At 51.1% G+C, this 69,745-nt stretch overlaps 4 protein-coding genes and 1 pseudogene across 5 annotated transcripts; 3 read left to right on the top strand and 2 right to left on the bottom strand.

Annotated features, from left to right (window-relative positions):
- Positions 1–10,242: 10,242 nt before the first annotated feature.
- On the top strand, positions 10,243–45,692 carry MYRF (myelin regulatory factor; the record flags this gene model as incomplete). The annotated part of the gene is made up of 27 exons (XM_079537698.1): positions 10,243–10,288; positions 22,526–22,613; positions 23,000–23,335; positions 25,919–25,980; positions 28,351–28,639; positions 28,863–29,035; positions 29,361–29,484; positions 34,860–35,055; positions 35,400–35,476; positions 35,739–35,849; positions 36,136–36,226; positions 37,465–37,665; positions 37,864–37,972; positions 38,260–38,369; positions 38,950–39,110; positions 39,663–39,735; positions 40,028–40,116; positions 40,420–40,488; positions 42,668–42,753; positions 42,881–43,042; positions 44,015–44,120; positions 44,220–44,308; positions 44,396–44,483; positions 44,789–44,863; positions 45,010–45,112; positions 45,413–45,487; positions 45,606–45,692. 27 exons carry the CDS (start codon positions 10,243–10,245, stop codon positions 45,690–45,692), a joined length of 3,276 nt encoding a protein of 1,091 aa, XP_079393824.1.
- Positions 45,693–50,171: 4,479 nt separating this feature from the next.
- On the bottom strand, positions 50,172–51,506 carry TMEM258 (transmembrane protein 258; the record flags this gene model as incomplete). Its single annotated transcript, XM_079537048.1, has 3 exons — positions 50,172–50,319; positions 51,148–51,310; positions 51,385–51,506. 2 exons carry the CDS (start codon positions 51,504–51,506, stop codon positions 51,184–51,186), a joined length of 249 nt encoding a protein of 82 aa, XP_079393174.1. The 3' UTR covers positions 50,172–50,319; positions 51,148–51,183.
- Positions 51,507–52,400: 894 nt separating this feature from the next.
- FEN1 (flap structure-specific endonuclease 1) lies at positions 52,401–53,546 on the top strand (the record flags this gene model as incomplete). Its single annotated transcript, XM_079537714.1, has 1 exon — positions 52,401–53,546. One exon carries the CDS (start codon positions 52,401–52,403, stop codon positions 53,544–53,546), a length of 1,146 nt encoding a protein of 381 aa, XP_079393840.1.
- Positions 53,547–55,705: 2,159 nt separating this feature from the next.
- Positions 55,706–56,759, top strand: LOC306947671 (olfactory receptor 5J3-like; annotated as a pseudogene). Its single transcript has one exon. The product of its transcript is annotated as an olfactory receptor 5J3-like (transcript).
- Positions 56,760–62,580: 5,821 nt separating this feature from the next.
- On the bottom strand, positions 62,581–63,517 carry LOC306948188 (olfactory receptor 5AR1-like; the record flags this gene model as incomplete). The annotated part of the gene is given in 3 exon segments (XM_079537716.1): positions 62,581–63,401; positions 63,404–63,475; positions 63,478–63,517. Coding segments are annotated over 3 exon segments (933 nt in total).
- Between the last annotated feature and the right edge of the window lie 6,228 nt (positions 63,518–69,745).

The raw sequence follows: 69,745 nt of genomic DNA, 5'->3' as shown, positions 1-69,745 counted from the left end.
CTTAGGCTCTGGCTGTGCTCACCAGCAGCCCTGGTCATGGCTCAGGACTGTGCTGCCCTGGATGCAGCACAGGGAGCACAGCGGTGTCAAATACTGTCACATCAGAGCAGGAGCACTTTATAGCTGCTGTGTGTTGATGTCAGTAACTTCAGGTGCACAGAAATGAACTGGACTTTGTCCAAGTGCTGCTCTCCTGCTCCATTTCGTGTAGGATTCTGTATCCCCCTGCTCTTTAAAAGTTACAGGGCCCTTAGAAATGCAGGGCTTTTGTTCAAACGGGCAGTAAAATGTTGTCCCTGTGCGTTAGATTCCAGAGGGGACCTTTTCTATACAGTCTTGATTTGGTGGGAAGAACCCCCTCTGAATTAGCTGTAATCTGTAAAAGATAAAAAAACACTTTGTTCCGAGCAACAAGTTGTTTGTTTTGGTAGTCCTTCAGAACACAGAAGTGTTCCCCTTGCTGGGAGGTGATGGCTCAGGAGCTCATACAGACAGCTGTGTAAGTGCCATCAGGTCATCCACCATTGCAGACCACAGGGGAAGGCTGACTTGTGCAGGTAGTCAAGAAGCACTGCAAGGGTGATGTCCACAAATGGGCACGTGGGTAGCTGTGAGGAGAAAGGGAGCTGAAGCACAGGGAGCCTGAGGCTAGCAGGCTAGCTCGCCTCCTGATGCAGACTGCTGCCATGCACATACAGTGGGGGAAGGACTTTGCTTCTGCCTTTAGTTGTTGGCAGAAAGTGGGTAGTAAAAACACTTAGCACTTCGGCAGAGCTTTATATCTGCAAAGCACTTTACAAACATGAAGAAAAGAATCACCTCTGTCCCTGGCAGCGAGCTATTAGGAGATGTCTCTTTGAGACTGGGTGGAACTACTGGTGCCCTATCTGAGGGATGGTGAGGAGATGATGCAAGCTGAGAAAGGTGGATAACTTCCCTCTTAAGAACAAGTTGTTTCACTAGTGACCCGATGCTGAACGGCTCACAGTATTGCACTAGAAAGTCACTTCTGACCTGGATACCTCCCATATGTCCTGGAAAACGATCACGGTGTGACTGTTTCGTTCTCTGTGCCATTGGAACTGTGTCCTTAGGGAATGGGATGACCTTGCCCTGACCAGCTGTAGCAGGAGACAGCCTGGCATGCTGCATTTTTTTTTTTTTTTGCTCTGTGCTCTGTGATTATTGGGCTTCTCTGAAAAGCCTGGAAATGCCTCATATTTGTGACCTGGCCTTGCCATAGACCAAGTCAAGGAGCAAAAGAGCCCTTCTGGTTAACGTTCTGACTGTATTGCATTATGGGTGGTTCCTGTTTTTCCATTGCTCTGTTGACAAACAGATCTGTTCCCAGTCCTCACGAAAAGTCCTCACTGAGTAAATCCACATTCTTTGCATTATTCCTGCTTTCAGTGTCTGAGTGTCTTCATTCTTATCTCTGCCGTGCTGCAGGAGCCTCTGGACAGGCTGGTCTCCTGTTCTGTCCTGGCAAAGTTGCAGACACATCCTAAATCTGTAGCTACATCACTCATTCGTACTGCATACTATTCTTGCTTTCTCTGCCCTCGCTCTGCTGTGACACACAGCTGTCTTTGGAAACTTGAAGCTGCTTCTGATTTCTTAATCTCTCAGCTTCTGGGTCCTGCCCTTAAGCTTTGTGCCTCTTGGAGTTTGTGCCTTCCACTGATGTTTCAGTGGGGTGTCCCACTGCGTGTGGAGGCAGTGCTGGGAGAGCGGTTCGTGGTGCAATAGCACATCCTCAAATCTTCTGTCAGATTTGCTGGTACAGGTGTGAAGCTAAGACCACTGATGTCCAGCCCTGGAACATCCCCTGCCCCTGTCCTGAAGGTGTTCACAGGATGCAAGGTATTTGTCATCTGTTTTTACAGCCACAGGCTGCCCTCCAACCCGTGGAAGTGAGTTGAAGGAGGCCTCTTTGATAATATTACAGCGAGTTTTGATAATCGAGCCCTTTGCACGTAGTGCTGGCTGAATTAGGAGGCTCTTCTGCATGAATAGCAATTGCTCTTATTGTTTTAATCACAGCAGTACCAACAAAGCAGGGTCCTGCTGTGCGAGTATGCAGAAGTGTTAAACAGAAAGGCAGCTCTTCCCCAGAGCCTCACGTTATGCCCTGTCCTCCACAGAGCTTCACGTGCGTTTTCTGTAGAGCTGATGTTCCCTCATCTCTGTGCTCCCTATTCCTGTTGCCAGGAGCTACCTCATTTCTTGGTTACCATCTCAGGATGATGGGGTGTCTTTGTGTGCATCCTTGGTAGCATTACCTAAAAAGCTGTCCCTGCAGATCTTGAGGTGACCCAAAACACAGGTGAATGGGATTCCTGATGCTGTGCATCGTCCCTGGATTCCTGTCTTGCTGCACTTCTGTGGCAGATAAAGCTATCAAGAAAGGTCATAAGTACTTTTGACACCAGGAGGCTCGGCAGATGCATCTTGGCATCTGTGGCTTTTGCTTTTTGATCAATATTTCCAGTGTTCATTCATAATTTCTGCAACCTTAAGAACTGTTCAAACCACACAGGAGTTTTCTGAGATGTTTTGCTTGCTACAGAGGACTGAGGGGGCAAAGCTGGTAGTGAGCATAGACATATAAATCCAGGGATCCCTGCTTATTTGCTTTTAGGATGTTGTTAGCTGAAGATCCCAAGCAGGAGCAGGACTGAACTGCTGCTGTCAGTGGACAAGGGCACCTGGAGGGGAAGAGCACCGAGGGTATGTGTTCCTTGGGGACTGTGTGCTCCTTGGAGATTCTCCTGCTATGGCAATCTCTCTTGGCACATGGTCTCCAGCAGAGGAAACAGAACACAGCTGTTCTGTCTGAAGCCCACGGAACTGGGTGAACATGGTACTGCTTGGGTTATTTGACTTTACCAGGTGTCTTTTTGATTTGTCGCTGCTCTAGGTTCAGTGATCCCAGCCTCAACGTGCTCTAAAGCTTCTTGTTTTTGATTAATACTGCTTCCCTCTTTTAGTCCCTGCTGCAGCCTGTTTTCAGGCTGGCTGATGAGATCTGTGCTGTTGATTTGTAAAATACTTCTTTTTCATATATTCTTCATGCACTTACCTCCTATTAATTGCTGCCAAATTGTGCGTGCCAGCATGTTTAGAGCTTTCCTTTCACAGCTGTTTCCCTACGGGGAGGACTGGGATAAGGCAGCTCAGTCTTTACCAGCCCCAAATCCACATTTTTTTGTCCCTTGTCATTGTATTGGCACCCTGCTGCTTGCCCCTTTCCTAGTATCCAAACAGGATGCACGTTACCCTGTCTATGCAAGCAGTGCCTGGGTTCCTCTATGTGTTTTACAATTGAATAAATGTGTGTCTAGGTACAGAGAAACTTGCTGGGGTGTCTTTATCTGAGTTTATCTAGTGAGCTACAAGCTCCTGCTTGCTTCTGCTGGGCGTCATGTGCACACATGAGTGCTGCATACATTCACCAGTGCTGGCCATATCAAAATCTCCCAAGGACATCTAAGATCACTTCTAGCCCCAACAAACCCATCAGCTTTGCCATTTGCTTAATTATAGAACGATATAATTGGGTTGGAAGGGATCTTAAAGAAATCTAGTTCAGCCCTCTTGGTGAGGGAGCTTAAAAGCTCTTCCAGCTTTCTTCCCGTCTGTAGCATTGCACTTCTTTCTGCTTAGACAGTTGAAGTCTGAGATCCCCTCCATGCAATCACTTGTTTCTGATCCCTTCTTTTTCAGTTCACCCCACTAAATGTGGATTTTTGCCGAGCTGTTTTTTAACTATTCTGCTGCCAACAGAGCTCCTCTGCGCTTTAGGAAGCCCACAGATGAATTGTGTGATCCTCTTTCTAGTTGACAAAGCTTAGGGTGGGTAAATTTTTGTTGGCTGAATTCTTCCTTGGTAGCTCTAGAGAAGTAATACGTTAAAGAAGTACAAAGAGGTGGAAGGAAAATGAGTAGAATAGCTGACACTTTGAACCTAAAAGCTCACGTTTAGAAGAGAGATTTGCTTCTTGGCAGGTGAGGTGTCAGTTTCAGAGCTGGATTTAGGCAAGAAGTGCATCTCTTGTGCCAAAGCTCCCCCTCATGGTGCTGCCGCATTGAGGAGGCTGTGCTCCATGTCGAAGGGGAAGTGTGTGAGGTGCCAGTGCTCAAGTGATACCCTTTCCCCCTTGCTAGATCAGGAGTGAGCAGTGTTCCCTCCCAGGGGCAGTCTGTGCCCCTGGGAGGCCTGCAGTTCCAGCTCAGAGTAGGGCCTTTGCTGCCCAGCCAAGTGAGTCTTACACCTGGGAGAGGGGCAGAGCCCAGAACCAAACCTGTTTCACTTGTAAGATGTTGTTAGGATGGAGAACTGTTTTACAGAGAAGGTAGCCTGCAGTCTGCTCTGCAGAGCAGCAGTGCTGCTGACTTGCTTGTGTGGCTGCCAAACTTTGACTCTTTTCTTCACCATCTCCCTACTGTATCTGTGCCTAGCACTTCCCTAGCCTTCACTCTTCGTGTAGCATGGGTGGATGCTGCCAGCCTCAGCTTTGCCTGCTGCAGGCACTGCACGTTGGATGTGTGAAACAGTTGAGGAGCGGTTCCTTGTAATTCATAGCACTTTGCACTCCTGAAAAGCACCAGGAAACTTAACTGCTGTCTACAAGCACTTAGCTATCTTCATGGTTGATTTTGCTTGTTTTCTTGTGCCTTCTGTTTTCCCTTGGCTTGATGTCCTGCTTGGGTCACGCATCTGCCGGCTTCCTCTTCTGCTCTGCATGGTTTCTTCTCTGGCTGTATGAGTGGAGATGTGGCATGGCCAAGGACTGTGCTACAGGTACCCCTCTCTCTGGACTTGTCACGCTTCCCATTGTCCCCTGCACCCTCACATTGTCTCCAAGTGCCAACAGCAAAGCCTGACAAGCGACGTTTTCTTTTCCCCACACTGCCCTTAATCTGTGGCCCCTCAGTTCTGGATCCTCCTCTTGGGCAAAACAGGTGTTTTCTGTGCAGTACGAGGGGAAGGTTTCTCAGCATTTCTTTCCTTTGGTTTATGTGACCTCAAGTGTGTTTGGAAGTTCCTCTAAGCTCTATCCATGGGTAAATCTCCTCTGCTCAAGATCTGACCCGTTTTTGCAAGGACTGATGCTGAAAGGGACATAACACATTCTGAGCTGCCCCATGCAGTTCAGATTTTACTGACGTTCCCAGGCTGGTTCTGGAACAGCCATCTCCCAGAGGTAAGTGTCTCTCTTTGGAGATCTGGGCATTTTTGCAGCTCTCATTGCTCTTTATGAGTCCTGACCTCATCACCTCATTCTGTGCTTTGTTTTTCATTTATGGAAGCTCCCCACCCACCCAGCACATCCGTACGATGAAAGGACCTTTATCTGGCTCCTTATTCCTGCAAAACCATTAAACACAGCAGCACAGAAACAAGCATCTTTCTTTTTTTGAAATGGGGATCCTACTGCCTTGCTTCCCATCCCTTTGCGCAGTTCTGATGGCTCAGAGTCGGAGGTACCCGGTGCACGTGGCAATACCGAAGCAAGGTGTATTTGCTAGCTCACTGCCACACACATTTCTGGGGTTTTCTCTCCTTTATCAGCATCCCCATAGTGCTCACTGGCCGCTGTCTGCTGGCCCAGGGGCAGCTGCTGAACCTGCAGCTTCCTAGCTTTTCCTCCGCAGGCACTGCAGCGCTGGAGGTGATGTCCAGATAACGGTCTCAAGCTCGTTCCTGTCTCAGCGATAAACCTCGCTCGTGTCAGCACGGCGCCTGCACTCGTGGCGCGGTACGAGAGGGGCTCTTTACCCTCAAGCCCCCTCTGTTAGCTCAGCTGTTGCTGCGCTGTCGTGCTGCGATGGCCACTTCTTATGCCTCTGCTCCATCGCAGCTGAACCAGAGGAGCCGTGGGAAGCTATTTCCCTTCTCCCCGTGTTGTTCAGTGCCAGCTGTGTTGCTGCAGTCCAGCTGCAGTCCAGCTGCGTGGCCTGTTTGTTGGTGGGGGCTCCACGCAGCGCGGCAGATGGTGACTTCTTTGCCTCCCCCTACCCTCTGTGTCAGCAGACGCCGATGCCTCTATGGAAAAAGTCACCTGTGTCACACCCTGTGACAGCTCATACTAGGGTGGCTATGAGTTTGCTCTTTGATCCCGGTTGCCTCTTTAGAGGTAATGCCTTTCATGCTTATGTGTAGAACAGCCCTTCTAGGGAGCTTTCTGCAGGACTCGGGGCACTTATGTTTGCAGTCAGGGGGGAAAACAGCACAGGATCCTGTTTTCCCATGCTCAGCTGAGAGATCACTGCCTGTCCCAGCAATGCTGCCCTCTGGATCCCTGCTCCGAGCTGCCCCAGCATGAAGACTACAAGGAAACTAAAGCACTCTTCATGTGCCATTCTCACTTGACTTTTTGTACGTATGTATGAAAGTTCTAAACTAATATTGCTGTAAAGAAAGATACAGATTAATATAGCATATTATATAAAGATATATGTATATAATTTTTTTCCCTATATTGTATGGCACTGTATAAAATGAATGTCGAAGCATGACTGGTGTATGTGACTGTTCCCAAGCCTGACCTGGGGAATGACAGCTGTGATTTGCCTGAAGTTTTGTCCCAAAGGGTTGTGCATGAGTTTGGAAGCCTGCACTGTGCTCTCTCATTGCAGTGGGTCGTGGTGTGAGGTGCTGCATCACTGTGGCTGCCTGGGGAACAATCCCAGTGCTGGTCTCCTTGCCAGCTCTGTCCCTTCTGGATCTCAGCCTTCAGTGCAATGGGAGAAACATCCCTACAGAGCAAAGGACACTGCTTTGTGTAGGTTTGTCAGGCAGGATATGAATGCCTGGTGCTGTTTATGGATGAATAATGCCGTAACCATGAATATTCTGGATGGAGGAAAGCAATAGAGGAGGAAGGAGAAATGAGGGAAGCTGGGGGAGCAGGGTCAGGACAGGAGCAGGAGCCTTCTGAGCAGCACTAGGAACGCAGGCTGGAAAAGGAATGCCTGGAAGAAAATAATGCTGTTAATCACTGCACGGAATAGTTTCTGGGGTTGTTCCTGCAGAGACTGAGTGCTGTCAGGGAGTTAAGAGCTGAGGGGTGGCTGAACTACTGAGTTCCTATAAAAATGCCCGTAAAAAGTGCTGGTATGTTTAAATGCCTGCCTGACGCTTTGGTTTGGCTTTGTTTTGTTTTCCTACCCATAACTATCAGCTAGTCTCATAAAAAGATATTACTTCTATAAACACTTCCTCTCTCAGAGAGAGAAAACCATTAAACTCTGGATCCTACCCTTGTGTAAACACAAAATAATCCATGCTGCGGAGGGACTGTTCCAATACAGTTGCTAAGGAGGAAGCTTATGAATGCAATCCCAGCAGGCACTGTGGATGTCGCTTTGAGACCTGTTTCACTGTTGAAAGCCCTGGCAGGGATGGAGCTGCTATTCCCAAGACCACCCTCTGGCTATTTGGTACGACGGTGGCTATAGGAGGGATTTAGCAAGGATAGTTTTTCAGCTCCTTGGCCACAAAGTGCCACAGCAGAGGGTGCTGTGCTTGTGCTGGCAGTGCTGCAGGCACCCTCAGGGCTGGAGTAGTGCTGCCTGCCTGCTCCTAGGGCTCGCTGCGCAGCTGGCCATACAAACAGCCACGCTGCTGGAAGATCTCGAGCTCCGTAGAGTGAAGCTTGAGATGCAAGTGCAGCAGGAGCTCCTTTTCTGCCTGCTCAGCAGGCTTCTTGTGCTTCTGCTCGTGGCCATCCTGAACCCAGCACTGCTGGCTCCGGTGCTGCTGCCTGCAGCCATGAAAGCTCCCCCAGAATGCGTGTCCCTCGTTGGCGACCTTCCTTTATCCTTTTAATCAATGGTGGTGTTCTCTCCATCTTGGGAACAAACCTCTCGTAGTTAATGGATAACCAGGGAGAGATTTATCAGCATCGTTCTCTTGCCAAGAGGAGATAACCGAGCGAGCCCGCAGTGCTCTGCTTCCGCCTGCAGCAGCTGCCTTGGGTGTGGATGGGGCATCCAACAAGGGCGAGCCCGCATCCTCCGCCGCCTCCCTGCCTGCTGTCTGATTCTGGAGGAGGCAGGCAGCCTCAGCACGGGGCTCTCAGAGTAGAGAGGCTCGTGAGGATGCACCTTGCTTGATCCACCTGCACTGCCTTTGTGGTGTGCTGGTCCCACACCTGGGAGAGCAAGGCGCCCGTGGGATGCGTTCCTGTATGGCTGGCCGTTGCTGCTGAAATAAGCCAAGTAGGTCTCCTGCAGCTGTGTGTTCATGTGGGACATCTTGCCCCCAAAGCATTGGTACTGTGGTTGTCTTTCCACCTGGTTTTGCGGCTCTCCTGGGAATCGAGGCTCTTCACCAAGCATTTCTTCCATCCTTCGAGCCCCTTGGAGCCCCACTTTGTCTAGAAACTGGCAGGAGTTGCATAATGCGTGAGTGAGAGGCAGCCCAAGCAAGCAGAGTTTTGTTCAGGTGGCTGTACTGCTTTCATTCTGAAATGCTTTCGTTTGGCACAGCTGGCAGGAGGATCCCAGAAAAGCCATGCTTGCTGAGGGGGGAGAAATTGCAGCAGCGTTTGAGGCAAAGAGAAGTTGTAACGCAAAGCAGAAAGCTGTTGGGCAGCCTGGGGACCCACAAAGAGGAGAGAATGCAGCATCTGCAGGAAGATGAGGCTGTTCCCAGCAGGCAGGCAGGGAGCAATCTAGGATGTACCTTACACATCTGTGATAACCCTATCAGCAGTGTTGAAGCTGGCGTGGCCAATGACCCCAGAGTGAATGACTCTCCTTTGTACCGTGCTGATGAATATCCCAGCAGCATCCTCTCTGCTCCTGCTCACTTGTCACCACGAAGGGTCTGAGGTTTCGGAGACCAAAAACTCCCAACTGTGTTTGAGAACATGGGGTGAGGGGTGGGGGGCACTGAGTTGTATTTTGGGTTTCAGCTGAACTTTGGAATTTAGTGCTGGAGGGAGCTAAAGCCGCACCTTCCATGAGTAATATCCTTCCACCCCCTCCTTGGCTCGTGCTGCCAACCAGCCCTGTGGCATAGAGAGAGTAGAGTGTGCAGAGAGGGTGAGCTGAGGGAAGGGAGAAAGGGGTTCTGCGTATCCCAGCAAAGGAGTGAGGGCTGCCCAGAGAAGCCAGGGCTGCCTCATCCGTGCGTGAGATGGCCAGGCTGGATGGGGCAGCCCGATCTGAGCCCTAAGGCAGGGGTTGAGGCTGGAGGAGCTTTGGGTCCCTTCCGACCCAATCAGTCCGTGGTCTTTAAAGACCTTTGGGGTCCCTTCCAACCCAACCGTTCTGTGATCTTTGACGTCCCTTTCATTAGCTCCAGGAATGAGACTGGGATGAGAGCAGTCATTCCCACACTCTTGAGTCCAGTGGGGTTGTTTGTTGGGGTCAGGAGCCTCAATTCTGGGCTCTATCACCTGTTGCAAGCCTTGGGCTCTACACTGGATGCAAATTTCCACAGAGCAAACATTTTGCTTCCTTCCCACGCAGCCCGTACCCAAAGCTGGTGGGGGGGGTGTGAGGAACAAGGGCTGCGGGGCAGCAGAGAATAACAATTGTCTTAAGGGAAAGAGGCAGAGAGGAGAAAAAAAGGGCTGTTGAGCTCTTTCTTTCCATCCCTGAAATAATAGACCCATTACTGTCCCCAAACCTCAGCCCCCCTCCCCTCCCCGGAGAAGAATTGGTCACTGCACAGCTGTGCGAGCGAGAAAAATATATTTATATATATCAGAGAATCTGCCCTTCTGAATTGGTGCGCGGGGTCGGACAAAACCTCATTGTGCGCTTTATCTGCCCCGCACAGAATGGCCCCACAGTCTCGGGCTGGCAGGGGCTCGCCTTTTGGTGAACTGCGGTCGGATCGCTGTGACTTCCTTTAGATACCGTCCCGTTATGAGGGGGCGGGGGGGGGGGAAGGCCAGAAAACACCGCCGACCCGCAAAACACCGCCGACCCGACCCTCGTCCTCCGCCCGCCGGGCCGCGGCGAGCATCGGCCGGGAACGCCGCGGAGCCGCGGGCCGCCGTACGGAGCGGGGCCGCCCCGCCGCGCTGCTCTCCGCGGCCGGCAGGGGGCGCCGTGCGGGGCGGGGCGGGGCGGGGGCGGAGCGGGGCAGCCGTCGCCGGAGGCCGGTGGGCAGCGGGCGGCCGCGCTCGGCGCCGGCTGCGGCTCTGGGCCCCGCGCGGAGCGGCCGCGGGGGCTGTCCGTCCCCCTGCGGGCTCGGCTGTTAGCCCGGTGCATGGCACAGCTATGGAGGTGGTGGACGAGACGGAGGCTCTGCAGCGCTTCTTCGAAGGTACGGCGGGCGGCGGGGAGACCTCCTCTCTTTCCTTTCCCTTTTCTCTTCCTTCCTTCCTTCTTTCCTTTCCCTTTCCTCTTTCCTTCTTCTTTCCCATTCCCTCCTTCCTTCTTTTCCTCTCCATTTCTTCCTTCCTTTCCTTTTCTCCTTCCTTTCTTTCTCCTTCATTCTTTCATTTTTCTTTCTTTCTCTTTTTGTCTTTTCCCTTTTTTCTTTATTACTTTCTATCTCTTTCTCTGTCTCCCTTTCGACCTAAAAATGTCTTGTCCACGTAACAACAGAGCGAAGAAAACCATGGCTGAAGGATGTTTCTCCATCTCTGCTCTTTGCTTCCTTTGAAGAACATTGAGCAGAGTTTTTTGCAGAGCCTAAAGCTGCTGTTTGTTTCCCTTGGTCATCTGCATCCCTTTGGTGCTGTTGTTCAGGAGCATCTGTTATAACACAGTGTTGGAGAGGAGGCGTTGGAACGCAAAAGTGGAGCCCATCCTTTGCTCTGTGGAGGTGACAGGCCTGTAGTGCCTGATTTTGCAGAATGGAGATGGATCTTCCCTGGAATCTGCGTGAACTGGAGGGCTAAATGGTTTCTGGGGGTTTAATGCTGATCTGTTGGAGTTCATTAATTTATGGGGATGAAGTAGAAACACTTCGTTGTTCCCATGTAACAACTTATTTAAAGGTATCTGCAGTTTCCCTTCCCACATGTGGGGGAAAAAAAGTGATCTTTTTTATAGTGGAATCCTTTTCCTTCTCTCGAATGGAGATTTCTCCCCGCACTGAAAGCCCTGAAATAAGGAGGGAATTCCCTTCCGTTTGCTTGGTGCGGCTTTGCACAGGATCCGAGCTGGCATTCAGTATTTCAGCATCGTCCCCTGGAATGTGGTTCCTGCACTCTGAGATCTGAGACTTGGAGAAGGACGGCAGTGTGAGAAGCACAGGGCTTCGCTCTGCGGCTGAGGAAGGAGTGGGGAAAAGCAGAGAGCAGTGGGGCACAGCGTGGCCGGGACGGAGGGGTGTGAGGTTGGGAGGAGAGCGCGCAGGATGCTGGGGCTTCTGGCAGCAGAGCTAAAGGAGCTCGCTTTGGTCTTTCCATAGCATTGGGAGTGTTTGTCTGGAGCATTTGTATTTTGTATCAAAGGAAAAGGAGGGAGTTGAAAGCGCCTGACCCTTGGCTGGCACCCTGCTAGAAACCTTACCTTCCTCCCTGCCTACCGCTCGCGTAAGGGAAAGAGTTACGACAGAGCTCAGCTATTTGGGATCCCTCTCTCTCCCGGCTAATTTATGAGATAAGAGGCTGCTAAAGAATGTATAGTGGGAAGGATGCGCAGAGCCGGGCTGGAGGGGCAGGGATGGGGGTGGTTTGGCCATGGGGATTGGGCAAGGAGTGCCCAAGAGAGTGGTAAGCGCTGAAAGCTTGGAGGATTTGGGGTTGGGAAAGGTGGTGGATAATAAGGTTAAAGGCAATTTTCATTGAGGGTGTGTGAGACCCTTGTGTCTGTGCAGGGGCTGTGCTTGCTGCTGGAGTCACGGGAGCCCCTGAGCTGGGAGGGAGCACCCTGTTTATCAGCAAGGCGGCGAGCACATCGGTGTCAGTGAAGGGTTTTGGCCAGCGGTGTGCTCACAGGCACAGTGCCTTAGCGGCTACTTTTTTTGGTGAGTTTTATTGGGTATTATGGAGCACTTTCCATATGTCAATAGGAAATGCCACCCTAAGGGAGGTGATGTGGGTCACTGCTGTTTTCCTGCTTAGGAGGAAATTCTTAACTATGAGGGTGGTAAGGCTTTGGCACAGGATGCCCTGAGAAGCTGTGGGTTCCCCATCCCTGGAGGTGCCCAAGGCCAGCCTGAGCTGCTGGGGGGCAGCCAGCCATGGTTCTATGATTCTGTGATCTTTAAGATCCCTTCCAACCCGACCATTCTATGGCTCTGCGATCTTTAAGATCCCTTCCAACCCGACCATTCTATGATTGTACAATTTTTCTTGAAACACTTGGTCTTGAGGTAGCAGTGCAATTACAGAGGATCAGAGTGTCTGGTTTCCTTTGAGGCATACAGAAAAATATTTTTTGGGGTGCAGATGGATTTCACATTGACTGTTCTACCTGCCCAGCCTGTGCATGCCCTGAGTGCATTCGTGGCAGTAAGCTTTGCCATGCATTGCTGTGGTGCTGCATGTGGGGCCACGGCTCAGGGCAGAGGTGGCCTTGCGGTGTCACCATCTCTGTGGGGTGGGCTTGAGCAGCGGGGAAGGAAAGAGGCTTTGTGTGGGGCTCCTTGCTGAGCAGAGTGAGCCCGTGACAGAGTCGTCCTGGGGAACCTGGTACAGCACAAACACATGACCATCCCTCCTCGTAATCCCCTCGCAGACCCAAATCCCAGAGTGTAGCAGCTGTGTACTCCCTGGCCCTCCCACTCTACCCCAGAGGAATAGAAAAACTGGCAATCAGCAGCCCTGCAAGCTGGACAAGCAGCAAAATGACAGAGGGTGAGAGCAGGGACGCAGCGGGGATTTGATGTCTGCTCTCACCATGCTCAGGATGCACTGGATCCGAGCAGGTAACAGTACAGGTCCCTCTCCATCTCCCCACAGCTCAGCTTCCCCTCCTCACTGCCCTCTCTGTCTCTTTTTTTTCTGATCCCACTGCCAGCTCCGGGTAGCATTTCTTGGTGGAGGGAGTTGCTCCATCCAGGAGTTGCAGGAGGATGTCCAAGAGCCTTCAGCCACAGCACTCATCCTTGCCCTCGTAACCACACTGGTTTTTCTCTGCGTCCTGCCTTCTTTCCTCAGCTTCCCCCAAACCTGCTTTCTTCTGGCTGGGAAAAGACGGGATGTGGGGACAGAGAAGCTACTCATAGGAGGGTGGATCTCTAAGACATCTAATAAGGGGTGGCTTGTGATTCAGAGCCACGTGCGCCCATGGAAGCTGTGTCGGGGATGGCGAGAGGTACTTTGTCCATGCTCAGATTGATGTTGGTGTGTGGGGAGCTGATGCCCATGCAGGGACCAGCCATGAGGCAGGGAAAGGTGCCATGGAGCCTTGGAGAGATGTGATCAGGCTGCTGGTGATTCAGAGATCCTGCTGGCTGCTGCCTGCAACAGGTATCAGAAAGAGATGCTGGCCCAGAGGGTGCCCCGCTGGGGTGGGATGGAGGATCCTGCTGGGCTGAAGAGGTGCTGCTGTTGGTGTGATGTGAGGGCAGGCGGCTGTGGTGCTGACCCCTGGACGTGGTGCAGTGATCCCAAAGGTGGCCAAGGCCAGGAACCTCGTGGAGGCATTTCTGTGTCTGGTACACACACAAAAGTGCGAGAAGGCAGCAGTGAGTGGCTTGGGTCTTCTGGAGAGAAGATGTGAAGGTGGAAGTTGTCACGTGGCCTCGGGGACTTGTTGATGTGAGTAGGGTGTGTGGCTGTGGATCCTGGCCAGGAGGTTGAGCTGTATGCTCCCTGAGACACAAAGCAGGACTTGGTGCTGGGCTCGTGCTTGGGAATCGCTTGCCAACGCGTGGGCCTTCTGGGGAGGTCCAAAGGGCTGAGGAGCCCAGAGGAGAAAGCTTTTGTCCCCAGCCTGCACCACCAACTTCTCCAAAAGCCACCACCTGCCCGTCCATGGTTTTGGGTAGCAGGGCCAAGTGCGGCTTTGGCTTCTTCATAGGGATCAAGACTTCTCGCAAGGTAAGGAAGCAAAGCAGGGTTCGTCCAAGGGAAATGCTCCCTTGGAAGAACAAAGCTCTCCAGCGTATGTGAAGTGGTGAAAGTCTCCACTGATCAAAGTGTGCACGGTGGGTGCTGCAGGGAGCTGGGCACTGCCCTGGGGCGCGCACGGGTGCATGAGGCAGGTCCCTGCACTGCATCCCTGCCTGGTACTGCAGCGGCACGGCTTGTTGGGAAGCCCCTTGTCTCCCTGCAGCCGTGCTGCTGGTTGGGGCTTGGACTTTGTGCTCTCTGATAAGAACCCCAGTAAGCTAAAGGTGCCTGAGGAATGATTAACCAGTGTGTGCGTCGCCAGAGGACGGGGGAGCAGCTGGAGGCACAAACAGGAATGGGCTGGTGGCTTTTGGGATGGAGCTGGCCGGATGCCTCTTCCAGGCTCCAGCTCATAGGGTAGCATCCTTCGGTAGAGAGAACCTTCTGGAGTTTTCTAGGCTGACCTTAGAGCTGTGGGCAGGGGGAGATGAGGCTGTCAGGTACAGCAGAGGTGCAGAGCCCAGAGGAGGGAATAGGGGTGCTCTTAGCAGCCGGGTGGCTGTGGCACCACACTTGGCTACCTGTTGGCTCCCACATCAGGCTTCATGGGTACACTCTCTTCATTCTTATCTTTCTGAACTTTGTCTGTTTTGATGCCAGTAGGTTGTGTTTCATAGAATCATGGGATGGCCTGGGTTGAAAAGGACCACAAAGATCATCCAGTTCCAACCCCCCTGCTATGTGCAGGGTCGCCAGTCACCAGACCAGGCTGCCCAGAGCCACATCCAGCCTGACTTTGAATGCCTGCAGGGATGGGGCATCCACAGCCTCCTTGGGCAACCTGTGCCAGTGTGTCACCACCCTCTGTGTGAAAAACTTCCTCCTAATATCTAACCTAAACCTCCCCTGTCTCAGTTTAAAACCATTCCCGCTTGTCCTATCACTATCCACCCTTATAAACAGCTATTTCTGTTGCCTCTCTGGAATTAACCTGTGTTCGCCTTTCCTTTCTTCCCACTCTTTCTCCTTCCTCATCCCCATTGCTCTATCAAGTCATCTATCAAGTCGTCTTCCACTGCTCTCATTGCTCATATGCCATGGTCTAGCTGTTGGTGTCTCCAGTTTTTGGGAGAGGGTAATGAAAGTGAGAATGTGTGCCAGACGATGCTTATTAATAAACAGCTCTCACTGATGACTTTCAGTCCGTTGTGCTGATTACAGCTATCTGCTGGAAGTCCAAACAAACAGGAAACCAAACAGTTTATCAGTCAGCTCGATCTTGGCTTATCTCTTCTGTTGTGACAAGTAACAGTTATGGACATTGATACAATAAAGCCCTAAAAAGCACAGCTTTGACTTTATTGGAAATGAAACACCTGCTTAAAGCAAAGCAGGGGCTTCAAAAGGGCACTGTAAGAGCCACCAAGCCATTGCACAGTTGGCTGCTTGCTGATAATCTGATGGATGCTCAGCACTGCAGAAGGACAGAAGCAGCCCTCTCCATGCTGAGGTCCCGTTCGGATCAAACCCCGAGGTCAGTGAGGAGCTCTGGGTGGGCACAGCGAGGGTCTGTCCATCTGCCTTCCCTCCTGTTTCAGTTCAGCCTTTGGAAAGGCTGCTGGCACGGAGAGTTGGACAGGAGTGAGTTTTCATGTGCATCACAGTGGAAAACATAGAGGAGAAAGGTGATGAATGGTGTTTCAGAACTTCTTTCATTGTCAGTGTTGGGGGGCTGAAGGGACACGAGGCACAGCAACGTGGGGACCTGCGGAACGGGGAACTCCAGGGCAGGAGCTTTCCTTAGCTCATCCAAGGCACAAATAAGTAGCTGATGGTACCACTGGGCTGTCCAGAACCTGCAGTGTTTCATCCAAGCCAAGTCTGCCTGTGGAAGAGCTGGGAATGGTACCAGTGAACCAGAAAGGTTAGCAAACAGTACCACCACCACTGGTGCAGAGCAGTGTCTCATCGCGAAGGCTCTACTTTTCGCTAACAGAAATCCAGCCTATAATATGCAGACTGGAATGCTTTCAGTTAGCTCTTGTAGGGGAGTAGTAGCGAAGTTTTATAGGGCTTTTTTTACTTGAAGCACATGAGCTTTAAGAGGCAGGCTTCTGGAGATGGGCTCTGCCTGAAGCCAACTCTAGGCTCGGAGCTCTGGGAGAGGGGCCTGTATGGATCCCCAGCGGAGATGGCTGTGGGTTTTCCATAAGTGTGGAAGCCCTGGGATGGAGCGGTGGCACATTGGACAGCAGTGCTCCCTTTGCAGCTGGTGGAGGCAGGGAGATGGAGCTCCCCATCCCTGGGCAGTTTGTGGTTGTTGGAGTTGCAGAATTGTCTGCTTTGGGTGAATTCAGCCAACAGTGCTTCCTTGGGAGGACTGGGGAACTACGGCAAGAAACGGGAAGAAGTTTCTAATAAGGTCATTCAGTGTTAAAGGAAATGCACTGGGAGGTCCCAGGAGGCAGATAACGTCAGGTTGATGGCAGTCAGCGCTGGAGGAGTTGTGGCTAGAAGCTGAGCGAACGGCCCAGCTGTGAAATCCTCACACTATTTAGGCCTTGACATGAATGGGGATTTGAAAAAAAAAAAAAAAGGGAGCATTCAGGTTGGGCTTTGAGGAGAGCAGCGAGGCTGAGCGTTGCCTCCCAAATGGAGAGCAGGGCGAGCTGGGAGCAAGTGGCCTTGTGCTGGCCTGTTCAGAAGGATCTCAGAGGGGTTTTGTCATTGATCTAATGGCTCACACAGTTCCTGTTGCTTCCTTGCTTCCTGCTCTTCCCTCATAACGACTGTTTTTCACAGCACTGGCAAGAGGCTGTGTTGTTTGCTGCATTTCCTGGCAGGAGCTGGAGCTGCAAGTGAGCATGCTTGTGGTTGGGTTGGAGGGGTCCTTAAAGATCGTAGAACCACAGAATGGTTGGGTTGGAAGGGATCTCAGAGCCCCCTCAGCCCCAGTCCCTGCCGTGGGCTGGTTGTTCGCCACTAGCTGAGGTTGCCCAGGACACCATCCAGCTTGGCCTTGGCCATCTGCAGAGATGGGGCATCCACAGCTTCTCTGGTTAGCCTGCACCAGGGCCTCACCGGTCTCTGGGTAAAGAATTTCCTCCTAAATCTCTCTTCTTTTTGTTTAAAACTGTTCCTCCTTTGCTGCGTTGACGTGAGACCCAGAGCACAGCCAGCCTGCAGGGGGCACGGGATCCAAGCAGCACGCTCGGTATCTGTTGTGTATTGTCTGGGAGCTGTTTGCTAAATCCCTGGTGCAGGAGCTATGTTCCAGTGCAGGAGGCAGCTCACGGCTGGTCAGAATGAGCAAACAGTGCGTTTTATTATGCATCTCCATACCCTTCACTGCTAAAGAGAACTCAAAGCAGGACGCATCAGCTCATGAGCCAATCCTGAACCAACGCCAAGCATCGATATCCCGGCACTCCCACTTGCAAGAGATTGATATTGGGTGCTCAGAAATAGTGATGGCCCTCCCCAGGCCCTGGAAAATGTCCCATCTAGATAAATAGCTCAGCCTTCGTGCGCTTGGCCTCTTCTGGAGGCTGTCCAGGCTGGACAGGAGGGACCTTGTTGCCTCCCAACAAGAAGGGAGGAACAAGATGCCTGATCTGGACGTAGTGTTCCAGGCGTTGCTTGGCTGCCTCTAGGTTTGTGTTCTGTTGCTGTCTGATCATTAAACCTCATGCCTAAGGATTGCTTTGCACAAGGCTGGCACGCATCTCCAAGCCCCACGTGTGCACAGTGGTCCTACAGCCTCCATGGGAGCCAAAAGGCCCCAGCACTGGTGGCTCTGCAGCAGGGGCAGTGTCGCTGTGGTCACCCTGGGGTGCTCAGTGAAGGCTGGAAGCCTCTCCCTGCTGCCTTATTCCCAGACACGGGGCTTACAGAGGGACCTTCTCCACTCCTGCCGTCCTCACCGCCACCCTCGGTCCAGGCAGGGAGATACAGGCATTATCTGGTGGCTCTGCCGTTCCCCAAACAAACAGGGCAATGTGCCCCCCTGGGCGGGCACCTTGGACCCCACCAAATGGCGACACTTGTGTGGGTGCTGCTGTTTCTGCCATCTTAGTGCATGAATGGACAAGCAGGGCATTGACGGCAGCGCGGACGCGCACAAACGCTCCACTGTGTCCCCTCTCACACCTTCCCCCCCTCCTCCTCGGCCCCGATGCCCAAAAGACAATGGCTCTATCCAAGCCGATGTTCACAGCTGGCAAGGACGGAGGAGAGGCCGAGACCAGGGTGGGCAGCCCCAGGGCTCTGGGGGAGCAGTGGCTTGGGAAGGAAGGGACGAGGGCAGACAGGAGCTGGGGACACGTGGGTTGGGCTGGGAGAGGGAGAGAGGAGAAGGTGGACAGGCCAGAAGGAGAAAAGGGGGCTCGGTAGGAGGGTGGAGGTGTGGGGATTCTGCTGACTTTTGGCGTTGGGCTGGAGGATGGCAATGGTTCGGTGGCAGTGTGTCATGCATGGCACTGGCACGGTGTTTTGCTGTTGGTCGAGCCCGGTTGTTGCTCCAGGGACCTTCTGGCCACTGGGAACCCTGCAGCTCATCCTCCAGTACCAGGATCTGGTGTCTTGGTTAAACCCCACCTCTTCTGTACGGGAAGAGCTGCTCTGTGGCTTCTACAGGGTAGGTGATGTCCTTGAAAATGAGATGGCCGTAACTCTGCGTTGATTGCAGCAGTCCTGCCTTCATGGTGGTGAGGGGCATGTGGGGCATGTGCTGTGTGTGTGAGCAGAAAGGTGTCTTAATGCACCTGAAACCACCTGGTGAGAGCATGCAGGAGGGAGTAACCCCATGTATGTTAGCTATATAGAGTTACAGAGCTGCTGGGTTGGCACCGTTGGTTTCTCCCTTTGGCAACCCATGCAGACCCCAGCAGGCTGTCCTGGGAGGCTGAAGAGGATCAAGAGAGGGGCTAACCCCACAGCCCCAGGAGGGGCTCCTCTGTGCCTCAGGGCTTTGCTCTGGGGTGGTCCCAGAAGTGCTCCAGGGGAGATGGGGGAGAGGTCTGTCTTGGCGTCCCACTCAGGTTACAAGAGCCACTTCTGCCAGGAGGGACTGGTTATTGTTACAGTCAGGTAATAAAGAGCATTAATTGAGGAGGAATGCCGGGCTGGGATGTGAGGGGAGGCGAGGGCTGCGGGGTTGCATTCCCCCCTGCCAGAGGAGATGTGTTCCTCCTTTGCACCCACAGAGTTGGGACTGTGGAGCAAAGGGCAGATTGTCCCACTGTGCCTTAAGCATCCTGCTGTCCCCAGGGCTCTGAGCAGTGATAGGACTGCTGTGTTCTCTCACCCTCACTGCATCCCATCCTGAGGCATAGGAGGCTGCTGTTCCCAGCTGGGAAGAAGTGATCCCAAACCTGCAGCTCCTGAGCTTAGATGGTGTTTGGTTAGCATGCTGTGGCCCAGATTCCTTGTGCTCGCAGCCCAGCCAGCAGCCAATCCTCTGGGGCAGAAGAATAAACACAGGAGGAAGCTGAAAGGGATGTGGAGCCCGTGGGGCCCTGGGAATGTGCCAGTGTGGCAATGGGCTGCCAGTTGTGCAACCTGTGGGTGCCATCTCACTGCATGGCTCCTGGAGACTTCTACCACATCCTCCCTGCTTGGTGGTGGCTTTGTCAGCAGCGTGCTGAGGAGGAACAGTCAGGCTTCCAGCACCATCACAGGTTTCTTGCCCAGAGCACTCGGACTGGGGAGCAGGTAGGGCCAAGATGGCAGAGGGATGCCACCATCCATGCTACCATGAGGCAGGTACTCGCTGTGGCTCTTTATTCATCTCAGTCCTGCTTTTGGAGCAGAATGCTTCATTTCCCATTCAAACCAGCACCCCCTAAAATGGGTCTCTGAAACCAAGCACAAAAATTCAGTCTCTGGTTCGTAGGTATGGGGATGCACCATGCATCCGTGCGTGGCTTGGCACAACCTTGTCTCTTCTTCCCCCCCACTGGTGTTCCCCAGCCTGGGGAGATGGTTGACCTCATCATCTCCAGGTTCCCACATCTGGTTCTTGTTAGTGGATCCCAGAATGAAGTTCCTCCTCTCTCTCCCTTCCTTCCACCCCCAGGAGACCCAGGCAGGATTATAGGTGATTAGAAGACAGGCAACAGAGCAAGAATTGGGGGGGAGGGACTGTTATAAATAGAAATACCATAAACTTATCAGCCTATCACTCGAGGTAAATTCTGGGTTTAATCTCTTAGACCTGTAAATATGATGACTTGCAGGGGCCAGATGCCTTTAACTCTTTCAGTGCCCATCTCTGATGGGAAATGGGCTGCGATGGAGCACCTGGAAAGGGGACAGGGATTGATATCACCAGGAGAGCTGTGCCAGCAGCCCCGTGCCGTCGGAGCAAGGCAGCAAGTAGCTCTGCTTGGATGGCGGTCGTGTTTGGAGGTTTGGGGAAGGCAGAGAAAACAAGTCCAAACATTGGGATTCCTGACATTCTCGCACATATGGGGCCTCTGCCCTGCTCGTGAGGAGGGTGCTGTGGGTTTAGCATCTGCTTCTTGTGGCAGAGTTTTCCTTCAGGGCCTCCTTGGTGCTGTTGTGAGGAGGGGGCTAAGGGTAAGGCAGGGCAAAGGGTGCTGGCAGGTTTGGGAGCTCCTTTGCGGCAGCACTAGCTGAAGGAGGGGTGAAATGGAAGGTTGTTTGACCCAAGGAGCCCCTCCAGGGAGGTCAGCGTGCTGCCTGGGGCTGAGGGGACGTCAGAGAGGGGAGGCAGGTGACGAAAGCTCTAGTGCCATGTGGGTGTTGAGCTACTTCCTGCTCCCTCCTAATCCCACCTCGGAAGAGGAGGGACTGTTATTAGTGTCGTTAGGAGCTCGTGACTCAGTGGAGAAGCATTAACTTTTAATTAATCACCTAAGCTGGCTTTCAATAAGAGCCCGGCATGCAGGGGAGCCATGGTGGGACGTTCCCTGTCCCTGCGTCCTCAAGCTGGGGACAGCCCTACATTTTCAGTGGGCAGCCCTTCCCATTGCACGTGCGCAGCTGGACCCAGCCTTGCCATTACTGAGGCAGCACAGCTGACGCAGCTCCTGCATCACATTTCTTATCACACCCCGTGCCTAAGTCTCTGCTGAGCACTTCCAAAGGTGACTTTTAAGAGAAGGCAGCAGAAAAAAAAGGAGAGCCCAGCAGTGCTGCTGTCTCTGGAGGGCTTCCTGTCCTTTCTGGGTAGGTCCTGGGCTCCCCTTGCACTGTGGAGAAGCTGCTGGGGTTTGGAGATGGAAGGGAAACCTGTTGGGGTCAGGTATCTTGAGGCTTTTTCCTGGACACTCTCAATAGCTTGGGGAAAGGCAACAAAATTGGTCAAGAGCCTTTTTGGTTTCTTGGAATCGTAGAATCATTAAGATTGGGAAAAGTTCAAAGTCCAACTCCGACCTACCTCACCATGCCCATTAACAAGCCTACCTCACCGTGCCCACTGACCACGTCCCTCAGTGCCACGTTCATGGAACACCTCTGGAGACGGTGACTCCACCACCCCCTGGGCATCCTGTGCCAACGCACTACCACTCTTTTGAAAACATAGTTCCCCAGCCCAGAACTTGGGATGAAGACATGTCTTCCAATAGCTTTTGTGGCCAGTGGTTGCCAGATGTTTTGTAGCTCGGTTTTGTTGGCAGATGGTGAGGTGATGGAGAGAGTGCAGAAGAGGTGCCTTGGTAGTGAGGGGCTGGGAGCAGGGTGAAGGATCATTGCGGGGGACACGGCACCCACGCTGAGCTCTCCCAGCCAACCATAGCTTGCAGCAGGACAACGGCATGGTTGCAGCCACAGAATTTACAGGGGACAGGATCACCTCCTCCTGCCCGCAGTGCCCCAAGGGCTGGATGTCCTCCTGCGAGCAGATCCCCGGGATCATTCCCCCTCATTACCAAGGGAGAGATTCCCCTGCCCATGCACAAACCCTGTCCGCTTGGCAGAATTCCTGGCTGGATTTATTTCTGCCAATTTGCCCGTCTTTACTATGAAAGGGATTTGCGGAGGAGAGTGCTGCAATTGGCCGGTGTGGGCCAGAACCCAGGTGGGGTTTTTCGCAGTTCGTCGGTTGACCTTCCCCCAGCACACAGCCTGTGGGGGGCGAGGGCTGGCCCTCAAGCTTTGGGCCTCTTGGGAAGGGCCCTCTTCCTTATCGGGGCCAAGTCTCCTCTTCCACTTTCTTGGCAGTGTCTTTGGCACCGAGGGCTGGCAGCAGCCCCTGAGAGCTGCGGACTCCCACTTGAGAGAGACAGATAAAGAAAGCACTTTCTGTCAACAAAACCCAGCCCAGCTTCCCCAGGGCAGGAGAGGGGAGGAGGAGGCCTCAGGAGAAGGCAGAGGGAAACCCGCTGCTCGCCTGGCCTCCACGCTGTCTGATTTTGCTCTGGGATGCAGATGGCTATGGACCAACGGTCCTCAAACTGCGGGACCTGCTGATCTTCTCGTCTTGGTTTTGGCTCTGCGAAGGTCTTCAGTGGCGTTTCTGCTCTGCAGCACCTTTGCCTTTCATGTCCTTCTCACAGCTCTTGCTTCCGTCTCCTCTGTCCTCGCAGGCCATGACATTAATGGAGCTCTGGAGCCATCTAACATCGACACCAGCATCCTGGAGGAGTACATCAGCAAGGAGGACTCACCAGATATGTAAGTGGTTCCCTTGCTCCTCAGCAGGAGCTGTACTTGCTGTTGTTTTCTGTGGAGAAGCTCTGCAATGCGAGGAATCTTCAAGTCACTGTGCCCTGTATGTTCCACTGTCCCTGCTAGAGTCCTCCCCTATAGGAGGTTGGTTTCCTGGGCACTTCTGGCCTTTACATCCCTACAGGTGGATTTTTCACCCTTTGGGATTGCATCATTCCCACTGATCCAAGTGACCAACCTATGCACTCCTGCTGGTGCCACCACAATGCTGGCTGTTTCACTCCTCCTCTGGGTGTCCCAGAGCACCGTCCGTGTTGCTGAAGGGCTGGGTAGCGGGTGGAAAGTGCCACCTACCTGTCTCGCAGCTGAGGTTATCACCTTCTCTCTCTCAGCTGTTTCCCTGACATCTCTGCTTCATCTGGCTGTGCACACCCCCAGCCCTCCAGCTCAGCCACCATCAGCGCGCCTCTTCCCAGTTCCGTCGGCAGTGCTGGGCATGTGAACAACCCTGCTTCCAGTGGTTCCCTCCACCTTCCTCCCCCGGGCAGCCAGATCCCGATCCATCACGGTCCTCTCCTGGCCAACCCTTGCGGACCCAGCTATGGTGCTCACCTCAACTGCAATAACAACAATGGCATGGCGGTGCCCAAGGGCTACCTCGGTGGCCACTGCCTAAACAGCATGGTCCCTCCAATCAAATCGGAGCCCAAGGCCTCCTACGCACCTGGGTAAGTGGGGTTGGGGTGGCAGGACAAGGGCACAAGGTGAGGCCAGCAATCCTCCAGGCTGGTGGGGCCTGGAGGGTAGAGGTGGCTTGTCCCGTAGTGCCTTAACCGCCGGCCGTGTCAGCCAGTGTTAAGCCCTGGCTTCACAGGGAGATGCTTTGTCACGAGTTTTCTGAAAAGTTGTTCAGTTTTGGTCTTGCCTGTGTGTGCTGAATTGGAGAGGATCAGTGACATCCCATGCATATACAGGGAGACAGATGACAGATGCACATCTCCACGTGTGTGGCAGGACGGAGTATCGTCCTTCTCAAGAAGGAAGAGATGCAGAATAAGTCTGAATAAGACCAAACTTAGTTTCCAGGACGTTCCCTTGGGAATCCCAGGGGAAGATGTTAGCTAAGTTGGGCAAAAAAACGCATTTCTCTTGGCCTGATGTTTTAGATACTGAAGAGAAGAAAGATACGGTGTCTGAGCCAAAGTTATTCCCCATCATAACTGGCTCTGGATGCAGCCCCAGTGAAGGGGAAGATGATAATCGAGTCTTAGCATTGCTGAAGGACTCAACTGGACAACTGGGAGGAGAAATGATGAGGGAAACGGCGCTGGTGGGCTGGGAGGGCACAGCAACGTGGCAGCCTTGACAGGGAGCACCACACAGAGAACGCAGCCAAGCTGTGGGCCTTCTCCAGGAGATGATGGATGTAGGGGATGTGGAGACCAGGAGGACCCCAGAACTGCTGCTCATCTCTACGAAGCCCTCTCTGGCTTTTCTTCCTCTGCTTTCTGCCCTCTAGTGTCGCCAGCAAGTACGGCGTGGTGCTTCCCGTGCTCAGTCCAACAGCTTGCAGGAGGAATAATTGGATCTGTAATGTAGCTCCACTGGGATGACTTCGGCTTGGATGAACTGGAAAAGATCTTCCAGAGTGTGACAACCTAAATAAAATCTGCCCTTATTTTATTCCCAGACTAGGAAGTTGCAGTGGAGACATGAGTCCTAGGGGAAGCCATGCCAAAAGCGGGGTGGGATGCTCTTCTGTGGCATCCCTTTCTTCTGTGTGCCTCTGGCATTCTCCAGGATGTGAGAAGTCATGGGTAGGATCATAGCTCTGCTCCATTCATAGTCCAGGTCTGATTACCTGTCTGCTGGCTTCATCATCTTGACTTGCAGGAGAACAACAAATCCATCAAGGAGGCATCAGGAACTGCTGTAGCTGAGGGGAGAGCTCATGTCATCATTTGGGGCTGTCATGGCGGTGGTCAAAGCATTTGCCTGGGAATATGTGCTGCTTTGTCTGTGGTGGATCCTTGGCCTGGGATGTGGCTTCGTGGCTGGACTCCACTGGGTGGTCACTGCATACAGTGGAAGCAGGGTTCGTAGCAAGTGCTGGCTGCTGGAGGTGGAGGCCTTGTTTGGGTGAAATGAACGAGGTTAGCTTTGCTCACAGCATTTCTTCAGCATCCCAGAAGGACTCATTCCATGGCAGAAGCAGTCTCAGTGTCGAACGCCCACAAACCCTATCCATGGGCTGGACGTGCCTGCATGACCTCCCTGCATAGCACCCATCTTTCTGCTTCAGTTGTCCCTGAATTGTCTCTGGTCGATTTGCTATAGCAGGAGCAGGCTTTGCAGAGTGCTGTGCTGCTGGAACATGGTGGGGATTGCTAAGGCAGTGGATACAAGCAGGCAGACAAGATACCTCCCTGGATACCCCACTGCTGGTGATTTGCACAGGGGTAGAGCACACTGCAAGTGCTTTCTCTAGAGCCACAATCTTCCTGCCCACCCTTGCTGCAGCTTTGGCTTGTGGTGACCCCTCCTCAGTCTAGCTGGCAGCAGAGCCTCGATCCTTTCCATGCATATGATCTCCTGCAAAATATTACTAGAGAAGAACCAGAATCTGACATGAGCAAATCGTTCTCTTGTGTACCAGGACAGTGGAAGATTTACCCTGGCCTGAAGATATGTCTGGTGAGGAGGGGCTGGGAGAAAGAGAAGGAAGTGTTGGTTCCAGTGGATTTCCAAGGAGGGGCTTTGGGAATGGCTGAAGAGCCCAGTAAGGAAGGAAGCAAAGGTGGCACTCTCTCTGTGGTTGCTATCCCGTAGCCTGGTTGTGCAGCTGAGTGCCCAATTCAGTTGCATTTTGCAGTTAGGACCGAATCTTGCCCCTGGTGCCATTGGAGCAGAGGTAGAGTGATACAGCTGGCAGCTGTGGTGGTGCTCAGGTGTGTACAGGTCGCACGGCAGAGTGCAGCCCATGGGCTTCCCAGGTTGTGCTTTCAGCTTCCCTAGAATGCCCCATTTCTCCATGGTGAAGCACAAGGTCTTGGGGGAACGAATGTCTTTCTGTTCGACTCAAAGCTGCTGAGCCGGTGGGGAAGCCTCATAGGCAGGTCAGCAAAATACCTCTCCGTGCTGCCAAAGTGTGGGCTGCAGGGAATGGTGAGAGCAATGCAGTCGCCATATGGTCACTGGAGGTACTCAGGTTGATGGGCATCTTGTGGGACCACGCATTGCTCCAACTAGACCAGTTGATCCCATTGCTGGAAACTGCTTTACAATGACCTTCCCTTCTGTTTTCTCTGCAGCACTTTACCCGACTCTCCCCCTGACTCTGGATCAGAAGCCTACTCACCTCAGCAGGTGACTGGTAAGTGCTTTAAGGAGAGAGAGGGAGGGGGGAATAATATATGTAATAAGGAAAACCCCAAGCCCAACATCCTCCCCCTCTTTGTTCCATGAAAGTGGTTGGCTCTGCAGTCTTTATCAGACGGGAGAAAACAGGCGGCTGCAATACGTGGGGAGATTATCAGTTAGTAAATATCCCTGGACTGTCGCCTATTGTTCTCCTGCTGGTCTTTGCAAGGGGGGAGAGCGAGCAAGAGAGGGAACGGGAGGGAAGGAGAGATGTGAACCCACTCACACGGGGAGCGATCGGCAGCATGGCTCGTCCCTGGGAGGGTGGGATGTGGCAACCGGAGCCTCCCTGTGCTGCCCTGTGCCCAGAGTGAGCCAAAGGCAAGGAGAACGTCCCTGAAATGGAACCCGGTTCGGGGAGACCAAGATGAGCCTTCCATTCAGCAGTAAGTTCCTTCCATGCCCCCCCCCCCCCCCGCCTTCTGACCTGGGGCTCCCCCTGCCAAGGGTGAGAGAGCCTGTCCCATCCACGGCCACTGCCAGCCCCCCGGCTCCCTGCTGGGGAGCCACCTCGTGTTGTGCTGACCTTCGCTGTGCTTTGCTGGAGAAACTCCTTGGTGAGGAGGGAAGGTTGTCCTGGGCTCCCTTCCCCCTCGCCAGCAGCACCCTCTTTCCCAAGCTCCAACCATTCCTCACCAGGAACAGCACTTACTCTTTTTTTTTTTTGATGGAAGAGGTCAAGAGTTCTGTTTATCTTGCTAAAAAAAAAATCCCTGGAATTCCTCCTGCCCCTTCCTTAAATATAACAAAGAGGCCGAGTTGCTCACCGAGGGGAGAGCTGCTCCAATGCGCTTCCAGCACTCTGCTTAGGGAGGAGAGGAGGCAGCAGGGAGCTCTTCAGGGCCCTACATGCAGCACATGCACTGGGGATGTTGAGAAAACCCATTCCTCTCAGTGCTCTGCAGGGCAAGGCACGAGGGCTGCTCTGCAAGCCCTGAAGCAGCCCTGAGTCTGTCTGTGCTTGTTGTCCAAGGGTGCTTGGGAAGCTTGCCTTCAGATCCTCATTTGATCACTACATTTATTCATTTAGACTGTAGAACGGTGTGATTTTGCCAGAGAAACGTGTCCCAGGTGGAAAGTTTCTCCTCTTCCCACTGTTTGTTTTGGGATGCAGAGAGGATGGAGAAGCTGGTGTAGAAGATCAGCGCAGTTTGCCAGACTCCAATCTTTGCTTTCCACTCACATAGCATATGGCACATGCCCATTCGTTTCTACAACACATAAAAATAAGCTGCTGAAATGGTGCCAACATTGACTCATCCTTAAGGTCCCTTCCAACCAAAGCCATTCTATGATTCTGTGATTTTCTGCTCCATCTGAGAGGAACTTGCTCGAGTCTTGCCTTGCATCAACTTTTGTACCAATGTCTTTGGTTTCTATAGTAAATATATGAGTCCAGATTCCAGGAGTGTTTTGGTTGGAGCTGAAGCCCTCTGATATGCACTGGCATTGCCACACATTGAGCTGGTATTGAGCTGGAGCCTAGGCAGCTGCAGAGAATTTGCATGCCTCTCCACCAGCATTTAGTTTGATGGCAGTGTAGTCAAATCAATCCCAAGCATGGCATTTCTTTAGTATCCCATTCCACAGAGAGGAGGAGGAAGGTGGGATCATTTGAATGCTTGTTTTTGTTTATTTAAATGTGGAGGTCACAGTCACCTTCTGGCTCTGTTTCCAGGCACAGGCTTTGGACAGGCCCCTCTGTCGGACCTGTCATCCCACCGCTCTTTCTTGATCCATGTAGTTCCTCGGTGATGCAGGCATGTTCATCAAATCACCAGGGTTGGAAGAAATTGGAAGAGACCTCTTAAGGCCATCAAGTCCAACTCTCAACCCATCCCCACTGTGCCCACTGACCCTCAGTGCCACATCTCCATGGTTCTTGAATGCCTCCGGGGACAGTGACTCTCCCACCCCTTGGGCAGACTGTGCCAGTGCAACGCCGCTCTTTGCAAAGACATTTTTCCTAATATCCAGCCTGACCCTCCCCTGGCACAGCTTGAGGCCGTCACCTCTCATCCTAACTTTCTGCCTGATGCTTCTTCCCTTTGAAGGGAATTGCAGAGCTGATACCAGACAGAATTCCTTAAAGCCAGGTTTTCACTACGGAACGTTAGGGTACCTGCGCTTTAGGAAATTCCAGGAGTGGTTGTAATCTTCCCTGTTTTCCCTCAGCCTGAGAACCTGTGTGCCCTTTGAGTTAGTGAAGCTCAGTTCTGATGGCAGAGGAGCGCTCACAGGGAATTCCTCATGGCTGGGCTTGGAGCTGAAGCTTAGACCTCACGGTGGTCTCACAGGCGTTCCTCTTTCTCTGCTCTTCAAGATCCTCACCTCCTTCGGACCATGACCCCAGAGAACATGTGCCATGTAATTCCCCCATCTCGCCTGGAGCATCCTCCGCCGCCACCACCTCCTCCTCCTCCTCCCCCCCACCTGCAAGCTGTGCCCCCTCCTTCCCACCCGCACTACCCTGGCCTGCAGCGGGACCTGTACATGAAGGCTGAGCCCCTGATGCCGCCCTATGGCATGGGGCAGGGCATAGCACCAGCTGACCTCCACCACGCTCAGCAGTCACAGATGCTGCACCAGCTTCTCCAGCAGCACGGAGCAGAGTAAGGCTGCTGGACATTGGGATTTGGTGTGATTTGGGTTTGGGGGGATTCTGGGGAGGTGTTGAGGTGGGAGTCACCCAGGGGGGACACTCAAAGCTGGATGGCGGGGACAGAGGGGAAACTGAGATGTGGCTCAGTGCACGCCTGGCACAGAACTCACCGTGGGTAGGTGAGGCAGAAGGTGGTGATGTTGCAGGGTTGTCACCTCCCCGTTATCCCACAGCCTCCCGGTGCACCCTGCCAAGAAAAGGAAGCATTCCGAGTCACCCCCAAACACCCTTAGTGCACAGATGCTCAACGGGCTGATAAAGCAGGAGCCAGGCATGGGGTCTGTGCCACTCAACCCCGAAAGAGTTCCCACGCCTCCTTGGCACCAGCCAGGACCTCTCTCTCCAGGTATGTGGTTTTCAGCCTCTCATCCCTTTAATCCCTCCGCAGCATGCAAACCTGGCAGTGCTGGGGGTGAATGTGTGAGTTCCCAGGAGCAGGTCAGACTCCAGACCTTGTGCCACTGCCATGCCCCGGCAGTCAGGAGATGACTTGCTTCCTTATGCTTGCACCCAACTGAATGCTGCACCATAGAATTATCGAATCATAGTATGAAGGGACCTCAAAGATTGTCTAGTTCCAATCTCCTGCCATGGACGGGGTTGCCACCCACTAGGTTGGACGTGGCAGGGCCTCTTTGGGGTGTCTGAAACATGTCTTTCTCCCTCTGCAGGCCTGATTCAGGATAATGACAGCTTGAATGGCTCCTACCTAGACCCCAACTACCAGTCTATAAAGTGGCAGCCACATCAGCAAAACAAGTGGGCAACTCTCTATGATGCCAACTATAAAGAACTGTGAGTAATTCATCCAGAATCACATCCAACCTTTCATTCAATGGACTTTCCATTCAAGTGCTGAGGTTCGGGAGATCCAAAGTGTTGGATCTGCCTTGCCTTTTAACACCTGCTGAACTCTTCTTGCCTGCTCTGTGGTGGAGACGCTCTCCCTGCTGCACCTTTGCCATTGGGAAGGTCTTTGGGAAGGTTTCTCTGCATTTCTGAGTGAACGGTGGGGGATTAAGGAATGGGTCTGGTTCTGCAGGATTCAACAGTTCAGCAGCATTGGAGGCAGCCACTCAGACCTTGGGCTGCCACTGGGGGATTCTTGTGGCAAATACACCTTATGCCTGAGCACCGTGTGGATGTGCAGCACGCTTTCCCCCTGGCCAGGCTCCAGGGGGTTTTAAAGCTCCATGGTTTTAAAAGCTCCAGGGTTTTAAAAGGTGCATTAGGATTTCCAGGACAATGCATAGCAGGAATGACTGGGGATAATCCAGAGCCACTTCAGCACGCGTTGAGAGCAGTGCAGAGAGGAGCCTGAGGAGGAGGAGTGGTTGATGGGTGGAGGAGAAGAGAGAAAGAAAGACGGAAAGGTTGGAGGGTAGCTGGAAAACTAGGAGGGGTGGAGAGACCAGGAGTGCAGGCAGAGAGGAAAGCTGGGGTAGAGGGTGGAGGCAGAGTGTGAACAAGCCTTGTAGGAAACAGTGCTCAGGAGGAACCCACTCTGGATCCTCCCTACATTCCTCAGAGGTGACTGAGAGCAGGCAGGCAGCAGGCAGGCTTCCAGGAACTAAGCAGACTGCCCTGTTTCCCTTCCTTCTCTTTCTGGACAGCCAGAGGCTGGTAGGGTCCTCCTGGGGGACATGAAGGATGGAGTGCTCTGCTTGCGATGCCAAATAACCCAGGGCTGTCATCATAGCTTGCCCAGATGGTGCTCAAGGTAGGACAAGGACGTGTGGCTTGAGAGCTCTGCAGAGACGTGACTGATGGTTACTTCTTTGGTGACACCCTGCCATTTGCAAAGGCCATATTTGTGGCTGTTTTCCTAGCCACAGCAGGAGAGGCTTAAGTTTGGAAGGTGTTTGCTTCTGTTTTACCAAACTGTTTCCATAGTCCTCTGCAGACCTCTGCTTCAACTTTGTTTCCTCTGCAGTGTGAATCTTTTCTTTAGTGTGTCGTGGCCTGGCAGCTTCCCAATGTGCTTCCTTTGCCAAACTGTTTTCTCATCTTTAGTGCTTGGTTTTCAGCCAGGGCCTGGACATCACTGGGCAGCTACAGCACTGAGCTTTTCCCACCTGATAAAGCCACCTTCCTGGTCCCAAGAGTGGCCTCTCATCTGCTATCAGTGCCAGCAGGAGTTTCCCTTTGTGACGGAAGCACAAACACACCTTTTGTAGTCAGCAGGGTCCAATAAGCTCTGTACGTGACCTCAGTTTTCTCTTTGACACAATGAGCCCTCCTTTGCCTTCCATCTCTCTGTTTACCCATACTGGTAAACATGTTTCAGGTGTTTCTCACCTGAAACACGTCACAGCTCCTGTGAAGAGGTTTGTTGCACGCCCTGATATTGCACAGGCACACTAACACTGCACTGCAGTCATTGGAGTGCTGCAGAGTGCAGCTTTCAACTCCTGTAAACCCAACCCTGTCCTACCACCTTCCTCAGCTCTGTGCTCGGGGTCACTTGTTAATTCCTGCTTTTAGGATTTAGGATGGAAGCCACAGCAAACCTACTTGTGCTGCATTTAGGTCGTGGCCCAGTTGCGTAATGGCTAAATTCCTTTGAAATGGCTTTGCTCAATTTTAGGAACCCCCGTGTGGTTTGCTGTGGTGCTGGATTCGACCCAAAAGAAGAGATGAAGGATTGATAAGCTGCATTTTCTGCAGCACGTAAGCTCAGGGATCTCTTCCGTCTTTGTGGCAGCTCAGCAGTCAGGTAGCTCCAGGAGAGGTTGTGCAAGCTGAGACCACGTCTCTTTCTAAGTAGGAGATCATTTAAATGGGTGTCTTGGTGCAGCACTGCAGCAGAATAGAGCTGGGAGGAACTGCACAAGCTCAACTTTCTCAACTTTCTCTTCTTCTACAAGGGCTTTTTTTCCCTCTTTTTTTTTTTTTTTTTTTGGACAACCAACTAATGTTTCAGCAGGCAGGATTCTCTTTCTTTCTTTTTGGTGCACTCAACAAATGAGTGTCTCTTTGAGACCTGTGAGTACTTCCACGTTAGTTTCCTCTGGGATCGTTAAGCAAGAGCCAGCCCTTCCCAGCCTGTTTTTAGTTGTCATGCACTTTATATGTGCTGTTATGGTTTCCTGCCCCTAGGGGAAGCATATTTTCTCTCCTGTGATCCACGTGCCCACAACCTATTCACAGCCCCAGGAATCTGAATCATCTGAATCACCTGATTTTTTCCTGCCCTTGCTCTCCAGACAAGGCCAGAAAGGCATGTTAAGGAGAGAGGCTGAACCACCAGCCCATAGGAAACCGTTGAGTTTCTTATCCCAGTGTGGTTTCAAGAGCTCGCCAGCGTTTCAGCAGTGACTGCTGCACCCAACAAGCAGCTGTGTGCCCTGTACAGGAGGCTGAGTTCTCAAAGGCTGTAGGCCCACCTGGGTATATGGTGAAAAACCTGCATCCAGAAACACAGCCTGTGTTTCTCCATGGAGCAAGACAAGTGCTGGCAGCCCCCGTGGAGGCAGATTTCTCAGGTTTGTAGTGCTTGATCTTCCTCTGGTTCTGCCTCAGAGATGTGAGGAGGCCTTTTCTTCCGTCATTTCCTACTCGTGCTGCTCTTGATGAAGGCACTGGTAACCAGTACCAAAAGATTTTTTGTTCCTCAGGTGTATCCTTCCATGCCTGTCAGCCATTTCTCATGTACTGCTGATCTGGGCTGTCTCAGAGCCAGGCTCCTTCCCAGCTGTTGAGCTGGGTTTAACACAGGGACAACCTGAGCAAATTCTGTGGTTCCTGGGTAGCTTTTCTGCCTTCTGAGAGATGTGCCTGGTGCCAGTGAACCTTGTCATAGGATGGTTACATTCCTTGTGCCCAGGGGCTGTAACCAGGAGAAGAGCAAAGGGAGCTGAGCTCTCCAGGCCTGCAGGTATGGTTGTGGGACTGTAGGCTGTAGTTTCCTTAGGAGCAGTTTGAGTTAAGGAAGTTGAAGAGAGGACAGAGGGAGGAAAGAAGGGCTCCTTTATGGATTGGAGTGGAGGTGCCTGGAAATCTGTGCCTTAGCATGCTTGGTTTATGTCAGGCTTTGGTTACGTGGGCAGAGGAATCTGTGTTGCTTGAAGGAGACCTGAGTCTCCAGATTAGTTTTATTGATAGTATGTTTCTCCTTGGCCTTTTGCACTGATTTTGTGGTTTCAGACTTGCTGAACCTTCAAAAGGGTTAGGTGGTTTCCAGCAGCGGTGCCAAAGAGGCCTGGAACCAGGCAGCTCACTAATTTACTCTCAGGAGCAGAAGTAATCCATCTCTCTGACAGTGCACTCTGATAAATACCAGCAGGCTCCCTCCTCTCTCTCCCCAAGTATTTACAGTTTGAGGTAAGGCAGTTTGAGGGGAAGGCTAGCACTGCAGTCTCTTCCCATCAAGCAAGCTTTTGGAAGCCTGGTTTGGAATAAGCGACCCTACAGCCAGCACCAACAGCTGCAGAGCGCACAGGGGACAGAGAGCAGCCTGATGTGGTCCAGTCCTGAATGTATTTCAGGTGTTGGTGAATATGGGTTGAGATGGTGCTGGAAGCCTGGAAGGAGAACAAAGCATGAAATTACTGAGCAGACCCTCAGCTATGGGGCATTCCAGACATGATGGCTTAGGAATGGTTGAAACAATGGGGAATCTGGAATAGGAAAGAGGTGGAGGAGAATTTCCTTGCGTAAAGAAAGCTGATGGCATAAGAACTTCCCTCTGACAATCCTGTTTTCTGCAACAGATGTGAATGCTGATCCCCTCATTATCAGAGACACTTTTCTTCCCTTAGAGGACAAGAGCACTCCCCACTCCCATAAGTGTGGGTCCCAGCATGAGGAGTTGGTAACCCCTGAAACCTCCTCTCCTCTGATCCTGGCCTTCCGAGCCCTGTGTTAATCTGCTTTTGTCAGCGGGGCGTTCTGCCCAAAATAATCCATTTGACCCTCGACCTTTTCTTCCTGATGTTTTGCCCTCTGGCCCTCACGCTCATTGGAAGCTAGCCTTGCTCTCGCTGTCCCCAAACCATTGGCTGCTGTTGTTCCTGACCCTAGGAGCTACTCCTGCCTTCCCCAGCCTCCGAGCACAGGGATGGGGTGACAGAGACACCCAGGTCCCCATGCTGGCTGCGTTCCCCGTGGGTTAAGATGAAAGCTAGGATGTGTGGCAGTGGAGATGCCCTCCTGTGCACCCCATGTTGGGGGGTGACACTGATCACAGCCTGAGTCCTTTGGGAGCTCAGGGAATGAGACTCAGCCTGACAGTCTTCCTCTGTTTTGGCATATGCTTAGCAGCCATCAGTTTGAGTGATGTTAACCAGAGCATGGTTTTGAAGCAGATGTGGTTTGGAAGTACAACCTGCCTTCAAGTGGAAACAGCTGAGGTGGCAGAGGGGTAAAAGCAAATGGGAAAAGGGTTCCTCCATCCCTGGGTGAGCACAGAGGATCCTGGGGCCTGATAAAGCTCTGGCTCCTGAGACCAGACCTTATGGCTAAGGCTGGGAGGTAAGCAGCAGTAGAATGGAATTCCTTTCGTGCTTCTGGACTAAGATAGTGCTCTGCTTCCACCATCTGGCCTGTGTTCAGAGTCTGCATAGTCCCTTGGGTGCAGGAGATGAGGAGTTGCATCCCAGTGTTACTGGGAATGGGCCCCCCAATCTCCTCCAACATTAACCCTCCTGTAGAAAAGTGCTCAGTGAGTTTTAAGGCTGAAATCAGAGGCCAGACTGAGCCGCCTTTTGCCTTCTGAGTGTTTAAGCACAAAAATAAAGGGGAAAATGTGGGATTTTGGTCTTCTGCTGGAGATTCTCGAGGGGCTGAGATGCATCCCAGGGGCCCACCCGCCTGGTCTGAGTTCTTCAGCGGTGAGAGAAAAAGGGACTTGCTTAAAGGCCACATATTTCCCTCATTCCCGTGGCAACCAGCCCATTAAGGAGATGGAGATTAAACCAACCCAGCTGGTGTGTGTTGGCCGGGCAGCAGCATCCTCCTCCTCCCACTCAGACCTTGCTGATTGCACAGGAACTAGGCATGTGGGCAACATCAAGAATGTGGTGGGTAAAACCAATGGGCCTGTGGGATCCCTGGCCTCGGTGTTGCCACGTGCCGTGCCCCACAGGCCCTGCACTGCCTCTGTAGCTGGGAGCTTAGCCTCTCGTGATGTGCTCGGGGCTCTGGCCTAATGTCTGCTGCCTTTTCCACAGCCCCATGCTCACCTACCGCGTGGATGCTGACAAAGGGTTCAACTTCTCTGTGGGCGACGATGCCTTTGTGTGCCAGAAGAAGAATCACTTCCAGGTCACGGTCTACATCGGCATGCTTGGAGATCCCAAGTATGTGAAGACCCCCGAGGGCCTGAAACCCTTAGAGTGCTTCTACCTGAAGCTGCACGGAGTGAAGGCAAGCAGGAGCCAAGCGAATGCAGCAGGGAGAAGGGGAGCTGAGATCAGGCAACCACATCTTTCATATGCTGAGTTGTAGGGGTGTGTGCAGGAGAATGCTGAAGGTGATCCTTGATCTTCAGCTCTTGAGATAGGACTCTAATTTGGATTCAGTTGCTCCCTGGGCATCCCAGGGTTTCCTCTCGCTTCTAGAGGCATTTGGGAAGATCTATTCACCCTCTGCCAGAGCCGCACCAAGTTAGGCACTGCGTGTTGGTTGTGCAGGAGGGGTTGGGGAGGCAGTGGGAAGGGGAAAGTCTCGGCTTTCCACTCTTCGTCACATCCCCAAATCTTTCTCTCCAGCTAGAGGCCCTGAACCAGTCGATCAACATCGAGCAGTCGCAGTCCGACCGCAGCAAACGGCCCTTCAACCCTGTCACGTGAGTGAGGGTGGGGAATAAGCAATAGCAAGGGTGGCTGGGGAAGGGGGGGTTCATGGGAAGGCTCAGGAGAGCACTGTGGGTAGCACACCCTCCAGTTTTACTGCCCACAGCAGAGTTTTCCTCCCTTTTTGCTGCCCGCTCCCTTTTTGTGCCCAATTTGTAGCCCTACCATAGAGGAGCAGGACAGGAGATGGCCGTTCCTCAAGGAGCCTCCTCTCCAGAAGCATCCTCACTTGCTCCTGTGTTTTCTCTTCGACAGGGTCAACCTGCCTCCAGAGCAGGTCACTAAGGTTACTGTGGGGCGGCTGCACTTCAGCGAGACCACGGCTAACAACATGAGGAAGAAAGGAAAACCTAACCCAGACCAGAGGTGAAGAGCAGGGACACCTTTACAAATTGTTCTGTGCACTCAGGGCCTGTGGATGTGCCAGCCCTTGCTTTGGGAGGCAACAGGCCCTACGCTGGCCATCTTTTTCTCACGGAGGACGGGAGATGTCTGCTGTGGCCACTGTGGTCTCCCCCATTCTACAAGGGGTTGTGGACAGGGGAGAGGGGATGTGTACAGCTCCCTGTGACAGCCTGGTGCCCTGTCCTTGAGGCAGATGCAGCAGTTTGCAGTGCAGGATGGCACCCTGACCTCTCTCCCCTCTTGACAGGTATTTCATGCTTGTGGTAGCCCTGCAGGCACATGCACAGAACCAGAACTACACACTTGCAGCCCACATCTCTGAGCGCATCATTGTCCGAGTAAGTCCTCCTCTCCTCCCATAGCCTTTTGCTGGATGAACTGGGCAGTTCTCCTGCACCTCTCTAGCTTTTCAGTGCTTTCCCCTCCCAGCCGTTTCTTCCCTTTTCCAACGCTGCCTTGCTTGCAGCTATCCTTGCCCATGGCTGTCCCTGTCCATGCCTGCGTTTTCATTCTAGCCTTTCCACACTTGCTTGGTTGGAGCAGCCTCAGGGCATGCAAGAACTTGTTGCGGGACAGGGAAGGTGTCTCCTTGCCCTGACCTTGTACTGGTGCTCACAGTAGAGCTGCTGGGAGTGAGGGAATGGTGTTGTGAGGATTCCACAGCAGGGACAAGACCTCTTGGTGCAGAAGGACTGGGTGCCCTGCCATGGCTGCACTTGGTGCAGCAGCATTCAGATGGGAATGCAGAGCGGCAGGAGGAGGTAGGCATCATCCCTGGGCTTTCCCAGGGCTCTTTTAATGAGTGTTTAGCTCTGTGGGCTGAAGGTAGCAGGTAAAATGCAAAGAGAAGGATCTTGAAGTCTGCAGACTGATGTAAAAGGAATTGTGCAGCCTCCAGGATGCCCAGAACTGCAGGGAACTGCAGGCAGCCTGTGGTCCCAACAGGTTGCAGAACAGTGGAATTTGGGGGACTGTGGAGCCAGGAACAACAGCTGTGTCACTTATGGACTCCAGATGTCCTTGTGTTGAGTTGGAATTGTAAGAGCTCTGAGGACTGAGATAACACAGCTTAAGAAAGCAAGGATATTCCTTTAGGTAGAGGAGCAGAGCAGGCGTAACCTTGGTTCCTGATGAAAGAGGCTTGGTCAGGGCCAGCAGATGAATGCCAAGACTGCAAAAGCAGGCTGGGATTTGTTCCCAGAACTGGTAGTGTATCCCTGTCCCTGCCACTTTCCTTTGTGCTGCTGCAAAGCTCTAACACCTTCACAGCCTCGCTTGTCCTCTTGTGCTGTCTTTCAGCTTCCTGCTGTCCCTGCTGTAGGGCAGGTGCTGTTTCAGCTCAGCCTCCAGGTGTTCCTAGAGCTGCATGCTGTAGAGAAGGCACCTCCACCAGGGTCCTGTGTCATGAGCTTTTAATCTCAAAAGTCCGCTCCAGCTTCTCAAGCCACTTTGATCAATCTGTCCCCCTTCACCTGAGATCTTCCCCACCCCTGACTCCCATTCGCAGATCAAGGACACAGCTGTGTCACTGGGGTGCATCTGCTTATCTCTGCCTTTTTCTCCTGCCTCTTCCCAGGCCTCCAACCCTGGCCAGTTTGAGAGTGACAGCGACGTGCTCTGGCAGCGGGCTCAGCTCCCTGATACCGTGTTCCACCACGGTCGGGTGGGCATCAACACGGACCGCCCCGATGAAGCCCTCGTGGTCCATGGCAACGTGAAGGTGATGGGTTCCCTGATGCATCCATCAGATGTCCGAGTGAAGGAGGACATCCAGGAGGTAAGAGCTGAGCAATCCAGGCTGGGCTTCACTGACATGGCTCAGAGCAGGCCTCAGGGCCCTCTCACACAGTGCCTCTTGCTCTTGGGACCTGTCATAAAGGTGAACCATTGTGAGTTTTGCCATCTGGGGTCAGAGCAATGGGATGTAAGGAAGCAAACCCCCACTTAGGAGATGCATGTCTCTGTTTTGTCCCAGGTGGACACCACAGAGCAGCTGAAGAGGATCTCACGGATGCGGCTGGTGCACTACAACTACACACCTGAGTTTGCAGCTACGGTGGGCATTGACAACACCTCTGAGACAGGTACAGACCCTGCATTGTGCTACCCTGCTTGTGTCTGCAGCGCTGGAGCTGGGCTTGTTCAGCCTGGAGAAGGCTCTGGGGACGCTTCACTGTGGCCTCCCGTGGTTCCTCTGCTGAGACTCAGTGGTCTGTGGGCCTCTGATGAGCTCTGCTCAGGATACTGTGTGCACCCTGTACTGTCCCCAGCACAGAGAGCTCCTGTACATAATCTCTCGGGTCAGAGGAAGAGCTGTGGCAGGAGGAGTGCTGCCCAGAGTCCTGAGAGCCACTGTGCCATCTCCACACAGGTGTCATTGCTCAAGAGGTGAAGGAGATCCTCCCTGAAGCAGTGAAGGACACCGGGGACCTGGTCTTTTCCAATGGGAAGACCCTGGAGAACTTCCTAGTGGTGAACAAGGTCAGTGGCAGCCTGAAGGGACAGGAAGGGCAGGGAAGCTGGAAAGGCTGTCGAACCTGGGTCAAGAGAGTTGTAGAGCTGGAACAGGGAAAGCGTGGAACAGGGAATGCTTCTAAACCAATACCATCCATATGAGTTTCAGACTTGGCTGATCTTTCAAATGGCAGGAGCTGACCTGAGTTGACAGCAGACATCTGCAGGGAGGAGCTTGCCTGATGTTGTTGAACGTTGTCAGCATCTCCCTCAAGATAGGCTTCTTGTTGGCAGCCTCCTGCAGGGAGGCTCTTGGTCATAATCTCCTTTCTAGATAAGATAAGGTGGTTATGTCAAGATAACCAAGAGCACCTGTGTGCCTGAACTCACTGTAACCTGTGGCAGCCCTGTTTGCTCCTCTGGGTGTTGAGAGGATGGATCTCACTGTCTCACTGCTCTCCCAAAGCTGCCAGCTCTCTCCTGCATCTCTCCCTCCTCAGTGCCTAGAGCGAGAATGGCCAGGGCTGAACTTAGTGCATCAGGGATCCTTTGGTTTTTAAGAGCATCTCTCTTGTTCTTGCTGACTGTTTGACCTGTTCCATGGCAGGAGCGCATCTTCATGGAGAACGTGGGAGCTGTGAAGGAGCTGTGCAAGCTGACGGACAACCTGGAGACCCGCATCGATGAGCTGGAGAGATGGAGCCACAAGTTGGCCAAGCTCAAACGCCTTGACAGCATGAAGTCAACTGTGAGCTCTGGGGCGTTCAGGTATGGGCATGCTGAGAGCAAGAGTCCAAAGGGCTCTTTTCATAGAACCATTAAGGCTGGAAAAGACTTTTAGGATCACCAAGTCTGTCATTAACCCATCCATGCCCACTAACTGTGCCCTCAGTGCCATATCCACACATTTCTTGAACACCTCCAGGGACCCCAGGCAGTCCTGAATGGCAGCTCATTTTGGGAGAGACGGGAGGGGAGGAGGGAAGATTGGTAGGGTATTGGCAGTTGTCATTTGGTCTGGAGTTGTTTTGGAGTGCTGAGGTAGCTCTAGCATCCACATACCAACATTGTGCTCTCAGACCAGCTCCCCCCCAAAATACTATAAAATGGTCACCACGTTTTTCCAGAGTTAGCGAGTGCCTTTCTCAGAGCAAAGAGTTTCCAAATTGTCTTACTAACCTGTGCCAGCTTATGAAAGTTTGGAGCAGAATTCAGGCTTTGTACCAGCACTGTGTCTGCCCCCTGGAGCAGGCTGGGTGGCAGGACTTTGTCACTTCACACAGAGTTGCCTTTTTGCCTGAGAACCTTTTCTTCTTGCAGCCAAACGGGAAGCCAGTTCAGCCGTGCAGGAAGCGTGCCCCACAAAAAGAGGCCTCACAAGATAGCCAGCAAGGTAAGGGACTGCTCCCAAACAAGCCTTGCTGTGTGGGGAACTTTCTGGGAACAACATTCTGCGTAGTTCTGCAGTGTTTTCCTGCACATGCTGCAGAGGGAGAAGCCCTGTCTCCTCCCACTTTCCTGATCTCTCCTTCCATTTTGTCTTTGCCCAAGGGAGGCATTTTTTGGCTTTGCTCTGAGGGGGCTGGGGGCTCACAGGGGAGCAGGAGGAAAGCTTCAGATGTGATATGCTCAGAAGCAGGGAGGACCAGAGGACCCGACCTGAGCTTGGGATTTCTCTCTTGTAGTCGCCGTCGGTCGTCCCGGAGCAGGCCTGCATCAGTCAGCGCTTCCTGCAAGGCACCATCATTGCCTTGGTGATCATCATGGCCTTCAGGTGGGACCACACATCCAGGTCTCCCTCCCTCCATCTCATCAGCTCGGTTTAGGCTGCGCCAACCAAACTGGCAGTTCTTTGAAGCACAGTTCTCAGGAGTGGTCTCTCTCCTTACTGCATCCTCAAGGCTTCCCAGCACCGTGGTAGGGAAGCATATCAGTGTCTGAGAACAAAGAAGTCCAGCTTACTCTGCCATCCATGGGGTGGTCAGTGGACCATTTGTGGACTGAAATCCTTTGGCAGCAGGTCAGCACCGCGCCATGTCCACTGCTCCATCCTCAGCCTGGACCTTTGTCTTTGCAGTGTGGTGTCCATGTCCACGCTCTACGTGCTGAGCTTGCGCAGCGAGGAGGACCTTGTGGATATTGAAGGGTGGGTATCTCTGGGCTCCATGGGATGGATGTGGTGGCTGGGGCAGACTAAGGCAAGAGGAGCAGCTGCTGTGGGGTTATTGACCACAGCTGTAAAGCCAGTCAAATGCATCATGTGCCCAAGCCTTAAACTGTTTGCAGCAAGAAGCGAGGAGCAGAAGAAAAGAAAACATGCTGATGGTTGGCTGCTGACCATTACTCGTGGTCTGTCTGAATGTTATTTGGGTGCCTCTTCTGCTGCACTAAAACAGCAAAGTCCCAGCACTGAGTTGTGGGGTTGGGCTCATCTGTAGGAAGCAAAGGTTTTCCTTAGTGTGGAAAGAATGTCAGGCATGCACACAGTCAGCCTGTGCTGGGCATTCAGTTTCAGCACACTTTGCTCCTTCAGGAGCTCGTGGCACCATATAATGAGCATCTTTCTCTCTTTCTTTTCCCCATCCTACTTCTCTCCCTTACCTTCTGGTTACAATTTCCACCCAACTCATTTTGTTTCCATTTTCTCTTTAATTTTCCCTTTCTTTTCATTTCCATCACCCACATCCTCTTCCATTGCCTCCCTTTACTTCCCTTCTCTGTTCACTGCCCCATAGCTCTTTTGCTGTGCCCACTGCCTGTCTACTGGCCCTCTTTCGGCACAGGGGTCCCGGGGTCCCAGTTGCTCTGTGCCCACGGTATGTTACTCTTTCATTATACTGTTACTTAATTGCTGCATCCCTTCTCTTAGTTCCCCTTCTTTTTTTTCCATCTGCACCACAGAAGACAAAATCTTGAGCAAAATCTGGTGGCTCAGCAAGCGAGGTTCCAGGAATTATGCCATAGAGTCCTTAAGGTTGGAAAAGACCTGTGAGATCATCAGATCCAACCACACACCAATCACTGTAGTGCCCATCAAACCATGTCAGGCAGTATGGAAGGGGAATTGTGATCAGCAGAGTGAAGAACCGGTGAATCAAAGGCTAACTAAAGAAATTGCACACTGCAGGTAGAGCAAGAATAGGCAGTACTTAGAAAGGAAGAAAATTAAAGAATTAGCCCCAGAGATGTTCCTACACTCTCTTCGTATATGAGTAGCTTTATTGTGAAGGGTCACTCAATTACAGGTGAGCTTAGCGTGCAAAAAAAAGGGCAGGAAAAGAACTACTTTAACTACTTCCATTTATGAGCCATCACCACTGAGAGTACTTGGAAAGGCAGTGACCCACTTCTGGTGCCTGACTCACTAACAGGCAGTCTGTGAGCTCCACTCCTGTACATTGGCTCTGCAGGAAAGCATCTTCAGAAAAAGAAGCAGACAGAAAGCAGTTTGAGAGGCGTGGCCTTTAATGCAGCACTGCAACCCAGGGAAAGCTGGCTGAGTTAATAATTAGGAACAGATGTGTAAAGCAGCTTTGTCAATGTGATCTGTAGCAACATACTTTCCTTCAGAAGTAAACAGGTCCTATTTGTCTATCAGCACTCTTTGAAGAAAATACTGTGTGAAGAGCAGCACAAGGTATGGCTAATTTGTTCTTTTAAGAATGCCACGAGGTTTACAAGAGGCTGTTAAAAAGTAATTGGTGATGGGAGGCAAGATAAAGCTGGGCATGGTGAGTGTTGACAAGGCGATGGAGGGATGGAGGTAGATCTTAGCTGGGATAAAGGCTGGCTCCAGAGGCTGGGTCTGCTTTTCCTCCAGCAGTCCAACACCATGTCTCACTAATGAAAGAAATATGTAATCAGGTACTTCTTGGAGGTGACAGCGTTATTTTGCTGTCTCTAAACGAATGAAGGCTCTTTGAGAAACCTTGAGCAGTGCTAAGAGGACAGGCAGGATATGGCTTCAGGACAAGCAAAACATGGGAAAGAGAAAACTGAAGTGAGGAGGGAACGGACAGGTCAGGTCTTCCACTTCTTTGCTATGAGCTCAGGAGAAATCTCTGTGCAGTGAAGAGCTACATCTTAGACTCATTCTTGCCAGAAAAGCAGAACTGTCACCCCTTCCGTTGTGGCATCTCCAAGCTGTCTGTGCTGTGTTTGTGCCTAGTGTTCTTTCCTGTCTTGCTTTTTGCAGATCACTGCAGGCTTTGCCCCTCTTCCCCTGTCTGCCATCACTGTTTGCTTGTTCCATCCCCGCACTCACTGCTACACCCACAAAGTGGTCCCCCGTGGCAGATTTTCACCCCTGCTTTCCTACGTTTCAGGTCAAGCCAGAATATCGACAAAACACAGATGGTGCGATCCACAGCTGCATCAGACAGAGCCAGCAGCAGGACCCCAGCACACCACGGTAGGTCGCAGCTGCAGCTCCACGCTAGAGGCTCGTGGCACGGAGCTGGCTCTGTGCTGGGAGCTCCTCAGAAGAGATGCAGAGGGTGCTCTTGGCTTACTCCGTCTCTCTGCTCTTTGCCCTGCAGCCACATCACACGTGCTCGACTTACTCGATGCTTTACCTGGTCACAGCGTGCTAGCCTGCTTCAACCCACCGTGTTTCTCCACTTGCTGCTCTGCTGCTCCCACCAACGCCTCCTCTGTTGCCCTCTCTGAGGCCAGCCCTACTCATGTCACCAATCAGACAGGTAAGTCCCATCCCAGCAGGAGGGAGATGCTGGGACAATGCTGAGCTCTCTGTCCCACTACTGCATCACTTCATGGCCCCAGATCCCTCTCACCTGGTTTTCTAACCCTGCACCTGCCCAGGGACTGCTGGGCTGTGGTTTGACTGCTGGTGTGGTTTGTACATCCGTGGTCCTGCTTCCAGGGTAAGTGGCAACAGAAGAGCTCGCTCTGCCAGTACGGAACCATGAGAGCTGGCCAGTGTGCCCAAGCAACTGCAGTTTGCAGTGCAGCCTCAGTGCTGTTTACTTTTGGCAAGCCAGGAGCTGTGCTTTACAAGCCCACTTATTATGTCACTACTGCAGGAGGAGTGGCAGCATTTCAGGCAGTCACTGTCCAGCCATAACACCCCTGGAGTCATAGAACCATAGGAATGTTGGTTTGGAAGGGACCTTAAAGATCATGTGGTTGGGTTGGAAGAAACCTCAAAGCCCCACCAGCTCCACCCCCTGCGCATGGGCTGGGTGCCCCTACAAGCTCAGGCTGTGCAGGGCCCCATCCAGCCTGGCCTTGGGCACCTCCACGGATGGGGCACCCACGGTTTCCTTGGGCAGCTGTGCCAGGGCCTCACCACCCTCTGAGTAAATAATTTCCTCTTTATGTCTAACCTAAATTTCCTATCGTTTCCATTCCCCCTTGTCCTATTACTCCATGCCCATTTAAAAAGTCGCCCTCCTCCTGTTTGTCAGCTCCCTTTAAGTACTCGAAAGCTGCAGTGAGTTGTCCTGGAGCCTTCTCTTGTCCAGGCAGAATGAGCCCAGCTCCCTCAGCCTGTCCTTGAAGGAGAGGTGCTCCAGGCCATGCCTTCACCCTGCCTTTAGCTCTGCCGTACGCGAGGGCTATTAAATGCAAGTGTGACACAGGACATGACAAGGGGACAGGACAATCCCAGACCCTCAGCCTCTCAGCACAACGTCTCTCCCTTTCCTTCACAGACCAAAGTCAGACCTCACTGCAGCCAGTGACAAATATCAAAGCCAAATCCAGGGGTATCACCAGGAAGGCAACCTCCTACACCAAGCGGCCAAAGACGCCTGACAGGTCTCAGAGCTTCGGCAGCCCCAATGCCAGCCCCTCCTCCCCCTTCACCCACCTCCAGGGCAAATCCAAGTACATCTCCAACCTCTCGCTCTCCCGCAGCAACTCCCCACTGGGGCAGGCCCGGCCGCAGCGCAGCATCAGGCAGCTGGTGAGCGAGTGGCCCCACACACAAGACCCCAGCACGGATGGTAGGTGGGCCCCTGGCCGCCTTCTCACGGCTCTTCCTCACTTGCCAGCCCTTTTCTGTTCCTTCATAGCCCATCTCCCACCCGCAGGGCCAAGCCCAGTGCTGCGTTCCATCCGGATCCTGGAGATTGATATGGCCATCCAGTCCCAGTTCTGTGCAGCCAGCAGTGCATGCAGGTGAGGAAGACAGCAGTCCTTGGGGAGCTCCAGAAGCAGATGGGCTATTCCTGGATCCCTGGGCGTTCACTTGCCATCACTCCAAGGCAGCCCTTGGGCACAGGAGCTGGGGCTCCTGCTGAGCCCAGCCCTGCTCGTTCACCCAGTGTGCAGGAGGACTGGATACAGTGATTAGCTGGCTTGGGAACTGGCCTGGGGAACCCACCCCTCTGCAGTTCCAGCCCAGAGAAGGGACTTCAGAGCCCATCCTGGCCATCTCACAGCCAGCTGGATTGCTGCAATGAGGTCTTTTTCTGTCTCCCTAGGACTGGAAACTTCACCTACCGCATCCCCATCAGCCAGCTGACAGCAGTGAACACCAACCTGACCCTGGAGATGAAGTGAGTGGACAGGGCTCCTTGGTGTTCCTACATCCCTCAAGTGGGCTGGGTACTGTGCCATGTCACCATGGTGTCTCCTCTCCAACCTGGTTAGAGACAGCAGTGCCTGGCACTTTCCAGGGCTTTACCACCTCTTGTTTCCCCAGCTCCTCCTCTGTGCTGTCCATTTCCCTTTGCGGCCTTGTCTCCAGCGACCCTTGCCAGGATGTTGCAAGCACAGACGGCTTCAGTGATGGCACAGATACACAGGTAGGCAGGGGCTCAGTTCACACTACCCACGTATGTGAAGCATTGTGTTCAGACAGCTGTCCTGTGCATTGATACTACATATTCCTGAGCTGATGCTTTCATGGGGCTGGATAAAGTGTTTAAGTGCTTTTTGTCCTGCTCAGCCTGTCTCCATAGCTGAGCATGGAGGTGCTGTTCCTCCATAGACTGCTGTAGGATCGCTCGATGGAGCAGAGATGTGCTCTGCTTGCCATGACAGCCTTAGAGACATCCCAGGATGCTCAACCCTGCTCTCACCGCAGGTACTGTTTTCTTCCCCAGGAAACAACACACCGGTGGCCTCTTGTGATGCTGTCTTTCAGGGAGTTCACCTACCACTTCAGGGTGGCACAGACTGTGAGTACAAGCAGCTGCTTTGCTCCTCTTGTCCAGGGCTAAGTGGGAGGACGGCAACGGGAATGTGGCGTCATGCATCCTACCCCGACCTGTAAGCTCTTCTTGCTTTCTCACGTAGGGCCGAGCCAACTGCAGCACTACTCCCGAACAGATGGGACACCTTTTTACTGACTATTATTTTCAGTTCTACTGGCTCTGTGAGTGAGTCCTGGCAGCACCAGTGCCCTTTGGTTGGAGAGAGGAGGGGGACTGGTGACACTGGGGAACTTCCTGTACACCCTCCTCCGCTGACCCCCAGCCCCACCTCAGCCCCATCGCCCTCCTTGGGGGTGGAGATGGTTTGGTTGTGGCTGGCAGTGCTGACACTGAAGTACAGCACATACGGAACACAGGACCTAAGCCACAGAAACACAACCAGCCCTGCGCCATCTCCTGGGCTCACCTAGCACCAACGCTGCCCCAAACACCCCTCCTTCCCTTCTGGGGACGCTTGTGTCCCCCAGCCCCTGCAACACTGGATTTGAAAGCATTACACTGGATGGAACGTGGATGGATCTGCCATATCCCAGAGCATGGGACTTGCCCAGCTGTGCCACGTCAGTTCTCCACAACACTGGAATTGCTCAACACTGGAGCCCTTTCCAAGAGGGAAAAGCTGGAGTTTCACCTGGAAAGGAAAGGCTGTGCCTGGACGTACTGGAAGTTGTACACTGGAGTTGCTGTTCCTTCAAATTGGACCTGCAGCCCCACCGGACCCCTGGAGACCCCAGGACTCCTGTTCTCCACAGAAGGTGCAGCTTCCGCATTTGCCCCCCTCCTCACTGTGCTGTCACTATATCCAGGTCAGGATGGATAAACTCAAAAACCCCACTAAAGATGCTGCTCAGGCTGTGCTCAGGCCAAACTACACGTGGGGACACTTAACCATCAGCCCCTGGGAGGAAAACTATCCCAAGCCACTTGTGTTAAGTGTTGGTTAAACACTGTAGGACCCATTTTCTTCATTTGCCAGTGGCCACTTGTGGTGTGCACAGAGCTGCCCAGTTGGCTCTGAAGAAAAAGATGACTGGCCAAGCCCAGTGTGCCCTGCAGAGCACAGCTGGGCTGCTGGGGCTGTGTGGTGTGGTTTCACTGCGTAACCAGCAGGGGAAAAGCAATGACAGTGAGTTCTCACTGCCTCTGCTCTCAGAACGCAGTTACGTTGAGTGTACTCTGGGTATTTTACTGTTACAAGTTCTTAACTTGCTAAACTACTGAATTTAATTTCTTTTTTTAAGCCACATAAAAATGGGTCTCTTAATTCTGTCCCTGTTGAGCTCTGTGCATCTTGCATAGGAAACCGAAGGGGGGCACTGCTAAGCTCGATGTTAAAGCCTGATTGCTGCAGCAGTACTGGGATGTCAGCTCCCAGTGCTCCCATGCCCTCCTTTCTGTCCTGCTCCAGCAAAAGGAGACCTCTGTGCTCCTGGAGGCTGAACCACCACCAGCTCCAGAAAATGGAGACTCATTTTGCTAAGGAAGCAGCACTGGAGAGTGGCAGCGAGGGGGAACACTCCGGTCCTGAAGGAAACCCTAAAGCTGATTAAGAGAAGAGCACACCTTTTGGGAAACAACATCAGGGTCTGGCTGCTGCATTCGTTCTGTCAGTGGAGATAGATGCAGCGATCCCTTTGCCAGCTGCAGGCCATGTGTTTTCCATCGCTGAGGAGCACAGGGCAGGAGCAACTCTCTACCAGCAGGCTCTTCTGCTCTGGAGAAATGAGCTGCAAAGATGTTTTACCTGATAGATGGTTCCTACATGCGCTGCTTCTGTTACAGAGCTCCCTTCTGAGGCTGTCCCAGCAGAGCAGCCGCACCCTTGCAATTCCTTGCAGCATCACTGGGATTTTGCGTGGCTGCCCTTCCAGGACCTTGCCCTTTCCTTTATTTGCAGGGCAGTTCCAAGGTCAGATCTCTATTCCAATGCTGTGCCCATGGGCAGCAGTGGATGATATGGGTGATGCTCTCCAGCAAGCACAATGCACTGAAGCCTGGGCAGCCAGGAACCAGAGGGTGAGCAGGGAATGCCAGGCAGCCAAAAGGAATGAAGCTTAGGGAGACCTTTGGGGAGCTCGGAGGGAGAGCAAGAGGCACGGCAGCACAGACACAAACAGGTCAGCTCTGTGCTCAGCAGGATTTTCTGCTTCTGCAAGGAAACCCTCTGGTGGACTCTCAGAGAGGATGCTCAGCACTCCTCTTTCCACCTGTCCTATGCGTTCTGCTCAGCCTTAAACTGAAGAAGTTACTTTCTTGGCAGCTTTTACTCTCCACTTGGCAATCAGTGGCTCAGCCAATCCTCGTCCTGGCGAGCAATGCCCTGTGCTCTGCCAGCTCTGCTCAGCTGAGGGGCAGCCTTCTCAGACCCCACTGCCATTTCTCCTACCTGCCCACGCTCTCTTGTAGCCCCCACAGAGGTAACAGGCAGTGCCGTGACGGCTGGAGCCGACAGTGCTGCCTGCAATCACTGCCACCAATCCACCCTTGCCAACGGAGCCCCTGAGCCACACGTGTGTCTCCCCGGCTGCAGGCAGGGAGGGAGAAAGCAATCAGCCACTGGACACATGCCAGCCCAAGAGGAGATGGGGGTCTCTCAGGTGTCCCTGTGATGCTCAGCCATTGGGTTACAATGGCCTCAGCAAACCAAGTGCCTAACGGCTATGGGAACATCTCTAGTGCCTTGTTCTGCCAACAGGGTTCCCTACGCCTGTGTGTCTCAAAAACAGCGGTCTGTCAGCTTGAGAAACAAGATAAGGCAATACCCAAAGTGCAACAGGTGATGCTGCAGCTGTTTTACAGCAGGAAAACAGAAGGGGCTGAGAGCAATCCGTGGTATCAGAGGAGAGATTCAGAACATCATCTTCAGCATCTTACGTTGCAGTAATTTGTCTTAATGTACATCACAGATCACACATCTGTTCCACCAGCAGCCGAGCAGCAATGAGCTCAGAAGGTTTTTGTAACAAAAAAAAAGTCAACAAGACTGCTTCTCAGCCCACGGGAACAGCCGTTTGCACAGACCACCCCTGGAAGCTCTCTGCCCTGCCCACTGCCCTGTTCCCCACTCCCAATCAGTAACCAGAGAGTTCACAATCAGGCCTTTACCTGCGTGAGACGGAGGGAGCTCTGAGCCAATGTCTCCAGCCCTGCAGCTCGGGGAAACCCTTCTTCAGCTGGAAACAGGAGCTTCATCTCTCTAGACATTCTTGGCAGAAAGGAAGCCAAGCATGGAAACGAGGCCACTTGCCAAAGTTTGGCTGTTTCAGAGTTTGTTTCAAAAGCAAATTCACAAACATTCTGTCCTACTGTCAAGAGCTTAAAGCCTGTAAATAGAGACTATACCACCACAAGAATTAAAAAAAAAAAAGTAAAGCACTAATTTGTTTGGTTTAAATGTTGCTGTCACTGCTTTAATCACTGTATATTGCCAGCGAGTTCGTAGAGTTGCCTTCTTAGCAGGTATTATTGATCATAGGTTTTTATTTGTGGGGAACAAGTGTGGTTTCCCTTCCTTTCTTTCTGATTTATATTTATATTTTGCTAAATTGGAGTGCTGAGTCTTCAGATTCCCCACTTTTATGTTTGGCTTATTTAGACTTTGTTTTATGCTGGAGGTAAATATGCCTATATAAATAAATATATGAATATTGCTTTGTACTCAAGGATGGCTCCTGGCTGTGTTCCTCCCTCGCTCTTTTTTCCCTTTCAGTTCACAAACTGCTCATCACAAGAGCGAGGAACCCCAGTGTGAATGACTCAGTGGGAGCTGCCAGACGTGCCCACAGCAGGCTCAGGACAACTGCAGGTGTCCTGCTTTGGAACAGATGTAAGAAGAGCTGTGGCTGCTCACATCTCAGAGGTCAGGGCCAGATCCAGAAGGCATCTGAGAGAACCTGCAGAGGGAAAGCTTCCTCCAGACAGGCTTTAAGTTCTGTGTGGTACCTGCAGAATTTGTAACTCCGAGTCCTAACTGCTCTGAAGGCGAGGCTCCAAATGCAAGCTGCCTTACAAGCAGAGCGATGCGTGCCGTAAATAAATGCTTTCAAAGCATTAATTCAATAATGCTTGAACAAAGGACACAGTCAGCTCAAGCATTCCTCCAAAACCTCATGTCCCACAAACACAGTTTGTGTCACCCGAGACTTCTAGACTCCAGCTGCAGCAGGGCACAAGGCAGCACTGAAACACTTCTGGGCATACACAGCACTGGACATCCATGAGCAACAACAAGTCCTCAGTTGGAGTTAATGCTTCTTTCAAACAAAGCTCTAGCTCATTAAAATGCTCTTTGTAACTTTTCTGCAGTGCTGAGCGTTGTCCAACCAGACACCACTCACTGCAGCACAGGAACTCTATTGCCAAGACATCTGAGTTCGATACCAGGGTGCTACACACCACCAGCTGCAGTTTCACAGCATTTGTTACTCTCTGCAGTAGGATGTCTAGCTAAATTCCCCTCGTTTTTTCAACTGCTTAGAAGGAAATATGAATTATACTTATCTCCTTACAAAACAGCTGCTTCTGCTGCTCCAAACAGCCCAGGAAAAGGCTGTGGGTACAATAAAGGGCCTGTCCCAAGGCTTATGGATTTTGTGCAGAAATCAGAGTTGGTTCGGAAAGTCAAGTACAAACATCTAAGAGACAAAACTGCAGGTGCATCACAGAGCCAGTTTTATTCAGGTTTGGTTTGTTGCGCTGGCAGGAGTCACCTGACAGGAGTACAGTCCATGCCTGAAGCATGCTCCCACACTGAAGTATAAAACAAATACAAAAAGAACTTCTCCGGAGTTTCCCACCTGGAACCAAAGGAGAGAGAAAGGAGGTAAGGCAGATTTCCCCAGAGCAGCATCCCCACAGCACAGGGACAGATCCTCCATCAGGTGCTGCGAGGTTGGAACCACACCCTGAGTAAAAAAAGAGCACACAGCAAGCACAATCCTCACTGCTTCACACCAAAATGAACGTGTTCTGTTTGCAGAAGCTCTCTCTATCTAAATCAGCCAGCAGCCTCACCCTGTCACTGGGCACCTCCAAAAACAGTCTGGCCCCAACCACTTGACTCCCACCCAGTAGATATTTATAAGGATTGATCAGATCCCCTCTCAGCTGCCTTTTGTCCAGGCTGAACAGCCCCAGGGCTCTCAGCCTTTTCTCGTGAAGGAAATGCTCCAGGCCCCCATCAGCTTTGCCCTTCATTGGACTCTCTCCAGCAGTTCCCTGTCTGCCCAGAACCGGGGAACCCAGCACTGGCACAGTACCCCAGATATGGTCTCCACAGGGCAGAACAGAATGAGAGGAGAACCTCCCCCACCTGATAGCCATGCTCTTTGTAACAGACCCCAGGATTCTTGGCCATGAGATCACACTGCTGGCTCACAGTCAACCAGTGGTCACCCAGGACACTCAGGTCCTTCTCCACAGAGCAGCATTGCAGCACCTCTGCTCCTAACCTGATACATGTAGTTATTTCTTGCTCTGCACAAGGCCCTGTACCTGTCAGGGTACAGCCCTTTGCGTGCCCCAAATCCACCCCTGAAGAAAGGTAGCTTAGAAACATAACCTGGAGTTATGCTTTGCAGGCATCTCACACACAACATGCAGCACAAAGCTTTCATCCTGCTTACAGCCACTGGAGGTCCACACGTCACTCTGCCTGGGCCTCACACATAGATCCCAACCCACAGCAGCAGGAACAGGACACCAAACCCCATGAAGAGCGATGCCACCAGTGAGATCAGCAGCTCCTTGTAGATGTCGCGCGTGTACTTGGTGGATGTCACCTCATAACTGCCGGTGGAGGGTTAAGGTGACAACAGGGGCATGGCAAGGTGGGTCCCCCCACTCTTGGTACCCAAGGATACACGAAGAACCATGCGGTGAAGAACATGCCAATGGCAAGCAGCACCACAGTGAGGTGCGGGAAGACAGCCGGGTTCACTGGGCTGGTGTACCTGCTCATTGCCTCTAGCTCCTGTGGGGGCATGGCACGGGGCAGCAGGGCTGCCGGGCCCCATGCTCAGTCCCTGGCTCTAGTTCCCCGGGTTCCCTGCCCCAACTATCATCCCTTTCCCGGCTCCTCCTCCCAGTTCCCGTTCCCCAGCTCCTAGTCCCAGCCCCGCTTCCCACTCCCCAGCCTCCAGCTCCCATTCTCGGCCCCAGCCCTCAGTTCTCGTTCCTGCTCCTTGTCCCTGAGTCTTGTTCCCCGCCTTTTTCCCAGTTCCAGCCCCCAGTTCCCATTCCCTACATCGGTCCTAGCCTCGGGTCCCAGGCCCCGTACTCCGTTCCTGCTCCAGGTTCTCCTTCCCATTCGCAGCTACTGACTCCAGTCTCAGCTCCCGGTTCCCACTCCCGGTCTCAGTTTCAGATCCCGGCCCCAACCCCAGCTCCCATTGCTGGTTCCTAGCCCCAGCTTCCCAATTCAATGTCGGTCCCAGTCCCGGTTCCACGCCCCACCATATTGCCCAGATCCCGGCTCCCGCCGCACTCGGACACGTCCCCTCAGCAACTTCCGCTTCCCGTCACCGCCAGAAGCGGAAGTGGCGTCACTTCCGGATCGGGTGGGCCGGGGCCACCCGGAGCCGCTCGGCATTGGCTACCCAGCAGGCAGCGCGCCTAGCGCGGGAACGGCGCAGGGTCGGAGCAGAGGGGTAATGGCGGCCGGGCGCCGCGGCGGGGGCAGCGTGGGATAACGGTGGCCGGAGAGGGCTGAGGGAGAAGTGGCGGCGAGAGAGGGCTGAGGAGGGCTTGGAGAGGCCGGAGTGGGGCCGAGGGTGGAAGTCGGGCGGGCAACGGGAGGCTGCGGTGCGTGAGGCCTCCGTTCTTGGGACCCGTCCTCCCGTTTCTCTCAGCTCCCGGTGCTTTGCTCTGTGCCCGCAGGATGGGAATCCACGGCTTGGCCAAGCTGATCGCCGATGTGGCGCCCAGCGCCATCCGGGAGAACGACATCAAGTCGTACTTCGGGCGGAAGGTGGCCATCGATGCCTCCATGAGCATCTACCAGTTCCTGATAGCTGTGCGGCAGGGCGCCGAGGTGCTGCAGAACGAGGAGGGCGAGACCACCAGCCACCTAATGGGCATGTTCTACCGCACCATCCGCATGGTGGAGAACGGCATCAAGCCTGTCTATGTGTTCGATGGCAAACCACCACAGCTCAAGTCCGGGGAGTTGGCCAGGAGGACGGAACGCCGCTCTGAGGCCGAGAAGCACCTGCAGGAGGCTCAGGAGGCGGGCGAGGAGACCAACATTGAGAAGTTCAGCAAGAGGTTGGTGAAAGTGACCCAGCAGCACACCGACGAGTGCAAGAAGCTGTTGATGTTGATGGGCATCCCCTATGTGGAGGCGCCAGGGGAGGCGGAAGCCAGCTGTGCTACACTGGTGAAGGCAGGGAAGGTGTATGCGGCTGCCACGGAGGACATGGATTGCCTGACCTTTGGGAGCCCTGTGCTGATGCGGCACCTCACTGCCAGTGAGACAAAGAAGCTGCCCATCCAAGAGTTCCACCTGAACCGGATCCTGCAGGACCTGGGGCTGACCTGGGAACAATTTGTGGATCTGTGCATCCTCCTGGGCTGTGACTACTGTGAGAGCATTCGTGGCATTGGGCCGAAGCGGGCGGTTGAGCTCATCAAGCAGCACAAAACCATTGAGGAGATCATCCAGCACATTGACACCAAGAAGTACCCCTTGCCTGAGAACTGGTTGCATAAAGAGGCCCAGAAGCTCTTCCTAGAGCCTGACGTCGTCAACCCTGATGATGTTGAGCTGAAGTGGACAGAGCCAAATGAGGAGGAGCTCGTGCAGTTCATGTGTGGGGAGAAGCAGTTCAATGAGGAGCGCATCCGCAACGGGGTCAAGAGGCTGAGTAAGAGCCGCCAGGGCAGCACGCAGGGCCGGCTGGATGACTTCTTCAAGGTGACGGGCTCCATCACGTCGGCCAAACGCAAGGAGCCTGAAACCAAGGGGTCAGCAAAGAAGAAAGCCAAGACCAACAGTGCCACAGCCAAGTTCAAAAAGGGGAAATAACTGGACTGGCCAAGCACAAGCCTCTCTTGTTAGTTTTCGTGCTCAGCTGAGAACTTTAGGCTAATAATAAATAGTCATCTTAATGTTCTGTGGGTTATTGCTGGGAGGGGTGCTGTGTGTGTTGCTGTCAAAGTCCTTCCAACATGGCTAGGCTAGTGAGGGAGATGCCAGTCTGCTTCTGCAGCAGCTGTAATGCATGAGGGCGGGGAAGGGGCTGAGACAACTTCAGGTGAGGGGAGCTGGCCGAAAATGGTGGGTGAGGACTGGAGCAGATGCCTTCAGCAGTTCAGCTGCAGCATTTGTCAGTTGAAGGCTTTTGACAATGAGGCCACAGAAACTGGATGTCACGCCTAGTCAAACAGCCCTCTGATTTAAGTAACAAAAAAGTTAGACAGCTAGAGAGCAAATCAGGCATGGCTGTTTGAGATTCCTCCCTCACACAGCTCATCCATAAAGAGGCCAGATGCAAGCAGCAGGAGCAGAAAACGGAAAGGTGAATGCAGGGCAAAGTAGAGTTGGGAGGAGAATGAAATAATGAGGTAAGATGCTTCCTTTAGTGAGAATCTCAAGCGTGGGCTGCCTTCCTTTTTTGTAATTTTTCTTTGTTTAAAAAAAAAAAAGAAGTTTATTCTGGATTCAAAAGTTCTGGCTTATTGTTAACGTCTATAAACCAAGGACAAACTGAGCTAAAACTGCAGCACTGAAGCCCCAGTCTTCCTACTAAGCTCCATTTATGTTTAACAAGAAAAATGGCAGTAAAGCCGAAGTCAATAAAATTCACCCCTTACTTTCTTGAGGCATCCTTTCACGTTGTACACACAGGCACACAAGTCCCAGGCTAAGGAAAAAAAGAAAAGATACTACCTTTTTAAATTATTATTTTGTTCTGTACTAAGCATAACCTTTTACTTGTCAGAGTGATCTGCTTTTCTGTTATCACTGTAGTTTTGTTTTAGTTTTTTAAAGAATAAAATGCGTATGTAAACATGACCTTTCTCAAGTTCTCTGGAGCAGTAGCTTAAACCTTGTTGAGGGCTGTGCAGGTAACAAACTCCTGATTTCAAATGGAAACCCGCTGGTGTAAATCAGTGACAACAGCCAACAAATGAAGCACAGGCTTGAAGGTGAAATCCACATTTTAATCCTGGTGTTAATGGTGGCTTTGGGGTGCTTGGTTGATCTCTATCAGCTGGTTGCTAAGTTATAAAAGAAGCCGGGCTTGTTTCACAGGGGAATTCCATTGATGTTACAAAAATAACCCGGGATTTTCAGCCCTCTGATGTTTTTAATAAATACACTGTAGCCAAGAGCAGCAAGTGTTTCTGATTTTAAGATCTTTTTAATAGAAGAATGTAAACACTGATGTGCCACTGTGGGCCGCTGCTCCTGGGCAGCTGTGCGTGGTGTGCTTGAAACTCAATGGCTGTGCTCTGCATAAGTGATGTGCAGGTAAAAGCAATGCAGTCTGCTGCTGTCACTTACAGTAATTATTGCTCTGGAAGAATCTTCACCCAGAAATGCAGGACGTTTTTGCAGAGAAGTTTGGATTTCAAGATGTGAGGAGTGATGCTGTCAGTGTTGGTGCCTGACAGCGCGCAGCTCGTAAGGAGATTAACCTGAAGCTTCACGTTCTGCTTGCTGCTCAGAGCTCGTGTTACACCTTCCAGCTGGTAGAGCCACTGCTTTGTTGCTCACTTGCTCAAAGCCACAGCGTTTGGGGCACTGGATGAAGGTTCCCATGCAGATCTCTGTCTTCGGACGCTGCTTCATCTTAAATCACAGGCAGATGCCCAGAAGGGATTATTTTCACCTTGAGGACACATCTGCCCAACCTTGGCATCCCATTAAGCTTTATTTGATGCTTTTTTCTCCCAGCTGTGGCTTTGCCAAAATGAATTTCCCCCACAGTCCACAACGGCACTAATGTTAATGAGCCCTTTCCACGTGGTTAACCGAGGAGGGGACAGGACCCAGGTTCACGCTTCCCAAAACTCTTCAGAGAGTTTCTAAACGATCCCCTCTGTGGCATGAAACCTCTGAGCCACCATTTACTTTGGGGGCTTTGCTGTTGAGAGTGGAAGCCATAAATAAGCAGTGCAGAGAAAAAGCTTGTTAGCTGGAACGCACGTCTTCCCTGCAGTAGATGTCCCCACTAGCTCATGCTACTTCACTGCGAGCCACTTCGCACGCGAGCTGTGCCATTGCTTTCCTTCCGCGCGGTTTCCTCTCCTGCCAGCAGGCACGCTGTGCTGACATACGGCGATACGGCTGAAGGCAACAGCACGGCGGTGAGTCAGTTCCGTCCTCCTAGGAGTGACAGGTGAGCCTGAGCTGCAGACTCCTCTCTTCGTGTGTTCTCAGAGATTTGTTCCATCGCTGTGCTGGGTGATGCTGGGCTGATCACACTGATCACGACAAGCCCCCAGCTGCACGCTCCCATGTACTTCTTTCTCTGCAATCTATCTGTTGTTGATCTTTACTACTCCACTGTCTTTTCTCCAAGGCTGCTTAAGGTTTCTTGCTGGATAATAAAGCCATTTCCTACTCTGCCTGCTTCACCCAGCATTTCTTTTTCCTCGTGTCTTTGACCACAGAGGCGCTCTTGCTGGCAGTGATGGCATACGGCCGCCACGTAGCTATTTGCAACCCCTTGCTCTACATTATTTCCATGCCCAAGAGCTTTGCATGAAGCCGGTGGCTGGCTCGTGCCTGGGGTCATTCTGAACTCAATGACCCAGACGTGCTGCTTGCTGTGCTTGCCGTTCTGTGGCCCCAGTATCATCAACCATTACTTCTGTGACACCAACCCCCTGCTGAAGCTCACCTGTTCTGATGGCCACCTCCATGAGCTTCTGCTCATCACCTTCAATGGGCCGCTTCCCACGACTGTGCTCCTGGCCGTCACCTCATATGCATACATCCTCGTCTCCATCCTGAGCATCAGGTCTGCCAGGGGACGACACAAAGCCTTCTCCACTTGTGCCTCCCACCTGCTGACTGTCACCTTCTTCTACGTGCCTGCTGGCCTCAGCCACATGCAGCCAGGCCCCAAGTAGTCACTGGATGTGGAGAAGATTCAGGGCAGTGTTTTACACCTTGCTTGTTCCTATGCTCAACCCTCTGATCTACAGCTTGAGAAATAAGGATGTCAAGGACACACTCAGGAGAGCAAGAGAGAAAATATTCTCTCAAGCTGCTCACTGTGTATTCTGACTCTTCTCTGTTACTCAGCAGTACATCCCCTTTCCTTGGTTGCATTTCTCTTAGAAAAACCCTGCTTTACAAAGATGCTTATTGTAAGGCATACAATTAATTCACTTCTGCATTTATGCGTGGAATGGTGGCTGTAGACTTTCTACCAGAATTTATGTGGTTTGTGGAAGGCAAAGGATGAGTCTTGATGAAACATTAAAAAAGCTTTTTGCCAACTGTTTTCCTCAAGGCATCTTTCACCCCAGGCAACAAGCTGTTAACTCAGGTTGAGGTTGAGGTCCAAATCCATCAGCAGTGTTAAGAATGTTAATTCTTGTCCGGTACTTTAAGTCAATATAAGGTAAATATTCTCTGAGAAGAAAACCTCAAGGTCCTGCAGGCCATCTCGCATGCAGTAATAGATGAACACACAGAAACATCAGCAGAACACCCAGAAGTGAATGCTCATTTTGAGTCAGTGGAGGGTGTGCTTCCACCCAGCACAGTTCCCCAGTTTTTAGGTATGATCTCCAGTAACATTCCACACTGTTCTGAAAGGAAATGGTACAAGTAAATGCGAGAAACACCAGATCAGAATAAGATCAAATGCAGCCATTTCCATAAAGTCCATAACTCCTTATATTGTTGGTCAGATCAATGCAAGTGTTTTTAATGTTTGTAGCTGAAATTGCAGAAAGGGCCCAATATGGGTTCGAGTTGGGTTTAAACAAGCCAATCAACAAACAAAGACTCACAAAACAACAGAAGAGGCAGGTAGAGAAAGCATTCACTAATTGGCTAAAATAAGACAGTGATGCTTATTGGATTCGGGGCAAATTAGAAATGGAATCTCATAGTGCTACCGTTTTAATTTTACAATTGTAGGCAAAAATCCTAAGAGAACATGATGATTGGTCGTGAGTGTTGTTCCCCAGGGATCGGAACTGGTGCCTGTCCTGTTTAATATCTTTACTGATGACCTGGATGAGGGGATCAACTGCACCTTCAGTAAGTCTGCATGTGACACCAAGGTGGGAGGAAGTGGTGATTGCCTGAAGGTAGGAAGGCCCTACAGAGGGGTCTGGACAAAATGGATCACCAGATTGAGGCCAGTTGTATGAAAGTCAACAAGACCAAGTGCTGAGGTCTTGTTGAAGAGAAGAGGAGGCTCAGGCTCAGACTCATCACTTTCTATAACTCCCTGAAAGCAGGCTGTGGTGAGGTGGAGGTTGGCTTCCTCTCCCAAATAACTAGCAATAGGATGAGAGCGAATGGCTTCAATTTGCTCCAGGGGAGGTTCAGGTTGGATATTAGGAAAAAATTCTTCTCCAAAAAAGTGGTCAGGTGCTGGAATGGGCTGCCAGGGAGATGGTGGAGTCAATGTCCCTGCAGGTGTTCAAGAAACATGTGAATGTGGTACTGAGGAACATGGGTTAGTGGGCAACACTGGCGGTAGGTGGATGGTCGGACTGTATGATCCTGGTGGTCTTTTCCAATCTTGCTGAGTCTATGATTCTGTGACTCTCTCGTGCCTTGTGACTTTGCAGCAGCCAAGTGTTTGAGCCCCCCGTGCTCAAACGGCAGCCAGCTTTTGGAAGATCACAGAATCACCCGGGTTGGAAGGGACCTCAAGGATCATGTAGTTCCAACCCCCCTGCCTAGCAGGGCCACCAAACATACACATTTAGATCAGGTTGCACAGGACCCCGTCCAACCTGGCCTTGAACACGTCCAAGGACGGGGCATCCACAACCTCCCTGGGCAGCCCGTTCCAGGGCCTAACCACTCTCCTTGTAAAGAACTTCCCCCTAACATCCAACCTAAATCTTCCCTCCTTCAACTTGGATCCATTTCCCCTAGTCCTGCTATTGTCAGCCCTTCTGAAGAGTTTACTCCCCTCCTGGGTGTAGGTTCCCTTCAGGTATTGATAGGCTGCAATGAGGTCACCCTGCAGCCTTCTATTCTCCAGGCTGAACAAGCCCAACTCCCTCAGCCTGTCCTCATAGGGGAGGTGCTCCAGCCCCCTGATCATCTTAGTCGCCCTCCTCTGGACCCTTTCCAAAATGAAAGGTGAATCAACTGGTGAATTCTTGTCCAAAGGAAAGTGAAGAAATGCAGTCACTGATAAGGTATGAAACCAGGCAGCTCTTCAGCCAAGGTTCTATCTGGACGAGACCTGGAGCTGCTTCACCTCTCTCCATTGAGATGGTGCAGCTCAAGGACCAGGAGATTCTGTGGGTCCACGGTTTGCTCAAAAGCATTGAGGAAATGGATTTAACTGTTGGGTAATTTGTATACCTTCACATAAGCTAAGAAAAGGGGAAAACAAAAGTAACAAGTACAAGTTTGGCATATAATGAGGCACACACGCTACACACCAGTAGGCAGTGCGCATTCAGACTTGACACGGACCATAGATCGTGGTCATATCAAGATGATGGCTTAAACGTTGTTTCTGCTGCATACATCTAACTGTCAGCATGCTGTATGTTTAAATGTGCCTTTTCTGATGAGGACAGTGTCAGAGCCTTGGCGGGAACTCTGTATCCTAGGAACTTGGGCAGCAAATCTCCCAGGAAAGCCACATCTAAATGAAAGGACCAGAAAATGTGACTTCTCTCAGTGTATAACTTGTCCTCATGTAAAAAGGAACAGTGCTAAAACCAAGATTTTATCCTCCCGGGCTTTTCTTTGGAATTGATGCCAGAGCTGGAAATGAAAGGTAAATTCAGACTCTCTCTCAGCTCACCAGAGATAAATCAGCAGCTCCTAAAATGATGGTCTGCAATGCATGGAATGAAAGAAACAACAAAACAAGCATCGATTTTTTCCCGGATAACATTAATCACTACTTGACAGGGTTATACCAGAAAGCAGAGAAAGTGCACATCTTATCTGGTATCTGACAAATGGATGCACACTTAAAAGCCATTGTGATCTTCTAACACTTTGCTCTGGAGAAAACTTCAGCTCCACCTCATTTCAGATGCCCTGGTGATGTGCATGGCTTTCCATTATTATTAATGGGGATTTAGAGCTGCTTTTCACTCTGTCAGAGGGGAAGCAGTGGGGTGCAGCACAATGAACTTTTGTGCGTCCTCCTGCCAGCAGCTGCTTCATGTCAGGGACCCTGAGTATTGAGCTAAAGCCCAGGGGCACGGACTCCATCTCAGAACGGGCAGATGAAACTCCCCATCAGGAATTACATCTCTTGAAGCCATTGTCCAGAGCAGAGGAAATTGAACTGCAAGCCATACCCTGAAGCCTCAGGTCATGCCCTCTTCATGCTCACAGCTCCATGTTCTGCTAAAGCAGCTGCCAGCAAACTCACCGATATTCATCTTTCTCCTCCTGGGGAAAGGACCTGCATTTGTGACAGCTGCTTTCCTGCTCATGATCAATAAGACCTTGCATCTCTTGGGCAAACCATTGCAAGACCTTCCAGTGAGCCACCCTGACCCACCAAGCAACTCTTCATTAGTTTTCTGACATTATAACCCCAAAGTTATAGCTGTGAGATCACGGCTGCAGAGCAGCACCTTGCAGAGCAGCTTATTAAAGGCTGTCTTGCTTCAACAGAGATTAATCTGCTCTCCTTATGGATGTTATCCACAAAACCTACTCAACTCTGCATCTGCTCCAGAGAATAAGAAGTTGAGAATGACCCCACCTAATCTAAATTTAATTGTAAAAGGGGAATTTCTTCCCAGGGAAGGTCAACAGGATGAACTCAAAGCCCTTACCAAGGAACCACACAGCCTAACATTTAATTCAGCACCTGAGAGCATTCAAGGACTGCTGCTCACCTGGGATAAGTTAGGTAGAAATGTATGTAAATTACATAAACCACAGCAATATTTTTGAGTTATTCAACTGCATGAGATAGTAGCTCTGATCTCTCTATTTTCATTTCCTTTATTGTAAAATCTGGAATATTTACATCAGGATAAAGATGTGCATTTTCAGATAACAGAAAAAGGACCATCTCTTTCCAGCGGTGCCTGGTAGACAGCGATGGTGTACAGGAAATACTGATTGTGTTTGAGACAGTGCATCTCACGTTGAGTTAGAAATTCCTCATCCAGTCTGTGTCTCAGACTTCTCCATCTCAGACAGCTTGGCTAAATGCTGGAGGAACGCAGAAAAGTTTTCTAGGGGTGGGGAAGAAATAAATGTGGCCACCATTCCCCCGGTGGGAGTTCACAGCACGCAACAGTTTCCAGCTAGAATGATGAAAGATGGGATCTGTGATATCTGCCAGGACTTACTTCTTGTGTAAGAAATAAAGTCTTTGCTGTTGTTGTTATTATCCTCCTTTTTTTTATTTCTTTTTTTAACCCTTTTCCCAAATGGCTCTTGCCCAGCTGAATAATCTCTGGATGCAGCCTCTACCGAAAATATTTTTTGTTCTCCTTGTATCTAACAAGCCACTGTGGACATAAATTAGAAAGCCAATTAGGGCTTTGTTTTGAGCCTTTGATTGGCAGAAATTGAAAAGGGAAGGAAGGGAAGGGAAGGGAAGGGAAGGGAAGGGAAGGGAAGGGAAGGGAAGGGAAGGGAAGGGAAGGGAAGGGAAGGGAAGGAAGGGAAGGGAAGGGAAGGGAAGGGAGGGAAGGGAAGGGAAGGGAAGGGAAGGGAAGGGAAGGGAAGGGAAGGGAAGGGAAGGGAAGGGAAGGGAAGGGAAGGGAAGGGAAGGGAAGGGAAGGAAGGGAAGGGAAGGGAAGGGAAGGGAAGGGAAGGGAAGGGAAGGGAAGGGAAGGGAAGGGAAGGGAAGGGAAGGGAAGGGAAGGAAAGGAAAGGAAAGGAAAGGAAAGGAAAGGAAAGGAAAGGAAAGGAAAGGAAAGGAAAGGAAAGGAAGGAAAGGAAAGGAAAGGAAAGGAAAGGAAAGGAAAGGAAAGGAAAGGAAAGGAGAAAGCCTCATGGCCACTCAAGTAGAGCTAACAAATATCAGTTTAACCCTACAAAGTTCCAGTAACCCAGCAGCCTGGTTTCAAATATTCACTTGGCTTATTTGCCATATTACTTTCCCCCCCACTACATTGAAACTTTGACATGTGCCTGCTCAGGGGTTTGCAGGAGCCATCTCTCAAATGCCAACACATCTCTCAGCAGCTGCATGCCAAGCAGGGTGGGATGTCCAGGCTTCTCTCCAGCCCTTATGGATAATTTTCACTTTCCTACCAAGAACACATCTGCCCAGGTTAGCCCTAAGGAGGAGAAATGCTGATTCCAACTCATGGAATCATAGAATACCATGGTTGGAAAAGACCTCCAAGGTCTTCGGAGGTCCAGCTGTCCATGGCATGCTGCAAAACTCTGTGGGAACTTGAAAGCTTCTGTGCCGTAGTTTGGCATTTCTCTGGTATAATCATTTGCCTTCTAAACCCCGCAACAGCAATGTCCCACATTCCTCATTTACTGAGCAGGGGCTACATTAGCTTGATATTACAGCTAATTTGAGCTAGGGTGATGAGGGCGTCGCTAACAAATGTGTATGTGAAACAAAGGAATATGTTGTTATTATGCAAGTAAACACGTAGTATGTATGTAATTCTATGCACACATATGTTTGTATGGATGTCATTTGCCCCATTTAGGACCAGAGACCTCCAAGAAGTCCTTTCTGCTCAAAATGATCCCATCCCTGCTCAAGGCAGGGCTGACATCACAGCCAGGCCAGGTTGCTCATGGCTCATCCAGGCGTATTTTGAACATCTCTATGGTCACAGCCTCCACAGCCCAAAGTGAATCCCTGTAACTGGGTGGCCTGACACCTGCCTAAGATACTCAGAGCATTTGTGGTTTTCAGGGTATTCTTCAGCTCCTGTGTCATCCACTCTGCTCAGACCCTAACTGTAATCCTTTCTACTACTCTGCTCAGTGCACCCTTCACCTCCTGGTTCCTCAGGCTGTAGATGAGTGGGTTCAGCATCGGAATCACCACTGTATAGAAGACAGAGACCACCTTGTCCGTGTTGAGGGAATAACTGGAGCTGGGCCGCAAATACATGAATATTGTTGTTCCGTACAACAGGGTGACAGCTGTCAGGTGGGATGCACAGGTGGAGAGGGCTTTTTGCCTGCCTTCAGCTGAAGGGATCCTCAGGATGGCACAGGAGATGAAGATGTAGGAGACCAGGATGATGACGACAGTGCTGAGTTCAATGATTCCAGCTAGGGAGAAGAGGATCATCTCGTTGATGTAGGTGCTGGCACAGGAGAGGGCCAGGAGGGGAGGAACATCACAGAAGAAGTGGTTTATGATGTTGGAGCCACAGAAGGGCAGTCTCACGATGAAGGCCATCTGTATAATGGCATTGAGGATGCCCCCGACGTAGGACCCTACCACTAACTGCACGCATTGCCTGCGAGTCATAATGGTTGAGTAGAGCAATGGGTTACAGATGGCAACGTACCGGTCATAAGCCATGACAGCCAGCAGGAAGCACTCAGTGGTCACAAAGACAATGTAGAAGAAAGTTTGGCCTGTACAGCCAGTGAAGGAAATGGTCCTCCTTTCTGATAGGAAGTTCACCAGAGTCCTGGGGGCAATCACAGACGAAAAGCAGATGTCGACCACCGAGAGGCTGCTGAGGAAGAAGTACATGGAAGTGTGGAGCCTGGGGTCAGCTCGGATGACGACGATTATCCCCACATTGCCAAAAGGGTGATGACGTAGATGAGCAGAAACACCACAAAGAGGGCCGCCTTCATCTTGGGATGATCACTAAGCCCTCAAGAATGAACTCTGCTGCCAAGGATCGATTCTCTTCTGCCATTCAGAGCCTCCTCTCTGCCAACGGGGAGAGTACAAAGACATAGGACAATGGAAATTATGCTTTTTATTATGATATTTTTAAGCTGAAATCAGATAACTTGATGATTCACACTATATGCAGCTGAGGTACCCAGACGAATCATTCTAGGGAGCTAGGAGAGGCTGGGTTGCACATTAGCTACAAAAAGTTAGCCAGCTGAGCCGGGCTCCGCTTTCTTCTCCAAGCCAAGGGGAGAGGAAGCCCCTTCTAAAGTGAAGGCATCTTAGGTTTCCTAAACACCCATCCCAGCCTGCAGTGAGGCACTATTGAAGGCATCTCACTTCTCTAACTGTAGAATCTTAGGGAAGGTCTGTTTCTTTCTCAGGATCTTATTTTGAAACCTCCAAGTTGATGAGATCACAGGATAGAGCAGCAGACAACAGACTCTGTCCTTGACTTCTTGTGATTATGACTCTCTGAGTTTGTTTCCCTTCCTTCCCACCTCAAACAGACTAGAAAGCACACAGAACAGGAAGGTCTGGAATTCAGGAGGAGATTTAGTAGTTTGGAGTAAAGGTAAAAATACAGTACCTTTCCTTCCTTAGTTTTAGACAAGACACTGTGGAAGAGTGAGTCTCTGGGAGGGACAAGGGGATGTATCATGACCCTGAAACTCACTCAAGAAATGAGTTTAGCATTACAGCCTTGGAAGCCTTGCGAAGATGAAGTCAGAGAGATCATGAGAGCAATTTGGATTTAAAGTTGTTAGTTTGAACTAAGGTAGGCATCAAACATTTCCTCAGAATAACTTAGAGAATACAAAATTAAGTGTTAAACATAAAATTATGACTTGATTACCTCGTGACACTGTGAGCAAATGCATTACCCTGGGTGTTAAGCTCACATGTGTAAAGAGTTTATGTGAATTTAACAAATGATCAATGAGTGAATGCCTGTGTCCCAGCTCATCTCTTCCCATTAACCACTACCACACAGACGGCATTCATCACATCTCATGTTTGCAGGAAGAGGCTGGGGGGTGAAACCTGGTTTGCAGATGTAATTGAAGTGCTGGGACAGAGAGCTGTGTGTGTTTATGAATACGAGCCAGCTGTGGTGTAGTGACTGCAGCCAGGTAGAACTGGGGTCCACCACGTCCTGGCACACAGGGTAACAACCAGTGCCTTTCCCAGTGTGCTCAGGCAGCAGCATCTGGCTGAATTGCTCCTCATTTCCAGGTGAGAACAAGGTATGGCTTGCAGATTTGGCATAAGGGAGGGAAAAAATGTGGGGAAAAACTGGGGGAAAAAATAGAGCCACTGTAAAAATTCACTGCTTTAATTTGCAGCCTATGGAGAAAAGCCTTCACAGAGGAAGCTTTGTGGCACAGCAAAGCATCCTGGTGATGAGGACACTCACAGAACTTCACCCATCTCATTTTCAGAGGGCAAAGCTCATCTCCCTCCAGCAGCTCCCACTGCTCACCTTGGCTGAGGAGGAGACCATGGAGCTGTGCTGAGCCAGCCTCATGTATTTCCAGTTGTCCGAATTTAGGCTTCTATTCAAGCTATTCACCTTGGTGAGCAGGGAAAATATAGGTTTCTGTTCCTGATAACATTAAGGGTTAGAATAGAATAATTACAGATTTACAGGAGTGAAGGTGAGGATCAGTCTTACCCCACCAGGTGGATGCTGGGATCAGAGCAGTCATTGCAGAATCCTTCTCCGCCAGCTGAATGCATACGCACTGTATTTCAAGCTTAGTGTGTGAGTTAACCTCCTCTTGAGCGTGTTCTCCTCTCTTCTTTTCCCAGACTCCTTCAAGGTACCACAAGTGCCGTGATTTCTGATCCACGTATGCTTTTGAGTTCGAAATACTGATGTGCTCCTCAGCAGAAATATTTCACCTTTAACCAACACAGAGGAGCGAGCCATTAGCTGCTGTAAGCAGCAGCCTCCCCAAAGGTAGTGTTGCTGCAGTGATTTATACCAAGGGATGGTCCCAGCGGAGCACACCCTTACCGTTCAGCTCACACCTCCCTGTGGATTGAGGCCACTCCTGTGACTGGTTGCAAAGGCTTTTCCATTTGGGATCTAAGAACAGGCTCAGGAAACTTGCACAGTAAATTTGGGGCGTTGCAATTTGAAGCCATCCTCCCCGCTCCCAGGTAAAGAAGAGCATATCTCCCAAGCTTCCAAGAGCCTCGTGCACATTTCCATTGAGTGACATTCTTTGACTGCAGCTACTTGCTGCCTTTACACAGATTTCTGCAAGTCCTTGTGGTCACCAAGGGATGTTTGTCCTTGCCTTGGCCACAGTTTGGCTTCCTAAGAGAAGTGAGCCTTGCTTGTGTACTGCTGGTTCCTTAATAAGAATCAGTGAGTCATAACAGCCCAAACTGCTAACAGAGATTTAGCTATGCACACAGCATGATGCAAAATCTTTTGCTAATTCCTGGTCTACAGCAACATTATTGTCACAGATGTCAACAACCCACAACGCTTGGCAGCCTCACGAGACAGAACAGGTAGAGGTCCTGGTTAGTGCAAGATATTCTTCACCCTCCACTCTGAAAATCAAACAGGAGATGGAAAGAGGCATTCAAAGGGCAATTTACTGCAGGCATCTCTTTTAAAGAGTTCCCAGTTCTTAACATGTCCTTTGCTATACAATTTTTTTTTTCCTTTTAGAAATAGGAGTCCATTGAAACAGCTTTGAAACAGAATGCATGGAGATAGCAACCATATAACTAGGAGTTCATGTCTGAATCCCTGACTTCCATAGGTGTGATTTCATCTGTCAGCTGAGAAAATTATTATGCAAACTGATGAGACAACTGCCTCTGTACTTTTCACAGCCAGCAGGGATGAAGGTTGTGGTTCCATATATGTGTGTGTCCAGGACTATTTCAGACCCCTGTGATTTTTCCAGTCTGACTGCTCCAACCTGAAGAAGCCATTATCTACAATTCAAAGGAGATCGTTACAATTAAATTGGTGGCTTTGTCCTATTGAAAGGACCATGAAGGCTTGTAAAGCTCATTGCATTCCTAGCTACAGTAGATGTTCCTGGGCATTTTCTCAGCACATCAGCCTCATACCGAGTGTGTCAGGGAACACCTGCCCTGACTTCTCCAGTTGTTTTCAGCTGCTGTGAAAGCTTTTTTCAGCACCTGAACTTCATAGGTTCCATGTCAAGTCTGGAATAGAACTTATTTGACATCTAATTGACCATGCTAATAAGCAATATCCAAGCAGTTAGAGAGAGGTCGAATATGAGGTCAAAATAAAGGTCAAAAAGCAAGCTTTCCCTCTGACATCATTCTGGACTTCACCACATGCACTGTTTTCATCTATCTTCAGTTTTCACCAGATTAAGGAAAGGAAAGCCTGTATTCATTAACATTTATTCTGACAATGCTCCTACCCCATGCTAAAGATTTCCTCTGTACAAGCATGTTTGTCCCAGTGTACCTCTTAACACTTGGCAAGGATGTTTTCATATAGTGGCAAGTTTTGCTGCTGTCACTTAGTGCTATTTTTCCTTTGATCTCTCTATAATTCACAGTCATCCACTCAAAAAAACATTTTTCCACCATCCAGCTTGCTGTATAAATCAAAACTTCAGAGAAGCAAATTTATTCTTAATCTTTATTCTGTATTTCCTTTTCTTTCTTGATTCCACATGGTGTTGGATGTCCACACATGGATGTCCCTCCCAGAGGCTATTTCTTGTCTTCACCGTTTATTACTTTCCAGCTTAGACAGTTGGGATGAGCTGCCAACAGCCCCACTGTGCAAACCATCCCGGGTCAATCTCTATTGCTTTTTCGACGCTTCCCTTAGTGATTTTGAGAGAGACGGAGATGAGGAGCTGTTAATTCCTTAGCCCTTGGGATGGGCTGCCTTCTGGGAGCACGTGCATACCAAGATCAGCAAGTGATGTTATTGAGAAACAGCCTCTCTCAGAGGCAGCATCTCAACACCTCGTAATCATGGGAACACTCCAGCTGGAAAGATTCACCAAAGTTCTCCAACTCAGCCATAGGGAACCAGCAGTGGTGTACGTGTAAAACTGTGTATTTGTGCGCAGTTTGTGCGATGAACCATTATAGCTATCGACCCAACTGGAGCATCCACATTGCAAATGAATCTAACGTGGGCTATGAAGATCGACACCTTTGTTAATTTGGAAGAGCAGGGCTGCTACTTTCCTCTTTACACCTTTCTGTCTGTGTTATTACTTCAGTTTATGTATTAACACTACATCAATTTGAACTTGCCTAGGCATGACTATCTGTCATGACATTTAGAGTACTTACCCTGAAACTTTACATGGAAATGTTACTACCATATTGAAGCTTTGGAAAATATGCTTGTGGTGGCAAAGAAGAAAACAATTCAGCCTTGAAAATCATAGGGAACATTCAACCAAATTCAGAAATAAGATGTTGCCAACGTCCTGAAGACAACGGTTATAGCATCAAATGAGTAATTGGAGGACATACTATGGGACAAAGTTCTTCAAAGGAGGAATGCATTCCTAGACTGAGCACCGTGGCAAAACAAAATCCTTCCTGCATTTAGGCAACGGGTTTTCATGCTCATGTTGTTTTACATCTTCTTTATGGGCTCCTTCAGCTGCACCAAAGTGGGTTTTCTTTACAGTAAGAGGAAGCAGCGACTTACACAAATTCTTTCAGTTTGGCAATGATAGTAAGATGAACCTATTTATGCAATATTAAACAAAGTACTGCTTTTCTTATAAAGAAAACCAACATTTCCAGTTGTCAGTAGAATAGGACTGTAAGTGACAAAGCAGCCTTTGGAAGCAGCATATTTTAAAATTTATTCAGGTTTTGAGAAAGTGTCTTATTTTAATGGTGGTGTATTTAGGATGCCTTGATGTACTGGAGCTCCTAAAGATGCGCATCATGAATCCACCAACATGAATCTGCCCACTGTAAGTAACGTATAATAATTTGACAAATGCAATTTTAAGACCAGAATAATAATTAAAAGCCAAAGGAGAATGTCTGAATAGCATTACAGTCAGTAATCTGTGACTTTTCCTTGCTCTAGGTCTATCTGCACAGCTATGAGGCTGCTCTGAGCCATCCTATAAAACAAATCACATGATCAGCTGAACACTATCAAGTAAAAGCTCTAAAAGTACGTGATGATGACTTGAGGCTTCCTCTTTAAAGCTGAATCATATTTTCCATGTTGAGATTTGCTAACTTAGAACTTTCCTGGAATCCTTTGCAGTAACTATCATAACATCCACAGACATTTGTTCCATCATGTGAGAGTTCCTTTCCAACTCATTGGTGATCTGTGGGAATTCACAATTTCTTTCCAAATGAGAGTGAATAAAGACCTGATTATTTGCTTAAAAACGCAAGTGCTAGGAAAATAAAATCCAGAATTTTAAGTATCGAGCCACAAAAATAAGAATTGACATCTGTATTTGTTCAACTCTCCTTGTTCATTTTTAAACACCTCAGAAGAAACACACATATATATATGTATATATACACAGCTAGGGTTTAGAAAATACAACACAATATGGGGGGGGGGGGGGGGGGAAGGAGGAAGCAATAGTTGAATAGATGATTGATTGATTTGAAATATGGCCCAAATTCATTTAAAAAAAAAATCATTTTTATGTTATTCTTCCTTTTGCTAGAAAAGATAACACCTGATCATGGGACAAAATCACACACAGACCAAATTCATCCTCTTGGGACAAATGTTCTGAACCCTGTGTGTTCTGACACCTGAAGCAGTGAGATGGCCATCTTTGTCTTTGTAATCAAACACAGGTTGGGCACAGCCATGGTTACCTTGCTCTCCTGCATCTCTATCCTCTGCACCATGCTGAGGACGCCGTCCTCATGGAGTAGATCCAAAGTCTTCCACACCTATGCCTCCTATTTGATGGCTCTTTCCTTGTTCAATGGGATGGTCTTCTTCATGTACCTACGTACAGAAGACTGGAAAAGGTAGCTTCTGTCTTCTACGCTGTGGTCACCCCTATAATCAACCCACTCATCTACAGCTTGATGTCTTCTGAGAGCTGTAGTTCATTTTTTCTGAGACCACAGTGAGACTGCTAGAAACCTGCAGACTCCTTCCCAGGAGGAGCTGCCTTAGACCAGAGTGCCTGACTTGAAACTGGTACATTTTGGAGTCTGCAAGTATGGAGAGTTTTGAAACTGGGTGGGATGAATCTCTATTTTGAAACCT

This window comes from Tetrao urogallus (genome assembly GCF_951394365.1).
Source record: "Tetrao urogallus genome assembly, chromosome: 6".
In the NCBI taxonomy this organism is placed as follows: Eukaryota; Metazoa; Chordata; class Aves; order Galliformes; family Phasianidae; genus Tetrao; species Tetrao urogallus.
The sequence above is the reverse complement of the archived record's forward strand: the minus strand, read 5'-3'. Positions and strand labels throughout refer to the sequence as shown.